Raw genomic sequence first — 72,089 nt, 5'->3', positions numbered from 1 at the left:
CAAAGGTTAGTCAACATGATGTTCAAAGATCAAATAGGAGATACCATGGAAGTCTACATAGACGATATGGTAGTCAAGTAAAAAAGGCGGAAGACCACGTCAAAGACCGGAAGTAGCCTTCCAAATCTTTGGAGAAATTCAATATGAAGCTCAATCCACATAAATGTCATTTTGGAGTCTCATCAGGCAAATTCTTGGGCTATATGGTGACAAAAAGAGGAATAGAAGCCAGCCCTGAACAGATCAAAGCCATCCTGGAGCTAGAACCACCAAAGACAGTCAAAGACATACAAAAGCTGACAGGAAGAATAGCAGCCCTTAACAGGTTCATTTTAAGATCGTCAGAGAGGTGCAAATCATTCTATAATCTGCTAAGGAAAAACAAAGACTTTCAATGGACCCATGATCATCAGGCTGCCTTTGAAGATCTGAAAACATATCTATCCTCTCCTCCCTTGTTGGCAAAACTAGTCAAAGATGAACCCCGACAAGTATACATCGATCACGGAAATCAAAGCTTGTCGTCGTGCGGTCCTGGTCAAAGAAGCGAACGGACAACAACACCTTGTCTATTACGTAAGTAAAAGTCTACTGGATGCAGAGATCAGGTATGGCCTACTTGAAAAGTACGTTTTAGCTTTAATCATGAGCTGCACAAAATTAAGACCATACTTTGAAAGCCACCCTATAATAGTCAGAACCAATCTCCCTATCAAGTCTGTACTTAGAAAACCCGGAATTGTCCTGGACGAATGTGCAAATGGTCGACCCAAATAAGCACATACAACATAACATTTGAACCAAGGACAACAATTAAGTCACAAGCACTAGCAGACTTTGTGGCTGATTTTAGTCCAGCCCTAGAACCCGACCTAATAAAAGAAGTAAATAGACTAACCAATGACCAAACAGACCTAGAATGGACTCTATTTGTCGATGGTGCAACCAACATGAGGGGCACAGGCCTAGGGGTAGTACTAAAATCGCCATAGGGGGATAAGATAGTACAAGCTATAAGCTGTGCATTCGAAGCTACCAACAATGAGGCAGAATATGAAGCCCTGATAGCTGGATTAAAGGTATGTATTGACCTTGGTGTACAAAACCTAAAGGTACGTACTGATTCCCTTCTTATTTCAAACCAAGTAAATGGAATATATACTGCAAAAGACTCAAAAATGATGCTTTATTTGGAAGTTATCCAGAATTTAAAATCAAAATTCCGCAATTTTAATATTGATCAAATTCCTAGGAACTTGAATACCCAGGCCGATGCCCTAGCCGGCCTAGGATCCAACTTCAGTCCCCCTGATTTTGATAAAATACCCATCTTACATTTATTAGAACCTGCAATAAACAAACAAGATGAAAGTTTCCCAATATATATTGACAATTCATGGACAAAACCTTACTATGATTGGCTACAACAAGGAATCCTCCCCCTGAATAAGCAAGATGCTAGAGCACTCAAAATCAAAGCTGCTTCATATACTATTATTAGCAACGTGCTTTTTAAGAAATCGCAGGCAGGACCATACCTCAGGTGCCTGGAACCACAAGAAGCTGAACAGATACTATCAGAAATCCATGGAGGATACTGTGGAAATCATAAAGGCGGAAGGAGCCTGGCAAGCAAGGTACTCAGAACAGGTTATTATTGGCCCACTTTGAGGGCCGATTGCCTGGAATTCAGCTCTAAATGCGAAGCTTGCCAGATTCACGGACCATATATCCACCAGCCATCTGAGGAACTACATTCCATATCCGCACCCTGGCCATTTATAAAGTGGAGCATGGATATAGTAGGGAAACTACTTCAAGCACCCGGGCAAAAAGTTTTTATGCTAGCAATGACTGACTACTTCTCCAAGTGGATAGAAGCTGATTCATACAGGCAAGTTAAAGAAAAGGATGTCATAGCATTCATCAAACACAACATCATATGTAGATATGGCATCCCCTCTGAAATAGTATGCGACAATGGCACGCAATTCGTGGGAAAAAGAAAAGCAGCCTTCTGTGCTCAATGGAACATCAACCTGGTAACCTCCACACCAGGATATCCAAAAGCTAACGGCCAGGCAGAATCTAGTAACAAAGTAATAATCAGTTGCATAAAGAAGAAGCTAGAAAGAAGGAAAGGTAGATGGGCTGAAGAGCTCCCCTTCCTCCTCTGGGTGACAGAACCACGCCTAAAACATCCACAGGCCAAACCCCTACTCCTTGGTCTATGGATGTGAAGCGATAATCCCAGTGAGGTCGACATTCCATCAGCCAGATGCAGCCTGAATACAATAACGAGCAATATACCTCTAATGGAGGACAACCTGGACTTGACGGAAGAGCTAAGAGATGCAGCCAGCATTAGAATGGCAGCATATCAGCAAAGAGTTGCAAAAAGCTATAACAAGACTGTCAAAGCTAGAGTATTCAGGGTAGGAGATCTTGTTCTCAGAAAAGTTTTCCAAAACACAAAAGAGAAGAATGCTGGCAAATTGGTCCCAACCTGGGAAGGTCCCTACCTGATTGACTCAATAGTCGGCCAGGGAGCCTATAGACTACAAACCCTGGACGGCGAAATGATCCCAAGAGCTTGGAATATTGCACACTTAAAACTATTTCACATATAAAATATATCTCCCAGTCCAGGTATAACCTTTATCTTACCATTTCCTGCCTGATCTGATATGAAACTAAATGTATGATATTTGCCATTATATGAATAAATGCCTTATATAATTTCTTCCACTATGTGCCCAAGTACTTGTCAATATTCTCGTATTTCCCTTTACCGAGTAGAATCTTCAGTATTTGTTTTACATACTGTACTTTACTTAAAGCAAATTTTAAAGATTGGGGGCCACCCCACTAATATCCAACTGATATCCAACTTTCAGTTGCAAAAACAGGCCTTAAAATATTGAGCTCAATTTAATATATAAACCTGGAAAACCTTTTCCTGGCTTGTATAAACATAGATGGGTCATAAGCCCTCCAGACAGGCAGGGGACATAAGCCCTCCAGACAGGCAATAACCCCACCCATGACACAAAAATCGGCGGATCCAAAAAAATCGGCCCGATCCAATAATAACGCCGATCCGACACATCCAACACTACAAATGTACCTTATCAAAACACAAAAAGAAACCAACAAAGACCAAATATTTATTCAAAACCGAAACAAAATATTCATCCAAAAAAGTCAGCCTTATCACATACCTAATAATTATTCATTCCAGGAACATCCCCCCCTGGATGGACCAAAACGAAAAGGAAAAATATAAATCTAAACAGGCTTCGAACCAGTAACCGACTCACAACCATCCACCATTTCCTGATCACCAGATTTCTCCTTGGAAGGAGAAGAATCCACTTCTTCTTCTTGACCCATATTGGCCAAATCAGGATACTGGGTGTCCAAAGCTGTCTCATCCCGATCCGGATCCCAATTAGCCCGGTCAGATTCCGGATTCCTCATAGCATCAACCCGGCCTTTCCCAAAGAAGTATTGAGCAGCATCAGCAAGCCGCGCCTCCACTAGCTCCTTTTCAGCACCAAGCTCCTCATTTTTCCTCAGCTGATCCTGCATTGTCTGCTTCTCAGCAGCCAACTCTTTCTTGACAGTCTTCAGCTCTTCCCTTGCAGCCTCCAACTCTTGCCTGACAACTTTCTCAGCGTTTTTTGCAGCCACCTCACAAACCAAAGCAGCCCTGGATGCCTCTCTAGCAGACCCCAGCTGAGATTGAAGTACTACCTCATTACTCCTGGATGTGTTCAGCTCACGGTTAACTTTATCTAATTTCTCCTCCAAGCCAGAAATCCTAGCCTGGGCATCCCTGAGCTGACAAGCAGTAACCAACTCAGCGTCCAATCCCTACAGAAAAATAAAAGAGAGTCAATCAGCCAAACATAAAGCAATATAAAGAACACATAATAATTGAAAAGTCCCTTTGCAACTAACCCCCTTAGCTTGAGAAGCGAGAACAGCAGCCCTTGTCACAAGAGAAGACAAGATAGAAACCACTTTAGTAGAAGACTCAAAGTTGTTGTCAGATAAAAGCTGGCTGCTCATACTAGCAGAGAAATCATCTATCTGTGCCTGGGCAGCATCCATATCGTCCATCCGAGCAGACACACTTCTGATTGGCTGAGCCTGAATAGGCTCTTTCTCTCTCCCTTCTTCTTCAGGAATAACAGCTTCCCTCCTCCTTTTGGAAGCTTGAACGACCTCTGGTGATACTAGCCTGGGCGGTTCCTGGGGAGAGGCTGGACATCAGAAACCAAAACGTCAAGCGTCTTGTCGCTCCCACTAGCCTCCTGGCTCTTGGACTTTTCAGTAATCCTAGCAACCCCAGCTTTTAAGTCTTTTGCAGTAAAGCTGGCCAACCTAACAGAAGACCTGTATACTGAATATATAAAAAATACACATAAAAATCAGAAGGGAAGCGACAAGAAGACAACAATCAACACAAAGACATATAGAAGACGTACAGGAAAGAGCAATGGAGCTAGGCTTGCCTTTGGGTACTTTAACCACACTCAGCTTAGTCTTCATATACTGGGGCAATAAATCCCTGCCCAGACTAGCAGGCCAAGCCCTCTCTTCCTCAGGAATAGAAAGAAAAGTCTCTATCCGTGAAGTAGCCTCCTCGTCAAGAGGGTCGAAGTTCCAATCAGGAGCTACAAACAACACCAAAAATGCACAGGTAAAACTGAAATATCCTAATTTCGTATAATATAAATTGCAAATTAAGAGTACAGGAAACTCACCACTCTCCAAAGGAGGATATCTCAGATAATCAAAGTCTGACCCCAGACTTTCAGTCCGGATAAACAGGAAAGTCTTTGCCCAGCTTTTATCATCTCCAGAGTCCAGGTTAGTAATTAATGGAGACATTTTCGACTTAATTCTCAAATTGAAACGACCAGTAGAAGGATTTTTCAGATGATATACTGCCTTGATATCATTAATAGTAATTACAAGTTTATGTTTAGCACATAAATTTTCAATAGAGTGGACAAGTTTCCAAACCATTGGCATGATTTGGAAAGGTGATACTTCCATGGTACGAATAGTATCAATCATTAAAGGAGTAAAAGGTAACTTACAACCTGCTTTGAACGCCCATTCATAAATACAGAACCAACCAGGTGACACCCAATTAGCTCTGACTGGACAAAACTCAGGAATCCAAACCTCGGCCGAATCAGGAATTAATTTTTTCTCCCTTAACACCCTATCATAGTTCGTTTTCAATAGGTTTTCTTCAGGGAAATAAGGATCCAGATATTGAAGAGCAGAAAAAATAGAATATTGATATTTAAAAGCTATAGCACGAGCAGGAGGATCAATTTCAAGCACCTCCTCCTCATGGACGTCTGTGGGTTCAGGCTCAGCAGCAGCTTTCTGGGAAGTAGGACGCTTTTTGGCTCTCATATCCTTTATTGTTTTATTTATCGTGATAAATTAATGAGAAATTATACTTAGCAAACTGGAATTCCTGGGAAATAGGGAAGAATTTTAGAGAAGATTTAAGCAAGAAAAGTGGAAGAATTTTGGTGAAAAATAAACTCATCACAATTACCGTATTTATAGAAGAAGAGTAACGGTGCAAAAACCCTAGAAAACACAAAACTGTTAGCATGACATCATGCAGTTAGCCGTTGCAGTGATTAACGGTCACTAGGAGTCTAAGAGTCATTGAGTAAATATAATTCCTTTTATTGTTTAACCCGGTAAAATTGACATCTCACCCCTGGCCTGATCCAGCACGGGTAAAATGTTAAGGGGCAATTGTTAGGCCCAATTTAGCCTGGTCTGACTCTAACTTGGCCTGACCTTACTAGGCTGATTGAGGCAACCAGAGACCGGACAAATCTAACTACTATTTGGCAGATGAAGAGTACCACAAGATAAGCAAGCTACTAAATCCTAGAAGAAAAGCCTGATGATATGCGCAGAATAGCCTGGCAGGACACTCAAGTAGGCTGGATTACATTGATAAACAAGAAATACAGTTATATGAACAAATAACCACGTCCTACTCTCATGGAAGACCAAGTCCAACTACAAGGAGCACATAATCTTAGTATATATGAACGTGCAAGAGGAAAGGAAGGACGGTTTGTTAAAGAAGAATGAGTCAACCGTGATAATAGGGAATGTGCCCTATTTTCCAGCTAACAACTCCAACAATCAAGGGAAACGTTGAGGTTGAATGTAACGTTAGCATCTGTAGAACTATAAATAGCATAATCTAATAATTGTAAAGACATTCATTATTCATCAATAATTTACGATTTATCTCTCACTCTTTCCTGAATATTCAGTTACACACAAGTTTGTACCCAGTTTATCAAAGTAATACAAACAATATTCTTTATACTTAATTCTTCCTTGTTATTTACTCATATTATTATTCTAAACTTATTGAACTAGATACCCTAATTACTCAATAATCAGGCCGGGTCCTTCCATGGAAAATCCTGCTAAAACACAAATCAATCATCAAATCACATTAATTACATCAATTGGCGTAATCACAATTAAAAGAAAACACCTAGTTACCTTTTTAGCAATTAACGATGCGAATTAATAATGAAATCCTCCGTGAAAGACACGACCATCAAATCCTTGCCTCGATCCAACACATTTCAACATCCCGAAAAGAGACACACAAAAAGCATAGACCGAAACCCTTGAAAACGCCATTAAAGGCTATTCTTGTTTTTCACCCATTAAAATAAGAGACCATAAAGGTAGGTCTAAAGGTTCATACAAATAATCCCCATAAAAATATTTGGAGAATAATATGTTGTAAGGATAAGAGCAAGGATTGTGAAAATATAATTTGTGTATGAGTTTGGAAAAAGAAAATATATTCAACAATGGAGTCAAAGGGAGAAAAGAAGAACAAAAAGAAGAAAAGAGGAGGAGGACGTGCGGCCGAATTCACGTGGAAACAAAACATTTGGTTTGACCTAGTTGCTTGCTAGGTTAGATTTGTTTATAAAGGGATTAACTAATGGGCTTTGGGTCCATTAGCTCATACAATGAATTATCTGATTACAAATCAGATTGGGCCATAATAAAACGCATGGGGAACTTATAATAGAAAAGCAATCATTAAATTAAAATAATAAAATCGTGCACGGACATTTTAACCCAATCAAAAGTAGATTAAAATGAGAAATAATTAAATAGAGAACGAAGACGAGAAATATAAACATTCAAAATATATTATTAAACTCCAAAATAATCAATTTAATAAAATACTTTTATAATAAAATATTATTATAAAATACGGGGTGTTACAACTCGGTCGAGTGCACTGTACTCGGCCAAGTGTGGACTCGTACTTGGTAGAGTGGTTGCTTATGGTTGAAATTTCGAGTCGAAATAGAACGATGAAATCCCTGCAACACAGAGAGAAGGTTTGGGAGTCCACCGGCTATCGGTGACTCACCCGAGTTAGTCCATACGTCATCCTACTTACCGTCTTTGGTACACTACTGTAATAGTAGTAGTCACTCTACCAACATCCATTACTAATCATACACCATCAATAACACCAGTAGGCATTTAATTAACACGCATTGCAATTTCAAAGAGCGGAATCATTATTCGTATACCAACACACATTAACCATTTACAAACATGCTACTCATATCAATCTAAGCATTCAACTTCCAAACACATTCACACATCATTAAAAACAATTATGTCATGCAAGAAACTTAACGCTATCACATAATCATGCAACCATACAACTTCCACATAGCGTTCACCCATATTCATAATCGCCCACGTAATGACCGACCGAGATAATAAGCACTTGTTTTGATATGAGGGCGCCTACTCATCCAAAACCGATCTCATATTGTACTCATGTCGGGTTAATTTTATTAGACACACCTAGGTTCATTTTGGTTCATTGGTTTAGGTTCCAAAATCGTCGCTCTGATACCACTTTGTAACACCCCATTCTTACCCGGCCAAGGTAATTGGGAGATGTTACCATCTCGGTTTCCCGAGGCGGTGAATCGGAGATACAATCAAGAAACATTTATTATAAAAAACAAGTTTAGTGATTACAAACCATAAAAAAATAAATAAATGTAAACTATACAAATTATAAGTCGACTACCATCTACGTCATTTATGCTATGCTACTCGACTCCAAGTACAAGGCGCGGTCCAAATCCCGATCACGTCAACAATTAAACCTGTACTAAACCTGCTCTCCATGTGATCGGAAATATCATATGGATCGACACAGGCCACCCCGGAAATAGGTGATAATTACACACACACAAACGTCAGTTTCAATAAATGAATACAGTGTGACTCAACTCAAAGTGTGTGAGTATGCAACATGACTAAAACATGAATGAGACGCTATCAAACAACAACCACTCTGGTACCGGGACACGCCCAGACGTACCCACAACCACCACGGTACCGGGACACTGCCCAGACATACCGACAACTACCCTAGTACCGGAACACGCCCATACATACCAACAACCACAAATAGGTACCGGGACACGCCCACACGTACCGGGTCCGGAAGCTAACCGGATCCCCGGCCAGACGTCGTGTCTTAATCACACGAGTCCCTCCGTAACTCAAGCCATTAATGTGCACATCCCTCTTGGAGTGGGAAGCTCCAAGAGGCGACTCAAGCGTAAGACGGTCTCCCAACCGTCTTACGTCTCCTCAATAACCAAGTAACACCACCAATGATCTCCAACACAACAAAACAATGACCATACATGGAAAATGCAACACAACACCAATTATATGACTTATCATGAACTCAATCCCAACATATCATGAATAAAACTTCCTCAAATACCAATATGTTATCCCAATCAACTCTTACATAAAAATGATGGTGCAAGACACACAAATATGCACACAAAATATTGAAACCGAGTAGGATAAACCTACCTTTTAGCATTCTTCACAAGCAACTCGAATCCCACACGATTCCGTCTTGAAAGACCGTCTTAATCCTATACAAATCATGTAATACTATCATAAATACATCATACATTATTATATACTACAAAACCCCTTATTATTACCCACTAATTAACTATATTACATATACTAATTACTAATTAATTACACAAATTAAAAAACCCCAAAAGTTAGGGTTTACTACAAAATAAGAAGGGTTAGATCTTGACTTACAATGGTGGAAAGGATGGGAATAAGGTGAAGAATCTCCTACAACAAGCTTGAATCCATGGAAGAAGGTGTTTATGGTGTTTTAGAGAAAAGGGAGAGACTTTAGAGTAAGAAGAAAGAAGATAGAAAGAATGAGGATAAGGGCATAAGATTTCCTTATACCGTGTTTTGATTCAGCGCCACTCGATCGAGTGGAGAGTCCACTCGGTCGAGTGTCACTCTACTCGGTCGAATGCAACGCAGTTCTTAGCCATGACCAGTTTTCGTAAAATAGTCATATCTCACTCGTTTCTTGGTCATTTTTGGTGTGTGTCCTATCGTTGGAATCGTAAGAGAACAAGCTATCACCTCTAATTAGAATCACAATAATAACAAGTCTAGATCTCAAGTTATGACAGTTTTAAAACGACCCTTCTATAGGCGGATATTATAACAACTCCACTAAGTCTAGTATAGGTTATACTCGGTCCACTTTATAGTTATACTTCACTTCCGAGTGACCTCTAGTCTAGTCTAAGGTTATCTCACACATACCAAGGTTCCTTTCCGAGTCCCACAATATCCGGGTATTACAGACTCATAGGTAACTGGTCTGGCATCATATCTTTGTTGTCATCCAGCACCTGCTTTATAGATGGTTCGTCCAATTCAGCTGAAGTGTTATCTTTCATGGACACGGTACACAAGTAAGTCGGTTCACCATTTTGGAGTACTCTATTTAATTACATCGCCGAGAGGAGGGGTCCCTTCATCTTGCGATCTCCTCCTACAGCCTTCACCAAACAAGGGTTTGACCCGACCATCATAAAGGAACCATTGTGGTTACCAAGAAGGTCGGTGTTCAGTTTAGAAAATTCATTCCGAGGATGATCTTGAAGTCATCCATCGGGACACTTATGAAGTCGAGCTTTCTGCTCCATTCACCCATCTTAATCTTTACACCTTTGGCCACGCCCTGAATCGACTAGCGTTGGAGTTGACAGCCTTCATACTACCTTCTTCTCGGTTTAGCTTCATCCCGAGCCTCTTTGCTTCATCCAGGGTGACAAAATTGTGGGAGGCTCCCGTGTCTATCATCGCATGAGTACAAATTCCATTAATTCGTACTTTCACATATATGAGCTCAGTGGACTTGGCCATGGAATGGTCGATGCCTTTTCCCATTGAACATATCATGTGCACCGCGCCCATCCGTGCCACTTTTCCATGTTCGCTAGACACCTCATCGTCTCTCATGTCTGCTTCTAGGTTCGTCCCTTCGGGGTTTGGTTCCATCAACATCTTAGATAAGTTCTTCTTGAGAGTGTTGAACTCCCCCTGGTGCGGGCACTTAGACATTCGATGTGGTCCTTTACGTAATAAATAAGCAAACGGCTTCCTAGCAGTAGACGATTCCGGCGTGCTCCCTTTCGAGGAAGTTGGGTGGAATTAGCTTGCCCCCACCTTCTATTATCTCTTCCTGGACAGAATCGACTGTTTCCCGTAGGAAGATTTTTGGCTTGGGAAGTGTTTCCTCCAAACCTGGGGTTGCCCCCACTTGTCGCAGGAAATACCTTCTTTTGAGCCGCTTTACGCTCGGTATAGTAATCTACTACTCTCTCGGCCGTGGTCATTGCAGCGGAGAGGGACTCGGTTCTCTGTCGCATGATCTCTCATTGAGCCCACTCCTTCAAACCATCAACGAACTGGAACACACGATCCTTCTCGGTCATATCGGTTATCTCTAGCATACATGTCGAGTAGGCTTTTTCATATTCTCGGATAGAAACCATATGCTTCAAGCTTTTAAGTTTTCTTCGAGCTAAGAAATCGGTGTTCTCCAGGTAGAATTGTTTCTTAAAGAGTCGTTTAAAGTCGTCCCATGACTCCAACACCATGGTCCCTGCCTCAATCTCAGCGTACTTAGAACGCCACCATTGTATGGCATCACCGATCAGATACATGCTCGCAGTACTGACTTTTAGCGTCTCGTCGAGCACACTCGCTCGAAAGAATTGGTCCATGTCGAAGAGGAAGTTATCAATTTCTTCGGAGTCTCTCGCCCCACTATATTTATGAGTTGTAGGCGGCTTCACCTTGGTAGTCCTACCAAAATTCCCGTCTGCGGCCAATTTCTTCAAGCTATTACACATGTTCTCGAGCTGTCCAAGTCTCTCGTGGACATAACTCATCTCTTCCGCGAACTCATGCGGGATCATTGCCTCTACGGCGTTAAAGTGAGCCTCATGCCCCTTTATCGTCTCGTTTACGGCTTCAAAGTGAGCCTCATGCCCCTTTACCATCTCATCTACGGATTGGTGAGCGCTCCCGAGACTCACCACAAGTCCTTCCAAATACGGATTTTTCTCCTCAAGTAAGTTCTCTAAGGCCGACACCCGGGCCCTAGTTTCTCCTTTGGTCCCACTCAGTTCTACGGTCTTTCCCGTCATCGTATGCAGCAGTTTGTTGTGAAGACCGAGCTCTGATACGAAATGTCACGGACCAGAACTTTGAGCCGGAACGTGGCGCGCACACTAAAAGAAATCACGACAAGGGCGACTAAAGAAGACGACTGATTTCAGCCGCCCTTATACATTTAGCGACTGAGAACAGTCGCCCGCCCTTGGTAGCAAGGTTTAGTCGCATTTAGCGACGGGTCTTAGTCGCCAAATTTGGCGACTGTATTTTTTTAAGCGAGCGACTAAAAACAGTCGCCAATTTGGCGACTGCTTTTCCACTTCAGTCGCCAATTTGGCAACTGTTTTTAGTTGCCATGCCAAGTTTTTAACTGGGGAATTGGCGACCATTTTCAGTCGCCATTTTGGCAACCGTTTTCAGTCGCCATTTTGGCGACCGTTTTCAGTCGCCATGTCGAATTTCATATCAGAAGGTTGGCGACTGATATCCGTCTTACGTAAAAACCTACAAAGAAAACCACCACCACCAGCAGATAACACAATGGAAGCCAAACAAGTCAAACTTTTATACATAAAATCAAGTTTTATGCACAAGTACGCGTTTTGGTGCTTAACATCATCCGACAATAACGTTTTCTCTAATAACCTAACTACATAACCGGGAAACTTGCTCCCGCTCCACTACCACCTCCATAATTAGGATCTTTAAGATCCTTTTCTTGCGGGCGCCACCCACTGTTGCAATTGGCGAAATAGAAGTTCATCCTTTCCATTTCATCATTCATCCTCCTTATTTCTTCATCTCTCTCGGCGTCCCGCTTATCTTTGGCGGCTAGTTGAGATTGGAGCTGACTTACGATACCCGGGGCATAAGTTTATTGTTGGGAGGAGGGCCCTCTTCTTATTGGAGGATCGTAGTAAAGCTCTTTTGCCGTCCCGGTTCCGTACACATCTCCTCTTTGGAACCACTCAACAAGATCAAACCATAGCTCGTTGTCGATAATGTCCGAGCTGTTCTTCTTTCGGACAAGAAATCGATCCTACAAAATTGATAAAACGTTAATGGTTAGAGGTTACTTGTCTAAAATTTGATAAAACATATAATTAATACATTAAGAAATTAAATTTTTGACACTTATATATAAGTCTTGATCTTTTGCCTTCGTGAAGATCAACTTGCCCTTGCTTGTCTTCTTGGCGTGGGTGTCAACAAAGAGATCTATAACCGAGGGCATCTTGCCCTTATTCTTCTTGGCCTTCCGAAAAAAAAAAAACAAGGAGATGTTACTCAAACAATTAAACAAGACAATTCATCAAGTTAGAACATAAGAGCCTAGCTAAGACTAAGAATTAAATATAATAGCTAAGACTAAATTATAAGACTATTAAATTAAAAGCTAAGACTAAGAACTTACACTTGACAACACTTGATCGTGGAAAGATTGAGACCCTCCATAATGTGTAGGCTTAACTTCCGCGTCCTTTTCTCCTCCCCTCTTGTTGATCTTTGCCCGGGCTGACGCTTCCTTGAACTCAAGACTGTTCCGATACTTGGTTAATTCCTCATATGACGTACCTATAATCAATAAAATATCAACTATTAATATAGATTCAAAATATGTAAATAATTTTAACTAAATACGGGTATTAAAAGGAACTAAATACCTTTCATGAAAGATGGCGTCTTCTTCCTCCTAGACACCAGATACATGTTGTCCCTTAGCCTCTTCTTGCCAATGTCATTATACCTTTACGAAACTAGGTGCTCAAGGTCGGTTGGCCAATAGAATAGACGCTACAAAAAAAAAAAAAAAAAAAAAAAAAAACTCATGAGAAACAAATCAATAATAAGAAAATTAAAATAAATAAAATTATATCTAATGATATATATAGAAAATACATACCCGAAAGTTGTTGAACCACATCTCCTTATCTTCATCACTAGCTTTAGTCCAACAAGTGACGTCATGCATCATGTTCTCCTGGGTGCTAGAAGTCACACCACGAACGACCGTTTGACTCTTAAACCTGAAATCAAACATGTTAAAAACATAATTATATGGAAAAAAATCATTTATTATATACTAAGTAAAAAAAGTCATTTATTACTAAATAAAAAATTATAAACTAGGGTGAATAAAAAATTACAAAAGACCCGTCGGATCAAGGATCATCCAGCCATCAGTATGGCGGGGTATAGTGATCTCCTCCTCCTCCTCCTCCTCACTCAACTCCTCCAAAGAACGGTCAACATCGTTCTCCTGCTCTCGGGCGGAGCTACTACCCCCGCTGGAGGTGCCCCGCTGCCTACCTCCATGAGCTATGTGAACTACAATTGCAGAAAAAGTGTTAACATATATTACAGAATAATTAATATAAGATATAAAAAAAATACAACCTAAATAGATATAAAAGAAGAAGATAAAACACTAATAATTGTTTCCAAATTTTGATATGTAAATTTTCAATACCTTCTCTTACTCATCATCATCATCAACATTATCATCAGCCTCATCATCATCTTCTTCTTCCTCCTCTTCTTCCTCCTCCCCCCCCACACATCATCCTCTTCTTCTTCCTCCTCCTCTATCTCATCCCCCTCCTCATCATTCTCTTCTTCTTCATTCTCTTCTAACTCCTCCCCTGCTTCTATCTCATTTGCATAAATAATTTCATGATCAATCGGGGACAAAACTGTTTCTGATACAACTTCTTCTTGGAAAAAGGATGTATTAACTTCTGATCGTGTCTTTGTTTTAAAGACCGCCCACTATTACTTTTGTTGTCTATCATTACTTGTGCTCGGAAAAGATGCAAAATAAACTTGATTATCTTGTTGTGCAAGTATAAATAGGTCATATTTAGAGTATGTTCGAGTATGATTCACTTCCACGAGTTTGTAACGATCATGGACTCTCGTTCCAGCTACGGAATTATCCCTCCATTGACACTTGAATAAGACAGTTTTATAACCCCGATCACGCCCATTATAGCACAACTCAAAGATATCCTCTAATATGCCATAATATTCATTGCTATCAAGAGAACATATAGTAACGCCATAGTTGCATCTAGCCTTACTTTTCCCATAGTCAAATGTTTGAAACTTAAACTCAATAACTGAATATCAATTCCACGTCACAACCTTTCGAGAAGGACCCAAAGCCATGCTTCTTATCACATCATCTTGGATATTTAGCTCAAATACATGCTTCCGAAACCAGGCTGGAAATTGATCCTCATGTTTACTCCAAACATCGTCTCTGTTCACATTAGGGCGTTCTTTAATGAAATTTGTCACAAATTACGCTTCATATGGCTCCAAAACCTCACAATTAGATAGCACATAAATGTGAGCACGATTATACTCCTTGTCATCCAGAAATCTTGTCCCCCCAGCTGACGAACACCCTTCATCATCTTGCATTTAGAAACAATTGGGTATACTTGTGTCTAGTTCATCCGCTTCATCAATATTCAAGTTTTTTGCGTTGGTCTCAATATGTTTTTCAAAGTACAGAGAGCAAAATTTGGCAATCTATTCCGTTAGGTAGGCATTGCATATAGAACCTTCCACATGAGCTTTATTACCAATTTTTTTCTTCAAATGATTAAGAAACCTTTCGAAAGGATACATCCACCCATATTGGACGGGTCCACCAACTTTAGCTTCATATGGAAAATGGATAGATAGATGCTCTATCGAATTGAAAAAAGAAGGCGGAAATGTCATCTCAAGTTTACATAAAATTTCTGGTATTTGGTCTTCTAGACGAATCATGTCGTCAATCGATATCGTGGAGGAACATAAATTTCTAAAAAATTGACTTATTTCTTTAACTGCATTCCAAACGGTAGTCGGGAGTAAATTTTTAAAAGCCATGGGTAATAAGCGCTCCATGAAAACATGACAATCATGACTTTTCAACCCTTTCAACTCCAGTTCCTTCAAATCAACACAACGGCTCAAATCGGAGGCATATCCATCGGAAAACTTCAAGTTTCCTATCCAATCGCACAATAACTTTATTTGAGCTTTGTCAAGAGCAAATATGGCTTTTGATTTAGCCCCATCCTTACGAATATGAAGTTTAGGACGATCACAAAATTTCTTCAATTCTATTCTTAAATTATTATTATCACGTGTCTTTCCTTTTACATCCATAATCATATGAATAAATAGCTCAAAGAAGTTCTTCTCTATGTGCATCACATCCAAATTGTGTCTGATCAACATTGTTTTCTAGTAGGGAAGCTCCCAAAAAATACTTCTTTTAAACCAACCATTCTTTTTTTTTTCAACTCTTTAAACTCTTCTTCAGTCCCATCGACAGTGGATGGCAAATCACGTATAGCCTCCCATACCTCATCCCCTGGGAGTCGATCCGGAGCATCGTCACGCACCTCCTTACCTTTTAAGAAAGTTTTCTTGTTCTTTCTATGGATATGTCCATCCGGTAAGAAGCATCTATGGCAATCAAACCAACTAATCTTTTTGGAATTAGGAAGATAAAATGCTTTACTCTTATCCATGCAATAAGGGCATGCCTTTCGCCCAGCGGTTGCCCATCCTGATAGCATACCGTATGGGGGGAAAATCATTTATAGTCAATAACAGTGAAGCTCTTAGTTGGAAATTTTGCTTCTTGGACAGATCAAATGTTTCCACACCAACTTCCCACAAATGCTTCAGTTCTTCCACCAACGGTTGTAAATAAACATCCAGATGCTTTGTTGGGTTATCAGGACCGGGAATAAGTAGTGAGAGGAAAATAAATTATCTTTTCAAACAAAGCCAAGGAGGTAAGTTGTACGGCGTGCTCATTACGGGCCAACACGAGTAAGATCTACCAAACTGACCAAAAGAGTCAAACCCATCCGTACACAAGCCAAGTCTTACATTGCGAGGTTCCTCGGTAAAATCAGGATATAGCCTATCAAAACGCTTCCACTCCTCTCCGTCACTCGGATGACACATCTTTCCTGGTGTACGAGGATTTTCTTTGTGCCATCTCATTTGGTTGGCAATATTTTTCGTGGCATACATTCTTTGAAGTCTTGGAGATAATGGAAAATAAATTAATGAGTTTAATGATATTGGTTTCTTTCTCTTTCCACTCCTCTTATTACCTTTCTTCCCCTTCAAAACAATATTTCCCTCACTTGTCTCATAGCTATCCCTTTGACATTTCTTACATTTGTCAAGCAAAAAATCATCTTTCCAAAAAAGCATACATCCTTTAGGACATGCATCAATCTTTTCATGTGGAAGCTGAAGACCATTAACCACTTTCTTGATATTGTAGAAATTTTGGGTCATAACGTTATTATCGGGTATAACATCCTCAACCAACGTAGCAATACTATCAACGGCTTTAAATGGCATATTAAACTAACTTTTTAAAGTAACTATCCTTGATGCAACTTGTAACAATGTCATTCTGCTCCCCTCATATAAGATTTTTTCGGAAGCACTTAGCATGTCAAAAAAGGATTTTGCTTTTGGGTTTGGTAGTTCTTCAACAATCATTGGTACACGGTCATTATTAATGAAAGCATTAGACTCAAAGGCATCAAGTACCATATCTCTATATGGGTTCTCATTTTGTTGGATTTGAGGCTGTTCGGGATCAGGAGAATATTTTTCTCCATGGGAGATGCAATAGTAGTAGTTTGGAAAAAAAACCATTCGTAATAAGATGCTCTTCTACTTCAAGGTAAAGTAAATATTTTAAGTTTTTGCATTTAGTATAAGGACACCTAAGTTTATGTTGTTCCAAATCATATGAATCTTGACATCTAGCAAATTCAATAAATCCACGAACTCCCTTTACAAATCTAGCGATAAGACGTTTCTTCTTATCTACTCTTTCTTAGTACATCCAGCTACGTTCAGATCTCTTCATTTTAATCTAGACAATATATAGCAAACTAACCATTTTAAATAATATTTCAACAAAAAATTCTAACTTTAAAATTGTACTAACTTATCACATTATAGTACTTCAACAATAGTTATCTCATCCTCCATATTATACTAATCTCAAGATTTCAATTGGGTCCTTATCACTCCAACCTAAACCCATCAATGTACGTTTCAAGTCCTAGCAAACACACATTTGTGATTTATTAATGAGAAAAAAATTCGGCAACAATTCCCCTTAGTTCTCCAAATACACAAAGTGGAATAAATTTATATTCCACATATGTATTCAGAGAACATTAAAGGAATTGCCACCAAACTCTTTTCTCATTAATAAAATCACAACTATGTGTTTACTACCTAAGTGACTTGAAACGTACAAAGACAATCCCAAAATGGAGACTATTGAAGAATTGCTCCTAATGAGTAATTCTTGAACGGGTACTTGGTCAATATTAAACAAGTTGTCAAAAATGTAAATAAAATTTTGAAAAATGCAATTTATACATCATGCTCATTCTAACTTAATTTTGTTAATTAGATGATTAAAACATATCATAATCCATACGAATCAAGGCAAATTTGTGTTATAACTAAAGTATGAAAAATATTGACAATACTAACATTATTCTAATCAACAACTAACTAAACTCGATTCCAAGATCATAATCAATAACATTGTTAAAACTATACTAACATTAACAATAACTTACTACCTTCAACAATACTAACACTATACTACCTTCAACAATACTAACACTATACCTTCAATATTACTAAAACTAAGTTACTACCTTCAATAATAATAATATCATCAAGATAACCTTCAATTACATCCCCTAATCATATGACATTAGCAATTTAACAAAACCCCCCAATTTCTAACCCTAACTACAATTAATTTAGAAAAATGCTAATTAAATTATAACTACATACTAAATAGGCATCACAAATGTTTTTAAAACCATCATAACAATATCATTACTAATTAAAGTGACAAATTAAACAAAAAAAAATTAAGGATTTAAGAAATTAAATGAAATTTAGTCAAAAATAAACCTTTAGAAAAAAAAGAATAATGAAGGAAACTTCAGTGGTCAGTGGTGATGTGGCGCCTACGGTGGATGGTTTGCCTCTCCGGTGGTGGTGGTGGGTGGTGGTTTCGTCGAGTGTGTATTGAGTTTTTTTTTTTTGTTCTTTTTTTTGTTTTGTGTGGAATATAAGTGACGGGTAAAACGAATGAAGGAGATGAAAAAGTTCATAGTCAGACAATTAGCGACCGTTATCCGTCGCCAATTTGGCGACCGTTTTCAGTCGCCAATTTGGCGACTGTTTTCCGTCGCCAAATTGGATATTATTGCGCCGCCCTTGGATTTCATACGGATTTTGGGATAAGATTCCATAGTCGCCAAATTGGCGACTGTTTTCGGTCACCCACTTTTTTTTTCTGTCGCTAAATTGGCGACTGTGCTTACAGTCGCCTGCTTTAGACGCCGTTAACAGATATTCTTGTAGTGGCACCCTTGTCTAACACACGACAAAAATGTAAATGAGAGCGTCAATCACTAGTGAGGGATCACTAGTGCATTTGTAATCGGTCTCGGTTGGCGTGTGTCAGGAATCTTAGTCACGATTATCAGAGTCTGGCACACGAAAGCAAAAAAAGTAAGCAATACGATTATTGAAAATAGAAACAAGCAACATCAAGCTTTGGGGTGAGAAGCGGTTTTGATTGACTAGCACCTCTTATAGAGGAAAATTTGATAGTTTGAGTCCTGTAGCATGATACATTGATTATTGTAGATACCTCATTTCTGCACCTCCCGCAAACAACCCGGTGATAATTGGGCCGCATGTTTGGTACGCGGAACGATTTGTGACAGTTCGTAAGTTTATTGTCAAGTGATTGCTCAAACATTTATGTCTACCTCTGAATTGTCATCTACGCGCCGATACGGTCGTTTTGACAGTAATTAGAATACATTTGGAGTCCGGGCCTAAAACCGTCTTCATTTTTTGATAACCGCTAAATCCCGAGTCAGAATGTTCTGGAATGTTCCGGATATTTCTTTTCCATATTTCACAACCTTTTAATCTTTGGTAAAGAATTTCCCGTAATATTCACACAAAATATTAAGGAAAATAAGATTAATCCGTTATTCCATAAATTAACCACGGAAATCTTTCTTCCGCAGGAGGAAACCACTTGGGAACAGACGCAGCAGGTGATGCGCCTCTTCCAAGGGACGCAGTGCATGCTGCGCCTCTTCCCAAGTCCTTTTCTGCGTATTTTTCGTATCTTTTCATATCCTTTCGAGATTCACTTCCAAAGTCTCTCCGAAAACCCTAATTCCTTCACGTGATTAGTATAAATAGGAGCCTTCGCTCCTCATATTTCTCACGCGAGTGTCTGCCCTTCTCTTCTCCCTGTGCATTCTAGACCACATTCTTACTTTTTGGCGTCTACGTGCTTGAACTTTCGACCACGTAGGCTCGGATCCTTCTGAGTACCAGCCTCGTTTGCATGACCGACCAATTTGACCAACTCCACCATAATCATCTTAATTAATCTGTTCGTTTTCCTCTTACTAGGGCACTTTCGTTACATTCGAGTCGAACATCACTAAAACATAAACTTAGTTCATCTCGTTTCGTCAAACATGTAAGTCTGAGGGTGTAAATCCTTCTTTATTTATTGTTATTTACTTTTTGTAATCATCATGTAAGGTTTATGTCGAAAGTACTTCTAAAAACCGATTTGTAAAACCATGTTTAAAACCTTTTTTACGGATTATCAGGAGACAGACGTCGAGAAAGAACGCAGAATCGCTGCTGCCTCTTCGAAGGGACGCAGACTGGCCGCACCTCTTCGTGAGGCTGCCGCAGTTCCTGCTTCCTTTCTTCTTCCTTCGTCCTCTGTTAGTTTCGTTTCTTTGTTTTATTTCGTTATTATTTGCTCTTGTTTCGTTCACATAATAATTCAACATATTGTTAATCAATGTTAGTATATAATTCATCATTAATTCCCGACTCAAATCCCTTATAATCCAATATTTGCGGGTTTTCGTCATTAAAATCAATCCGGGTTGTAGAAATTCGATTCATTCATATCAAGTTTCTGGAATTCGATCTTTGGTATATTCCCATCTGTTTATCATGTTCGTCATTAGTTCTTCATTAATTCGTTATATTTAACCTAATTAGTTCACTCGTGTCACTAATCAGTCTTTCATTCATGTAATTAATTCGTTTACATTCGTCTCATCCATGTTTTATCGTTTTTATGACTCATTCACATGTAATTAATGTATTAAATCACTTTCATCCGAGTCAAATATCATAATCAATCATTAAATTCACCCACAAATATCATAATCAATCATTAAATTCACCCACGAATACTAACGATTTATAGTTAATTTTCACATGCTAGGATTAATCTAATGGATGTTGCATTGCATGCATATAACCGTCAATATATCGAGTATAGACGATTTCCCTAATCATTAATAGAGGCCGCTATCGAGGCGGGCGGGATTAGGTGTTCGATCAAAAGAGCTTCCTAATACGTACCCTCATCCCTTACTCCAGATCTCTGTGAACATTCGTGTTCATTGGCATCCATGAGAGTCATTCTAGACATAGAATGCTAAGGGTAACGAGTTCTTGGTGTTCATGTCACTACTTTGTGTCTTGACATGACACGAGGTATTCGAACGGTTTCCAATTTTCGACAATAAATTGGTGGCGACTCCACAAATGCAAACGCTTGTTTCCCAAGCGCCCCAGTGGTCCGTGTCCACAGTTTGGCGACTCCGCTGGGAAAAATACACTTACGTGTAGCCAAAAGGGTGAAACTTGAACAAGGTTAGGGAATAGTTTGTACAAGACAATTGTCGGTTTTCATAACCCGGTCTTCCTAGATCGTTTCATTTGGCCTTCCTAGGCCCAACCCAACCCATTCGACCAATCGTCCTGTCTAAACGGTCCTAATTCTTATTTGGGTCTAAGGATGAATAGCGAATGACGTCATCCATACCATGGTACTTACTCTTGTTTGTATCAAGGACTTTCACTACTTGAGGAAATGGACTAGGAATCGGCCTTACTCTTGTTTGGTACGAGCCTCTCCACAGACTTCGGGTTTGATTGTTCGGTATGGCAACCCACCCTTTAAGCCAAAACCCTTTTAAATGCACTCAGCAACCCACCCTAATTTGGGGATTTGGGGGTTTGTTGTGTTTCTTGATTGGTAGTAATTGTATGATTGTATGTTAGGAGGAGGATTCGTAGAAGAGGCCTTTTGATAACAGCTGTTGAGATCGTCTGACTGTGTTGCTTTCCAGGTAGGATTTCCCTACTCAGTACGAGTCCCATAATACGTTGTTGGTGTTTTGTGATTGTTGAATATTATCATACTCGTATTGTGACGGTTGTTGGATTTGGTTGTTGATAGTAGTTGTGATTGATTGTATCTGTCTGTGTTCTTCGGGGCGCGTCCCTGGCCGAGTGGAGTCACTTGCGGGAGTGGCTTCACGCCCATTATTCGCCTTCTGTGGAACCCGCCACAGAAGGGATGTGCACATTAAGGAATTTGGGTTTATCGCTCGACGGAGATGAGCGGGGATTAGGTGGGAACGGCTGCGGTGCCCCACTGGCGGCGTTGAGTGACCTGTTGTGATGGGCACTCTGGCAGGGCTACACACTTTAGTGTGTAGTCAGTATTGTGGAGTTGGAAATGGAGTTCGGAGTATATCTGTGATGATTGAGCTGTGTTGTTTGTTGTATTGTTGGATTATATAAATTGTGTGATTAGTACTGACCCCGTTTATTGTTTTAAAAACTGTGGTGATCCATTCGGGGATGGTGAGCAGTTGTTGAAGGTGTATGAGTCGAGTTACATGGGATAGCTGGGATGTGCCACTTTCGGATGATAGAGTCTTCTCGCCCGAGTAGTTCATTAAACATTTCATTTAGTTGAGTAGACAGTTGGTTTTGAGAACATGTAACCGTATTTTGGTATTTGGTTTTGGATTGTATCTTATTCACTTAAGTTATACTATTTAAATGTTGTTTCGTTATTGTCTTATGATTATCATTGCCTCGGGGAACCGAGATGGTAACATCTTTATACCTGGGTGGTCCTGGTAAGGCACTTGGAGTATGGGGGTGTTACATAAAGTTTAGTTCTTTATGCCTTTCCCATATGTGTGGTTGAATATGTGGATGTATTAGTCTTTCACATGCTTGTTTGAAGTAAGTTTACATGGCTTGTTTTCTCTATGAAGTTCGGGTATGGGTATGTCTCAGTAGGGCGGGTTCCCGTCTCCAAAAACGGGTAGAAGTGCCCTGTTTTATATGGTATTTTCGAGTGTTATTGGGGTAAGTTTGGTGGTTGTTAATCATGTGTTAATGGTGCTTTGTTTCCGTCTCAACCTTACTTTCATTTCCGTCTTAATTTTGAGTCGATTGGACTGTTTTGTGCTCTGTTTTTCAGCCGTGTAAGGGTGACTTTTAGGACCGAAATGTGGAACGACTGTGTGGTATTTCGGGACTGTTTTGAGCTTGCTTTATACATGTCATATTCACCATGTTGTTATTTAGAAATTCCGCCTTGTGTATTGATACTGTCGTTTCGTACCAAAAATAAATACCTAAGTACAACTAACAGAAATCAGCGGTAAGTAGGGTCGATCTCCACAGGGAGGCGGTGTACTATCTACTTGTCTATTCTATCTGTCTAATGTCACTAAGGAAGTTGAATTTGATTGTGTTAACTAAACTAGAGATTAAGGCGAGGGAAATGAATAAGAGAATTAACAGTAAGAGAAAGGAAGTATGCTAGGAGTCGGTCTACCGTGGCAGCTATCAGATCTTATACTATCGGGAATACTAAAGCGATTAGACTATTGATAAGAAGAGCTATGGTCATCACCTTTCGGTCCTTAAACCGCCCTAGAGCGTAAACAGCTTAACTTTCGCCCTCACTGCAATACCCTATTGTAATTAAGCAAGCCTTCCCTTCCAATCTTTCGATCTAGGTCGGGGTTAACTAGATTTATGGTCTCCTGCATGCATTCATTCGACCGGATAACAATTAAATTGCCTAATACAATTCCTATCGCAAGACTAATCTATATAAGTCAGTTAAAACATCGCTACCACTGCTTCCCTAATCCTAACATACTAGGGGAAATTAGCTAGACATGGAGTAAATAAGAACAATAAATAAAGAGGGAGAGGGAATAATAAACATTAAATAAAAAGAGAGAAAGGAGAGAAGAAATTACTGATATAAATGATCCGGAAAACAAAGTAGAACAAAAGTAACAGTATATGAGAAAGATGATAAGAGAGCCGGGGAAGAAGACCGGGGGGAGAAGTCCCGTATATTGATCCCCTTTGATTTATATATAACCTCAAAACATAAAACCTAATCTAAACTTCACGTGAATAGAAGCCCAATAGCTTGTAACTGCTCGATCGAACAGTTAAGTCACTCGATCGAACAGTTCCTGCGTCTGTTTACTCGATCGACCAAGAGAAACTGCTCGATCGAACAGTTGGCCACTCGATCGAACAGTTCTTCCGTCTGTTCACTCGATCGACCAAGAGAAACTGCTCGATCGAGTGGTTCCTGGTTCCAGCTCGTGTTGGTCTTGTAGTTTGGTCTTTGACTTGTCCTCTTAGCTCCCGAAATAGCTTCACGCATCCCAAGACATCAATATTTCCCGCTCCAAATTATCTCTTCCTCCAAATGCATGCAAAACGGACGGTAAATGACTTGATTTCACTACTTTATGGCTCATTCCTGCAAATAAGACAAGAACTTCCAAAGTATGCAATTCGGGGCATTTCGTAGCATAAAACCACGATAAAAGCATAGAAATACGTGCATAAAATAGGCTAAAAAGACTGTATAAAATGCACGTATCAAATCTCCCCAAACCATACCTTTACTCGTCCCCGAGTAAACTAAATGCAACTAAAGGAACGGAAAAGATAACTCAGAGCTAGCTACAAATGCCCACTTAAACCAATTTAATGCAAGCAAACTAACACTTATAGCAAGACAGTCAAATGCAAACGAGTTATAAGATGTTTATAAAAGTAGCTGAACCGTCGACTTTGCAAGACCTTTAATAAAGGACTCTCGCGGGTCACTCTTCTCTCATGAAGCAAAGGGTAAGCAAATGAATGTAAGAGAGAAGAAGAAAAATAGTCGCTCACCTAGACTACGACCCACATAAACATGCATGCAACTAATATGATAGACAATTCTAGCTACCGTACATACATTCCAACCAAACAAGGTCCTGTCACAGCCGAGGGCTTACAAAAATATGGTAAAGTGAGGCAATGGGTAGGAAAAGGCAAAATATTTATGGGAATGTGGAGGTATAGGCGGCCAAGCTAGTACCTAAACAAAACCATATGACAACATCCATTTCCAACTCAATTATGAATAAATACATGCCCTTCATTTGGCACAAAACTCACCAAACCGAACTAGAAACACTCCTCAAATGATATAAATAAAACATAGGAGCAGAAACCGTCAACCATTTTTTTCTCATTTCTCTTTTCTTTTTCTATTTTTTTCTTCGGTTTCTTCTTTTCTGATTTTTTTTCTTTTTTTTTTTTCGAATTCCTTTTTCAACTTTTTTTTTTCTTTTTCACGTCTTTTTTTTTTCATTTCTTCTTCTTTTTTTTTCTTCTTTTTCATTTTCCTCATCCTCCTTTTCTTCATAAGTTACCAACTCCAAATCAATATGATATGAGCCAAACTTGATACAATAGACAATATACCGCAAAACAATCTAAACTAGCTTGACAAGGCAGGCTAAATTTGGATGTAGCTAAGGGTCAACTGGCAGATTTGGCTAATGTGGAGTTTATGGGTAAAAATGAAAGAAAGGGGAAATGTAAGCACCTCCCTGCATGTGACACCAACCACTAACCCGAATGTATGATGGCAAAAAGCAATTGAATTTCATATACGTGCAAATTGATGAACATGTTATGCAAGGAGTATACTACTCACAATCCTACATGAAACTGGTCACAAATGACACCAGTTTATAAGGCTCTAATCCTTAGAAATTATAAGTAGGTTGCCAAAATTTAAGGTCAAGTCTATTCGTTCAGCTAAATTAAACATTAACTCGTAGATTATGCAATAAGACAAAGCTAAAAGATAACAGTTTATTGCAAGGCTTAAGCAAAAAGACAAATATAGTGCAATTTCATCATGGAAATTGGCCGTTCCGACTCAACCTATATGCTAAAATAAACGTGCAAATTTTTTGAATTTTTCTAATTTTTTCAATTTTTATGGAATTTTTGAATTTTATGGAAATAACAATGCAATGCATACAGAAATTAAACGTGATAACAGAAATGCAATAAAAACAACATGCAGACACAGATATGGATGCATAACCTCCCCAAACCAAACCGTACAATGCCCCCATTGTACCAAAACATGGAAAGGAAATGCAAACTGAAGGAGAAAGAGAATAAATACGGAAAAACTCACAAGATAGTTCGAATAAAGGGACCTCCCCAAACCGACCATGAACATGGGAGGTTGCTAAGGTCCGGAAAACCGTCTCAGGAAGCTAATCCAAGTCAACACGTGAAAGGGCATCCAAAAACTGCTCGATTGAGGAGAATAGCAGTCGATCGAGTAGTTCCTCATCTTGCAGGTGGTCGATCGAGTAGATTAATCACTCGATCGAGTGAATTTAGCAGAAAAAGCTCTCGATCGAGTACAAAAAGTACTCGATCGAGTAATCCTCAGTGCATACCTGCAAAAACGCAATAAAAACCGCCCGCAAACTAACAAGACAAGCATACTGAGAAAGTTTTATGGTATAAGAACCATTTATTACAACTGAAATAAAATAAAAATGCAAAATAAAATCTCCGGGTTGCCTCCCGGGTAGCGCTAGCTTCAGTCAGGTCCCAGCTCGACCTTCTTTTTCTTCGAGCCAGTATAATCAGCTACAATCAAAACAGCTCAAAGCGCGCAGCAACCTGTCAAATAGTTGCGCATGTGCTACAAAAAGGCATAAGTAGCACCAAAGTGGAATAACAGAATAGGAAATTAAAATGTAAAACCGTTTAAGTCTAACAAATTTCCTATGGGCGCTCCTAAATTTATCCACAAAATATAGGAGCGCGGGAGCAATTGTCAATAAAGTAGGGCTCCATTTCAGATTAACGAAATTAAAATGATAAGGACGGTGAAAAATCGTCAAATTATACGACCTACTGGGAAGGGGTAAAGCATTGGGATGCGCAGCAAAAGTCAACTGAGGCAATTTACTATTAAAACAAACAATAAATAAATTATCGTTTACTACCTCGGGTCGGTCACTCTCAATGATGGAATCATCGACAAAGGAAGGTATTACCTCTTCCGTGCTAGGAGCAATTACCGACGCAGCTGCCTCTTTGACACCCTTCTTAGTGGAATTCGTCCCGTAAATCGCAGCCTCAAGTGCATCTAACTCGGCCTTGAATAAGGGGGATTCACCGTAACCGTTGTCATCATCAAAATCGTCATCTAAATCGAACCCATATGACGAATCAAAGCTCCCAATGGCCTGACTACTCGATCGAGTAGAATTAATACTCGATCGATCATTTTCCTCCTGCGTTTCACTCGATCGAGTAGAAATTCCACTCGATCGAGCACCTTCTCCTGGAAAATCACTCGATCGACCAATAATTGTCACTCGATCGAGTGATTCCTCCTGTACAGCGCTGAAATCCTCGTGTGGGGCAATGAAGTGTGATAGAAACTCGTCGTCCGAGTCATAGAGATCATCCTCCGCATTGGGTAACACGGTTTTCTCGGGGAGAAACCGCTCTCAAAGAAGGTATACCTCTTCTTCTTCCATCTCACCGCTAACCGAGCAATTTGTGACTCAAGCTCAAGGATTCGAGCGTCCATATGTTTATCACTCTCTTGCATTTTGGATACAAGCGTTCCCATTAAATATGTCACTCCGCGATCTCTTCTTCTTCCATCTCACCAATTTTTGCTAGGTGAGCAACTACAGACTCGAGCTTATCAACTCGCGAGACATATTCTTGTGCTTGGAATGCAAGTGTCTCCATCAAGGATTTCAGCTCCGCAATGTCTTCTTCTTGTATATCAGGGGAATCTTGTTGCGGCGGCCATTGATAGGGTGGATGTGGCGGCACAACTACAAATGCATTGCGCTCGGCGAACCACATCTCCCGTAGCGGATCACCGGTACATTCCATATAATGGGACATCGGTGATGGGTCAAAGGTACTCAAGCCTTCCCTTTGATCGTCTTTCACCTAGAACTGTCTAGGTAGTACCGTAAGGCCTATCAAAACAAAGACTCAAGGAAAAAGATCGGAAACGCCTCAAGGGGAAAATCCCCTGAGGCTAAAAACAGATAAAATTAAACAAATAAATAAATAGATTGCCTCCCCGGCAACGGCGCCAAAATTTGATACTGTCGTTTCGTACCAAAAATAAATACCTAAGTAAAACTAACAGAAGTCAGCGGTAAGTAGGGTCGATCTCCACAGGGAGGCGGTGTACTATCTACTTGTCTATTCTATCTGTCTAATGTCACTAAGGGAGTTGAATTTGATTGTGTTAACTAAACTAGAGATTAAGGAGAGGGAAATGAATAATAGAATTAACAGTAAGAGAAAGGAAGTATGCTAGGAGTCGGTCTACCGTGGCAGCTATCAGATCTTATAATATCGGGAATACTAAAGCGATTAGACTATTGATAAGAAGAGCTATGGTCGTCACCTTTCGGTCCTTAAACCGTCCTAGAGCATAAACAGCTTAACTTTCGCCCTCACTGCAATACCCTATTGTAATTAAGCAAGCCTTCCCTTCCAATCTTTCGATCTAGGTCAGGGTTAACTAGATTTATGGTCTCCTGCATGCATTCATTCGACCGGATAACAATTAAATTGCCTAATACAATTCCTATCGCAAGACTAATCTATATAAGTCAGTTAAAACATCGCTACCACGGCTTCCCTAATCCTAACATACTAGGGGAAATTAGCTAGACATGGAGTAAATAAGAACAATAAATAAAGAGGGAGAGGGAATAATAAACATTAAATAAAAAGAGAGAAAGGAGAGAAGAAATTACTGATATAAATGATCCGGAAAACAAAGTAGAACAAAAGTAACAGTATATGAGAAAGATGATAAGAGAGCCGGGGAAGAAGACCGGGGGGAGAAGTCCCGTATATTGATCCCCTTTGATTTATATATAACCTCAAAACATAAAACCTAATCTAAACTTCACGTGAATAGAAGCCCAATAGCTTGTAACTGCTCGATCGAACAGTTAAGTCACTCGATCGAATAGTTCCTGCGTCTGTTTACTCGATCGACCAAGAGAAACGCCGATCGAACGATTTGGCCACTCGATCGAATGCTTCCGTCTGTTCACTCGATCGACCAAGAGAAACTCGCCGATCGAGTGGTTCCTGGTTCCAGCTCGTGTTGGTCTTGTAGTTTGGTCTTTGACTTGTCCTCTTAGCTCCCGAAATAGCTTCACGCATCCCAAGACAGCAATATTTCCCGCTCCAAATTATCTCTTCCTCCAAATGCATGCAAAACGGACGGTAAATGACTTGATTTCACTACTTTATGGCTCATTCCTGCAAATAAGACAAGAACTTCCAAAGTATGCAATTCGGGGCATTTCGTAGCATAAAACCACGATAAAAGCATAGAAATACGTGCATAAAATAGGCTAAAAAGACTGTATAAAATGCACGTATCATGTATACTTGAAAAACTTGTGTTAAATGTCTAGCTATAGACCGTGTTATCACGGTTTTGGTGGCTGTTTTATGGACTTCCTGGCAGCCGTGAAAAAGTGTTTGTGGGGACTATTTGTGGACTGTTTATGGGCTGTTTTTGGTGGCCATTGTGGTGTAGGTAAGTGGTTGCGTCGATTCGTAATGTCGATATGAATTTCCGCCTCAAACATGCTCATGAATTCTTCTTGTTATTTACATGTAATGGTCGCATTGAGTGACTGGATGTGGTCATGTGTTGGACCATCCTTGTAGTGGTGTAGGCCACGGTGGAGCTGACCGTGGGGGAAGGTGGTGGACTAGGCTGGCCGTGGGCTGGCGGCGTGGCCGCGGCTTTGCGGTGTTGGGAGGATACGGGATGGGGAGTGTGATTACACTCCTTGTGTCCCTTCTTCCTTGCTCTATATTTGGTCATGTATATTTCAATTGGACCTTGTTTATAACTTAGGTAGTTGGGCCAACCCTTGGATTGAGTATATGATTCTACTCATTATTTCCTCTTTTTCCTTTATTTGATGTTTGGGTTGTGTTTTGTGAATTGGGCTTGTTTGCATATCCTTGTAGTATCGGGTCAACTTTATATTATAGAGTAGGCTTATGAATGAATCACATGTGCTTATTTACATTTTAGCTCGTATTTTACATAACGTAAGTTATTCATTACCGCTTGTTATATTTTATGTAACCGGCATGTTTATTTATGAAATGAAATATTTATTAATATAATACAAGTATGAAATATTTATTGTAAATAATTACTTGTGAGGGAGTCGTATTCTTGATAATGCCATGTATTGTTCGGTTGTGAGAGTCTTGGTCCTATCGTACTAGAGGTGAGCTATAAGCCCTCTAGTTGCGATATGATCGTCGGGATTTATGTTCTCATCCGTTCTTATGGTGAGATGCAAGCCATAAGTATGAATGTGACATTATTAACCACGTCCCGGCACTTGTGTGTTGTGTCTTGGACATGCTTTAAAGGTAGCCTCTGAGCCGGATACTTGTGTGTTGTGTCTTGGACATGCTTTAAAGGTAGCCTCTGAGCCGGATACTTCTGTGTTGTGTCTTGGACATACTTTAAAGATAGCCTCTGAGCCGGATACTTGTGTTGTGTCGTATAAGTCTAATTATTGTTCACTTTAGCCTTCTTGTATCATACCATTCATATGGCCATGCGTGTTTATAGTTGTATTACAATTTATGATGATTGGGTCGGATTGTCTCATATGTATGTATCACATGCCTTATTTATGGTTAACTACACATGATTGAATGTTATTCTTATGTCTCAGACTCTCAGTGCCTACATCAAATAGTTATATTTATTATGTTTAAATATGTTCCTGCTTTTTGTGTTTCGACAATTTATGGCTGGGAGAACCTTGAGTTACTCCCCACTGACTGTGGTTTTCATGTTTACATGAATGCCGAGTTTGTGAAGATGCATTCGTGGGGTTAGACGTGTGAGCTAGCGAGCACCTTGGACTAGTAGTCGGTTTATTAGGATTGCTTAGACTCACCTTTTATCGTTTTGTCATTCGAGGGATATATTTCCCTCACCTTTAACTATCACGTTTGTATAAACTTAATTTTATTTCCGCGTTCTTGATTTATGCTTTAGATTTTAATGAACCCGCGCTTTAAACTCTAAAAGTTTCAAAAATTTCCTAAAATTCCGCATTTTATTATTGTATTTTTCTTACCGTTATTACGGGGGTTCACAGTTGGTATCAGCGCTTATGTTGCTCCCAACGCACACACGTGTACCCCAAATTTAAATTTGAACTTGACCTTGATTAATGAATGAGAGATGGGTAGAAATAAGGACCTAAGTTGTTAGTCTCTTTGTGTATGCTTCGTGGTAGGTTCTAACATGTTTGTTGATTGTCAATTATTTTTGTACCCTTGGATCAATAACCGTGAGCTTACCTACGTGAAGATCAAGACTTGGTGCTTATTGCCGGGAATTGAAGATTTGTTCAACCTTTGAAGAATGCTTCTACTTCCTCGGAGATATTCCTCGTTCTTGTGTACCTTGCCTTGTTCTTTTACTTCTTGATGCTTATTTCTTCTTCTAAACTCTCTTTTTTTTTCCTTGGAAGTTACTCTTGTACCCTCCCAACTTGTCCTTTGCTCCTTGCTTATCCTCCATTGACACTAATGGAAAAAACATCTATTGCATCGGTTATATATGGCCTTTTACGTCAGTTATGGGGTGACGCATATCGAGGGGTCGTATTTGCCCATGCGTCAGTTGTAGAACCGACGCAAAAAGATTAGCATTTGCGTCAGTTTCTGTACATAACCGACGTAATTACATAGGCTTTTGTGTCAGTTCTTTAGGCATAACTGACGTAAATAGATATGGGGCTTATCATTTGAGTTCTTTAACCAAAAAAGTCTTCTCCGGAAATATAAGGACTATATTTCCAACTGCCCGGAAGTATGAGATTAAGCTCAGGATGAACAAAACAAGTTACAGAGGCCTCATTCATCAAACACTAACCTGAAAGTCTGGGGTCATGCGTTGCTTAACAAACTCGTCCCAGTCCTCTTGCGTTAGTTGTTTGTACTTTTCAACTGGACTTTCAATAGCGCCTTCTCCATTATCGGACTTTTCTAATGTAGGTGCTTGTCATCCTCGTCTTCCAATCTCTAAATCTATTACGGACAGACCTTAGAATATACTTCTTTTTGTCATCCTCAATATTCCATGTTTTCTGGAAAAGAAAAGGCTCATAAATGGTACTAATAATATAATATAAAAATTTTAATTCAAATAATAATAATGTTAATAATTTCTTACCTTCACACATTTCCAGATTGTATTTTTCTCGCCATTTATTACATCTTTCCAATTTCTAATGATCCTGATATTTCGCGCCATCTTTCCCATATCGGACCTAAACTTCTTCAACCACGGTCCATAAGGCAGGCTAAGGTCATTAAACTCAATATACAATATTTCTTTTTTCCCTTTGTCTTCTCCATTCTCGCTATTATTATTAAGCATCTCTTCAAAAGATTTTCCCGTTGACGGACCCCTAGTCTTCTTGTTTGGACGCGAATCTTTATCTCCTTTTTTACCCATTTTGTATACCTGAAATCAATAAAAAAAAATGTGTATAAATAAATGAAGAAAAATTATTTGCTATGTAACTTGGCTTGAACATATTGTTGTGTAGTAAAAATATAATATCCAATCAGAGGCATGGTGAGAAATGCTGTCTTACTGAACAAGTGCAGGAACCTGCAACCTGTAAATTGACAGATGAAAACTGAACAAGAAAAGCTAGGTATTCATGTTTAGATTGGTTGGCTTTGTTATTCATAAATTAGATGAAGATGAAAACTGATGATTTGGCCATTTTAATTTAATGAAAGCTCACAGTCAACCAAAAAAAATGTTGTAGTCTTGTATTTTGCAATAGGCAAGACAGCAGGTCCTTGTACTCGATTCATTAATCCAAACTATGACATTTTATCAAAACAAAACCTACAATATATTGCCAACTGAAATGTGAAACGTGAAATGCTAGCTGATAACATTATTTCATATAAAAAATCTCAGTTCAAATAATTATAAAACATGTTAGCTGATCAGCAGCCCAAATGACATAATCGTCAACAAAGTAGTTCAAAAATCAGCAAGTGGTCAAAAAAAGGAGAAAGTTATCTATTATTTGGAATTATCAAACCACAAACTAGTTCAAAAATCTGAGTAAAAATAATTATAAAACATGTTATCTATTATTTGGAGTTATCAAACCACAATCCCTCATCATGGTCCTCTCGCACATAGACTTCGTCACGTACCACTTGCACATTTGGGAAAGTGGTCAAAAAAGGAGAAAGTTCATCAACTTGATCATACTCTTCTTTATCAACAACACCATCTACACCAAGAATGCGTCTTTTACCATTACGAACAACTGGCCGGTTTTTGTCTAAAGGATCCTCAATATAGAAAATTTGCTTGGCTTGAGATGCTAGAATATAGAGGTCATCTTTGTGACCTAGAAAATTGAAATCTACTAAAGTGAATCCCATATCATCAACAGTAACTCCCTTATCACAATCAGCCCACTTACATCGAAATAACGGTACTGAAAAATCATGATAATCAAGCTCCCATATGTCCTCAATTACCCCATAATAAGGCTTTGTTATATCAACAGGTTGTTTACCTTTTCCTACATATTCAACAGATGATGCCACAACTGTAACACCGCTATTTTGCATCGTACTTTTTTCATCCTGACGAGTTGTGTAAAAACAGAACCCATTGATATCATACCCTTCATAAGATATGATGGTCAGCTTGGGACCATATGCTAACCATCTTAAGTTGTCACTTACCTCATGTGTTGTGTTTGACAACTCTGTCATAACCTTTTCTTTAAACCAGTGTACAAATGTCCGATTGTGTTCACTTACCAACCAACCTTCACGTTTATGTGGATATTGTCTTTTTAGCAAGGCAAGATGATCACTTAAATATGGATGAACTTCAGTCATATGTTGCAAAACATACATATGTGCTTTATCAAAACATACACGGTCAACTGTAATGAACTTTTTTCCCAAAGTACCTTTCCCTTCAAGTCGTCCCTCGTGTCGAGATGTAGGGAGTCCGATAGATTGCACACTGGTCAAGTAATCTTGGCAGAATCCAAGTGTCTCACAAGCAATAGTTGCTTCAACGATGCTAGCCTCGGGCCGATACCGATTCTTCACTCGCCTCTTATACGTCCCCATCTCTCGCTCCATAGCCCACATGTTTCTTAGGAACACTGGGCCACAAAGTTTAATCTCTCTAACGAGATGAATGATTAAGTGAACCATAATGTCAAAAAAACTTATGGGAAAGTACATTTCAAGTTCGCAAAGTGTCACAATAATATCAGCTTGTAAGTCATCTAAAGACTCCGGATCAATGTCCTTAGCATTAATTGCACTAAAGAACCTGCAAAGCTTAATGATCACTTGTCTAACATGTTTCGGTAAAAGGGACCGAATAGCCACAGGGAGAAGTTGTGTCAACAAAACATGACAATCATGAGATTTCAATCCAACTAACTTCAAATCTTTTATTGACACAAGACGACTTATGTTAGAGGAATATCCATGCGGCACCTAAATACCTTTTAAAGACTCACACAATGCCATCTTTCCTTTCCTCGATAGAGTTGTGCAAGTCGGGGGTAGATAGGTACGTTTCCCCTTTTCAATTGGTTCTACCTCAAACGCCCCCTAGCAACCATGTCATATCTAGCTTTGACTCCATCCTTGGTCTTATTAGGCATGTTCAACAAAGTGCCAATAATACTATCAAACATATTCTTCTCTACGTGCATGACATCAATATAATGTCTAACCGACAAGTGCTCCCAATATGGTAGGTCCCAAAAGATGGACCTCTTTGTGTGGTACACCCCATCCGGTGGAAGTCTGCACGGTTTTCCAAACTCTGTGTTGATGTTCATAACTCGTTTGTGATACTCTTTTCCACTCAAAAAAAATGGAGGCGGTCGGTACTCAGTTTTTCCATAGAAAGCCATCTTCTTCTTACGATATTGATGATTTTCGGGAAGAAATCGACGACCACCAGTGTATATACGAATTTCCCACAGTTCTCCAGCCATTCAGATTCAGTGTCATCACAACATATCGGGCACCCCTTGTCAATCTTCAGCCTATAACCAGAAAGGTTTCCATAAGCGGGAAAATCATTAATTGTACAATATAACATAGCACGCATTTGAAAGTGTGAGCAAGTAGCCGCGTCAAACACACGTACACCAACATTCCATAACAATTTCAAGTCTTCTATAAGTGGCGCCAAATACACGTCTATGTCATTACCCGGTTGTTTAGGACCCGATATTAGCAGCGTAAGTAAAATGTATTTACTCTTTGTTGTGAGCCAAGGAGGTAGATTGTAAATTATTAGCATTACTGGCCAGGTGCTATGTTGGGTACTCAGAGTCCCAAAAGGATTAATTCCATCCGTACAAAGCCCTAGTCTTAAATTCCTAGGCTCTTCACCAAAATCAAGAAATGTTCTATCAATTGTTCTCCATTGGGGTGCATCGGCCACATGTCTTAGTTTACCATCTTTATTTCTCTCTTCGTGATGCCACACCATATATTCTGCATCTTTTGGATTTGCAAAAAACCGCATAAACCTTGGAATAATTGGCAAATACCATAAGGTCTTCATCGGGCTCCCTTTCTTCTTATCTCCAGCATTACTTTCGTCTTGTACCTCGCTGCTTTACATCGTGGACACGCATCTAAGTCACTATAATCTTTCCAAAACAAAATGCACTCATTTGGGCAGGCATGGATTTTCTGGTAACTCGTAGCCAATGGACACAACACTTTCTTACATCGATATGTAATAGGTGGAAGCTCATTACCTTCTGGCAACATTTCTGATAAAAGTTCCACTAAAGCAGTGAAACTCTTATCACTCCACCCATTCCCCGCTTTCAAGGTACACAATTTCAAGACAGCTGATAAACGGGTAAATTTAGAGCACCCCGGATATAACGATTTCTTAAAATCATCAACCAACCTCTGGAAATTTTCTGGACATTCTCTAAAATCTTTTTCTAGATCGTCCATCATTCTATCAATATTCTCAGCCTCTACATTCTTGTCATCTTTATCATTGTCCACATTAATCGGAGTGTTATTAAAATCCAAACCATGAATCTCAAATTCATCCACATTATCAAATTTTTTTCCCTGGTTTTCAGCGCTGGAAGATGGACCTTGCAAGTCATTTTCTTTCTCTCCATGCCATATCCACACCTTATAATCTGGTTTAAACCCTTTCATTATCAAATGATTCTGCATTTCAATTGGAGAGCTTACCTTTATTCGGTTCCTACATACGCTACACGGGCAAATGAGTTTCTCATCATCCCCATATGATTTTTGATGTGCAACAGCATGGCTGATAAACTCATCAAGCCTTTGTACAAAATAAAAATCCCGCTTCCCATACATCCAATTCCGATCCATGCTCGGCATAATACACTACTACTACAAATATTCTCAGCCTCTACCTGCAACACGTATACCCAGTAAATTATTTGTAATTTTAGTTTATTATTTTGCTAGATTCATTCCTTTAGTAATTGAGGATTAGTTTATCTGAATCCGAGTGTAACTTTAACATTAACAATAATTCATTTTGGATGTTTATTTTAGTTGATTTTGTAGATAGTTGTATTATTTTAGATATAAACTAGTTCAATCAAAAGCGGTATTCAACCTAAATAATACATGCATAGAGTATAGTATTGAATTTAGCAAAAAAAAAAAAAACACAAAAAAAAGAAAAGAAAAAGGGATTTCAAAGCAGAAAAAAAAACGAAGTGCGGTAAAAAATCATTGTAAAATTATAGTAAAACTGCTTTATATTATATTTATAGTTGTAATTCAAGTAAATATGTATATTTTTGAAATTAAGATAAAGTTTTGTAATTATTCAACTATATGTAAAACAAATATAATAATTTGTGGAAAATTATATATATATATATATATATATATATATATATATATATATATATATATATATATATATATATATATATATAAAATTATAAATATAATAATATTTACATAACAAGCCATTGATATAATAAAAATATAAAATGAATGACACAAATTATTTGTACTGGATATAGAAATGGAAGCATGATGAGAAGGGATGAAAAGAGTGATTGTTTGGTTTTAAGAAGTAGTTTTTGTTAATTAGCTTATACAAAGTTACAAACACAAAAGAAAGATTAATTTAAAATTGTTAATGAAAGAGAGGAATTTAAAGTTGCTTGCTCATTTTAAGCAGAATTCCGTCCGTTGCTCCTTAGCTGAACAGTTTGACGAGTCATTTAAGACTAAACTATCCTTAGGATTAGAAGGCCTGCCAATTATAAAAGAAGCAACTGTTTCACCCTTAATCATTAATTGGTAATCATTGTTTGGATAATTATCAAGACATCCCTTGTCTACCTTCACTCAACACTAGCTGGACGTGGAAAACAATTTGCAAAGTCAGGGACAAATTTAAGAGTGCCTATGACCTGGGTGGTTGGAGAGGGAGACAGGGGATGTATTTGTTGCTGATGGTTATGGATGACTTCAAGGAGAGATAACTAAGGTAAACTGGTGTCCTTTGGGATTATTCAGAATGGGATGTGTGATCTATGTGCAGTTCATTTGGAAGACCATGAGCATCTACTATAGGAATGGAGACTGGCCAGTAGCTGGTTAGGAATCCAGTTTCCTACTTCAGGTATACAGGAATGGAGTCTAGCTACACTGGAGGAATAACCTCTTGCAGAAGAAGATGACTGTGTTTGCGGATAAGCTGATGCTTTATATTTATATATTGATTCACATTCCACCCAAAAAAAAAATTATCAAGACATATTTCAGAGAATATCTTATAATCTTCCTTTAGATACTAACTAATAGTCGCTTATGCCAAAACCAAAGCCAAGGGTCTTCTTCTATTTATTCGGCTATGGTGTGTGAATATCGAAAAACTGAATGTCTAGCAAACAAACATCAATAAATATAACCTTATCATTCAGGTTTAATTTTCGATATTCATGCCCAACATTCAAGATGGTAAAACAACGATTCAAAAATAATTACATGCTATGAATTATTCAAATAATATACATACTAAACAAATTAACAAAAATATATTAGGGACAAATAATTATCAAGACATATTTCAAATAATGAATTATTCAAATAATTACATGCTATGAATTATTCACTCATGAAATCCCATAATATATACAACAAATTAACAAAAATAAACATACTTTGGACAGCACGATGTTGGTGTTGAAAGACGGCGACGGGTTGAGCGACGGCAGAAGGAGCAGTGACGACAGGAAGGAGCAGCAGCGACGACAGGACGATAACGCAAATTAAAGACACGATGGTGATGGTGGTGGTGGAGTGACAGTAGCACGGTGGTGATGGTGATGGTAATCGGTAGAGGAAATCGTTGGAGGAAGAGTAAGGGTTTGGTGATCGGTGGAGTAATTGGGAATTGAAAGGGTTTTGACTAATTTGATATATGTAGTAGGCAAGTATGTGAATAGCTGGTGATTTTTTTTAATTAATCATTTGTGTCGGTTCCGAAAAGAATTGATGCAAAAACAAAATATCAAATAAGTCGGTTCCGGAAAATAACTGATGTATTTAATCAAATACATCGGTTTCTTAAATAACCGACGCATTATATACGTCAGTTCCTTAAAATAAGTGACGTATTCGGCGTAACTATAGCGTGAAAATACATTCCCGCCAAAATTTAGTACTTTTTGCGTCATTTTTGTTAGAAATGACATAATCGTGGTGACGCAATAGGGTAATTTTGTACTAGTGTGACGTCTTTTAGATAGTTCTCTTGTTTTTGTGGAATGTTAACCTTGGTTGAAAAATTTGACTTTTGAGGAATTTGTTTGTGGTTGAATCATAACCCTGGTTTTGAGAGGTTGTGATCACTACTACAAAATAGAGGAAAGAAGACGGTTGAAAACCGTCCTTATATCATTACGGGAACCGTGCTCCCGTTAGTCGTCCTCTTTTCCTAAGAGAACGGTTGCTGCTAATTTAACCGTGCTCTTTACTTAACTTAAACAGAACGGTTCAATTATTAACCGTCCTCTTTTGTAAAACCTTTTAGAACGGTTAAACACATAACCGTTCTGCTTTTGCGTTCTCTTTCCAAATATTAAACCGTTCTCTTTATTAAAATTTCCCGCGCTCCATTTGCACCAACCGCTATAATTTTGAATTAATAGAGCACGGTTATTAAATAAACCGACGTCTTTGTACCTGCTATTTTTTTTTTATATAGAATTTCTTTTTTAATATTCCCAGCCTAGATGGCTCAAATCAGCTATATAGCTTACAATAATAGCGTAAAATCCTGCATTGTCACCAAAAGAATCTCCAAATACTACATTAACCAGCCTATATGGCTCAAATCAGCTATATAGCTTACAATAATAGCGTAAAATCTTGCATTGTCATACCAAAAGAGTCTCCAAATACTACATTAACCTCAACATACATCTCCGATCCACGAATTCTAGCTACAAGTTTTGAATTAGCGTACATAAATGTTTCTAAGTTCAATGTTCTTTTACGAAACAAGCAAAGTAAAATAAACCTAACCTACTTAAGCTAAACTTAATCATCGCTTATCTTTGGCTTAAATTGGAGTGCAAAGTTGGCCCATATATCCCTCACCTCATCAATTTGCTCAAGTGTATATGACTTTGGGGCTTTAAGCATGAACTGCAAACAAATTTAAAGAAAATATGTGAGAAAAATTTTATACATGACGTCTAAATGAAAGTAAACAAATAGGTTGTAATGATTTAAATAAAGAAGCAAAAACATACATTTGGAATAATGCTAACATATCTTCCTCTGATTATCTCCAGCATGTATCGACAAATATAATATCCACATAAGACGGTACCAAAGGGCTGCATAGGGCACTAAAATACAAGCTCACATTATAAATACATACACACTACTTAATAAGTAAAATTAACCAAAACTAAAGTATGTTAAAACACTAAAATATTAACACACAAGAAGTACCTTTATCTTTTTCCAAACAACCTCTTTGGCCTCATATCCGGCAAGTAGATCTATAGAGTTCCTTTTATTAAAGGCCCTGTATATATTGATAGAACTTATTCCGTTTTAGTCAATGAAATGTTAATTTCAAGCACAATAGCAAAAACAAGATCACATATACATTGAACATACTAGTAATTATACGAAGCCAGATAAATTATGGTCCAACGGGTGCATACTATTTACTTGAAAGACAGAAACTGGTGTGATTACATGCCTCTTATCTAAACACAGATTTAATAGCTGGCTTGTGCATTAGAATGAACTAACATTAAACGGCCCGAATCAAGATATACGGTGACAAAGAAATTTGCTTTGATCAAAAGCTAATAGAAGGGAGGGGGTCTAAAATCCTAAGAAAACAATAATCAGAAGCAAATAACAAATGCTGTAAGCAATTAGAAACAGTAGATTAACTGCGTATTCGAGTTTTCATTGATTCAGCATGCTTATATCTGATGTTACAGTTGCTAATTCCCGGCCTTCTAATATCAAATGACCAGCTTTTCTAAGATTGCCAAGAATGAAAAAAGACTGCAATTCACAAATGAGTAGAGTCCAAGACATGCATCACAATTTATCAGCTTAAAATCCACAAACATATGATATAACCCAACTAACTCCATACATTAAAACTGTCACTTTCTCGAGATCGTAATCACATACTTAGTAATTGTATCCACGAAAAATTGACGAGGCTCCTCATATCCGGCAGGATCACACCAATAAACTATACTTTCAGCCGGATTGATCGCACCCAACATCCAATGTTCACTATGAGTTGGAAAAAAAAAATTAACATATCAACTTAATTATGTGTGAATCAATAAGATAATCATTATAATACTATGAAAAGAAGTTTATATTTACCCCTCGACATATGGAGCAAATATAAGTTTCCGACCTCTACCACATCCGGTACAAGTCATGGCGCTAGCAATATAATCAGATCGAGAATTTTCATTCTCGACAGTGGAATATGGGGATAATGTATGTGGGCACAAGAATCCATATGAACTCGTACTTCGCATAGTCTCGGTAACATCACTCAAATACCTACCACAATAAGAAATGAATTTTACTAAAAGGTAAATAAAATCAAAATAAACAGTCATTTTTACTTGTGAATTGAATAGAAATCTGCAATTTTACTGCAACAACGAGTCAGGCAAGGCAAGGCAAGTAATCAGTTGACAAATTAATGAAAAGTCTTGTAAATCAAGAACAGAAAACAGCGAACCTCATAAAAAGAGTAATGTGAGAGGCACCAATCTCAGCTTCATCCAACAAATGAACAAGCTCTTCATAACTAAGGCTGCAAGTTTGTTTATTGTGTAATATATGTTCATCAATCTCAACATTGATCATTGTCCCGCTTGCCTTTAAAACCCGAGCCTCAGTTTCTAACAACTTCAAATCCATAGTCCTCTGCTTTTGCTTAAACTCACGACTAACTTTTATACCAAGGAAAGTGTTTGCTGGCGGAATCAAGGGCGAAGTCTTTTGAGGCTTGGACTTCTTTGGTAATGCTTTTTCTTCTTGATGATTCTTTTTCATGTTTATTTAAATTAGCATAAATAAGTTGATAGACGGCATAAATGTTAAATGTATTTTATATTAAGATACTAGAAATCTTAATTACCTTATCAGGACCATGAATATGACTTTGCGGCCACTGAATAAATGATCCCTTAGCTTGAATCAATGTCATCATATCATCAACAGTACTCGGTAAATCAAAGATTTTCGACCCAGAATAGACCTCCTTGATTGATACTTTTCTAAAACCATCACGAAGGGAGATGCCATGAACAGTAATAAATTCGTCCTTTCTTGATAGGTATACCAATCCTGAAGCCACTATCTTTGGTGATTTGCTTGGCAATGATAGTACACAAGCTCTCCAGCCCTAAACATTTACGTTAAAACTGAATTTCAAACTATTTTCATTTACTTTGAAATTGAAATTAGTGTCTTAAATGAAAGCTTATATAACCTGCTTTGGTGGTGGGTCAGAAATATTCGGAATAATGGTCTTGGGAGCATGATAAACCTCCTCTCGTGGTGTCTCCTCTCTATGTGTCTCCTGTCGGAGTGGCTCTTCACTCACTTGTAGTGATTGCTCTTCATTCAGTTGTGGTGATTGACTATGAGACCCCGCATAGATGCTTTGAATTTCTCGATCCTTCGGTACTCAAAGATACCCCTTTCATAAATTCATCTAATACTTCAGACTTGGCTTCTCACCGCTTTGCCAAAAATGCATCATCATCGCTTTCATCTTTTCTATGTCATCAATTTTCACTTGCATGCAATTTATCTTCTCGTACAACTCTTCTCGTGTCGGTTTTTTTGGTCCCTTCCCAAAATACTCAGTAATGGATATACCTTGAGGAACTCCACGCACACGGCCAGGATGCTCGAGCTTGCCTATCGCCTTAGCGAGTATGTCTTCCCGTCCTTTGGGCACAAATACACCAGCCTCAACATCCTTTTCTATTGCTTCCTACAAAACAAGAAACAGTAGCTAATGAGCCATAAAAACCGCAGCGAAACAACAAAAAACTAAACAAAGACAAAGACGATTTCAACAAAAAAAAGCGCACTTTACGCCCTCGAAAAGCGATAAAAACCAAAACCAAGAAGAAAGAAAAGTATGTCCTTAACATAAAAAAGCTAAGATGCTAAATTACAGATATCTTGGAACTTACAATTTTCAAAGCGACTTCCTTAACATAATCAGTCATGTCCCCTTTGTCAGACTTGTGACCCCTTAGCCAAGTTAAATATCGATCAACTTTTTCCACTTGTTTTCCCTTGGCAGCTAAATCTTTTTTCTAACAAAAACAATAGAGTTCATGAAAGTTAACGCTAGCTTTTAACTTGCAAGTCAATTATAATATCAAATAAATACAAACAACTTACGACTTTAACTCGAACCCCTCGATATCCTGCTCGAGAGCCATAGTATGTCCCTCTTCTTCTACCAGCATTCTCCTTGTTCTTTTTACTTATTGCCTTATTAAAAAGTACGAAGTATACAAGAAGAAAATTGTTTGAGATACTATATTATCATAAAATAATTAATGCGTATAAGAGAAAAAAAGATGAAAATATTACCTTAAAATCTTCAGTACTGTGAGATGCCACAAACGCGTTCCAGTGATCTTGAGTTATCTGCTTATACAAGGATGGTGGTGTCATTTGGACAGCTCCAGTCTCATCATACATCCACTTACGATGCAAGGTACATTTCCATTTTCTCCACAACTCACCCAACTTTTGGAGACACCAATCATGACGCTCTTCAATGACATTGAACGCACCCTAAAATATACAACAAACGATATTCAGCAGCTCTTGATTTGGTGTCTGTAAAGATAGATTCATTATGAGCACATCATTGAAATGAAGGCAAAATGGTGTAATAAACATTTATTTATACTGGATTAAGATTTAGAATAAAGGACTACTTGCATATACAGTATTCTGTTATAGGTATTTGGAAACATAATCAATAATTGCAAGAGAAAGGTTGGGCACGTCTTGTGCCCTTAATCCATCTTGAGTGGGAGCCTTTTCAGTGGGTTAATGATGATGAAGATACACAGAATTTCAATGTATCACCATTAATAAAACATACACAGAACTTCCAACAAATGCATTTGAACACATAGAATTTCTAACATAATTCGGCGCTAGTTTTGAAGACTAACATTAATCTGATCTTGAGGAGCTAGCTTGCAAGTTAGAGGTCAATTGACGAAGACTACAAGGATATGTATGTATATATATAGCTGTATACAAACATAGAACTCATATGATTCAAATCTTATGGTACTCAAATCTATTGATCTCACTAATCTTACAGTAGCTAACATACCCCCGAGCAGTCACTGTATACAAAATTTAGAGGCAGCTAAATAAAACATACCGTGAGTTCACCCAACATAAGATCTAAGGTCGGTCCATCCACTTTCTCCCAATTGTCCAATGCGCAACTAACATGCCCCCGAACAGTCACACCAATCCATGAACTAAACTTAGACGCGTATTTTCCTGTAGGCAAATTATCTTCTTTATCCCACTCAAGTTCAATTGGTTTTTTCTCTTTAAAAGCTTTTGCGACCATATCTAACACTGTTCGGCCCCTGTGACCATATCTCCTCTTCTTTCTGCTTGCCTCACCATCAGAGGGGTTCTTCCGACTTCGTTTACGTCTTTGCGGGGCCATCACGCAACCTGAACATAATAAATCAAAATCGCATTAAAATATTAAATTAAATAAAGGGTTTCAGTTAGGCATAAGCTCGATGATTTGTGTCTGGTTTGTGGTACAAAGACCAAACTCATATGCATTTGTTTCAAAGAAGCCGGACACTAAATTGCTTCTGAAACTTCGATGTATGTCTTGCATATTTATCTCCGCAGGGTTCACTATTGAGTTGGGTCCAATCAAAACCTTGGGCTAAAGTCAAGAAGAAGGTTACCATTGCCTGGATTCAAGCTTTACATTATCATATTTGGTCGCAACGGAATCAAGTTAGGGTAGATGCCTGGATTCAAGCTTTACATTATCATATTTGCCAAACTCGGTTTCATCGCATATTTATCTCTCTAAATTAATTTATCAGAAATTAATTTCCCCTTCAACCCCTAATTAATCATAATCACAACCCCTAAATTAATTTACCCTAAATTAATTTCCCTTCAACCCCTACGAGTTTCCTAATTAGAATGATGGTGTTTGGTATGAAGAATGACAATGAAGAAGAAAGCGAGAAAAATAGAAGTTGACCCACATACTCGACTGTTGGGCAACGGGTTGTATCAGGTCATATGTGGGACGACTTACTTTCAATTATTACCATGAAATAATTCTTAAATAAATGGTAGTACATGTCAGTATATAATAAAACAAAATAAAAGCATGTAATAAAAATAATAATAAATTGTACTTAATCATGCATCGAATCTGAGGGCGTTTCTTTGAATTAGACTCACTAATGATCCATATCCCTTCATCGTGATCATCACGCGTGTATAAACTAGAAGGGCCAACTATATCCGTATCATCTAACCGTGATACATGAGGATCAAAGCCCTCAAATACCACATCGTCATCGCAACTATCCAAAGTGTGGGCTTACACCTTACGAGATAGAGCAACCGACCACTTTTTATCCGACGGGTCGCTGACATAAAACACTTGTTTCGCTTGTGTCCCTATTATAAAGGGATCTTCCTTATGACCAAATTTACCAAGATTTACCAGCGTGAATCCTAATTCATCCTTGCGAACGCCATTATTATTATCAATCCACTTGCATCCAAATATAGGTATTACAAAATCTGTGTAATCTAACTCCCAAATCTCTTCAATAACTCCATAATAATGCATTTTACTTAAAATTGGATTCTTATCTTTTGAACTAGCGAAATGCATTGCTTCTGCCTCTACACAAACCCCACTATTTTGCATCGTGCTCATGTCATCTTGCTCACGAGTGTAAAAGGTGCATCCTTTAATGGCATAACCACTATAAGACGATGCAAAAGTCTTTGGCCCGAAACAAAGTCTTCGTAATCTGGAAGAAATACAATCTGGATATTGTTGCAAGTCTTCTATCACTCGAGCCTTGAACCAAACTCTAAAAGTCTTGTTGTGCTCACTTGCAATCCACTTCTCAGTTTTATTTCGATGCTTCTCCCGCAACGACACCATGTGTTCCTCAATGTACGGTTGTACCTCATCCTCGTTATGAAGAACATATGTATGTGCTATATGCCACTTCTCAGTTGTCATATCTTGACGAACATGACCCCTAAGACCTTTGCCCATCATCCACTCACTATGCCTATTCTTAGGAACCCCAATTAACTCAGAATTTGATAAGTGTGTATAACAATAAGAAAGTGCTTCATCCGTGATTGCACGCTCAGCGATACACCCTTCAGGACGATATTTATTGGATGTATAGTCCTTGTACACTTTCATCAATCTTTCAAAAGGATATTGATACCTTAGATAAACCGGACCAAGATATTTGATTTCTCTAACCAAGTGTACAGTTAAATGCACCATTATTGTGAAAAATGAAGGAGGAAAGTACATTTCCAATTGACAAAGAGAAGTGACAATTAGTTTTTGCAAAGACTCTAACTCAGTGGGATCTAACACTTTATTGCATATGGCATTGAAGAAAAAGCAAAACCTAGTGATGGCATATCGAACCTTTTTAGGTAAAATGGACCGTATAGCCACTACTAGTAATTGCTGCATCAAAGTATGACAATCATGAGACTTTAAACCAATAAGTCTTAGATCTTTCATTGATACAAGGGTGCTGATATTGGAAGAATATCCCTCTGGTACTTTAACACCACGCAAACACTCACAAAATTCTATTTTCTCCTTTCTTGAGAGTGTATGAGCTGCTGGAGGCAAATAAGATCGTGTTCCCTTATCTTGTGGTGCCAACTCGGGTCTAATTTTCATATCCACCATGTCTTTCCTAGCTGCTGTGTTATCTTTTGACTTATTCGGAACATTGAGAAGAGTGTTGATTATATTATCACAGACATTTTTCTCAATATGCATAACATCTAAGCAATGTCTTATAGAAAGGTCACGCCAATATGGAAGTTTCTCAAAAAGAGGAGACATCTTCTTATATCCACGAGACGCTAATTTAGAACCCTTCTTCCCGTAAGTTATCTTTATATCTTTCACTCTTTGATATACTTCATGACCGGTTAATATCTTAGGAGGGGGTCGATGTTCAGGTTTTCCATTGAACGCCTTTTGTTGCCTACGATATGAATGATCATGTTCCAAGAACCTACGGTATCCCGTGTACGCTTGTTTACGAGAAAACTTCAAATAACAAGAATCAACATCTTCTCCGCACAAGGGGCAAGCCTCTTTCCCGTGAACAGTGTGCCCACATAGATTACCGTACGCAGAAAGTCGAAAAATAGTACATAGTAACATTGCTTTTAAATTGAAATAACTATTCTGTAGGCATCAAAGACTTGTATTCCCTTATCCCACAGTAATCTCAAATCGTCGAGAAGAGGCTCCAAGTAGACATCTATATCATTACCCGGCTCTTTAGGACCAGAAATCAATAAAGACAACATCAAATACTTTCGTTTCATGCAAAGATAGGGAGGCAAATTGTAAATAGCTAAAAACACGGGCCAAGTACTATGTTGACTACTCAAATTTCCAAAGGGATTCATCCCACAAGGAGAGTGCAAGGCGAAGATTTCTGGATTCTTTGCCAAACTCGGGATATTTTTCATCAATAAATTTCCAATCTATCCCATCAGCTGGGTGTCTCAACTTCCCATCATTTGCTTTTGATGTTCTATGCCATGTGAGCAATTTGGCATCTTCTTTATTCGCAAATAATCGTATCAACCTAGGAATTATTGGAAAGTACCACAAAACTTTAGCTGGGATCCCCTCCTTCTTTTTGTATCGCCATTCTTTACAAACTGGACAACTAGTGAGATTAGCATAATCTTTGCGATATAATATGCAATCATTGGGACATGCGTGGATCTTTTCATATTTCATGCCAATTCCCCTAAGTATCTTCTTTGCCTCATATGTACGATTAGGAAGTACATTATCTTCGGGAAGCATGTCCTTTAATAATTCCAAGAGGTCGGTGAAACTCTTGTCACTCCACCCATTTGTTGCTTTTAAATTATAAAGTTTAACAATAGCTGCCAATTTACTATGCTTACAACTACTATACAAAGGCATTTCGGAATCTTTCAATTTCTCCAATACAACACTTGTATCCTCCAAATCAGTTTCATCAGGATCTTCATCAGTTTCATCTGGGATATCTTCATCGAAATTTTCATAAATACTGCCTTCTTGTTCATCACCTCTGAACACATCTCCCCATGATTTATCCGACATATCATCACGCCCATCACCCAACTCAAAATTCATATCACAACCTGAACCTTCTAGCGATGAATTAGACTCATCGGGATCTTCATCATCACTTAACCACGTTTCTCTCTGAATCTCCCCAAATTGGACATCTACATTTTCTTCCATTATGTCTATATTTTTTGATTCACCGTGGAAAATCCAACGGCTATACTTCGGATTAAAATTTGTCTTTTCTAAATGTATTCTCACATCTTCAAAACTCATATACCTAATATTCCGACACATATCACAAGGGCACGCCATACTTGATTTGTCTTTCACATTCTTTCTTACGAAGTCATAAAATTCAGCTAACCCGGCATCATATTCTAGGTCACCTTTTTTACCACGAATCATCCATGTACGACCCATATTCTGTATATAATCAGAACATGTGCATACAACACATTAAAAAATCGTCAAGGGGAATATACTGTACTGGAGTCTTAAGAAAACAAGGTCCTTATACGCCACTCTAAAACCCAAAAAAACAGCAGCAAGAATGATGTAGAAACAAGAAAACATCATAAAAAAAACTGAACACCTTGAAATCAGCAATAAAAAAAATTAGCACTAATAATTCAATACACCAGTCCAGCTATTTCAGAAATATATTTACTAACACTACTACAAAAAACCTCAAAGAATTTTGTTCGGGTGATTGTTGTTAAAGCTTAGAATTTTGTTCGGATGATTGTAGGGATGATTTAATTTAACGGTTTGGTGCTTAACTATTGTCATTTGGCTAGGGATTGGTTGTTGGAGGATGATTTAAACGCTGCTGTCAGGCTGTCGTGCGCTTATGCCTGCTGCCAGTTGCAGTTATCTCTTGCTGCTATTGTTGCTGGCTGCTGCCTACTGCCTACTGCCAGTGCTACTCTTTCTTGTGCTACTCTTTCTTGCTGATGTCGACTGCTTCTGGTTGCTGGCTTGCTGGTGCTGACTGTAGGTTAGGTAATTAATTCTTCTCATTTCTTCATTTATTTGTATGGGTTTTTTTATTGTGTACCGTCCAGTTTTTTTGTTATTCTATGATGTACCCCTTCTTTTTCTAAATTTCATATTATACCCCTAAACTCTATTACCTTGTCTAAACTATGACCTAATGTTGGATTTCCGTCAATTTGACTACTAACCCCTTCATCTCAGTGATAGTGAACGCTAGCTTTTTTACAAGTTCAAAGGCGATTGTGGGTAGGAGAGAAAATGACAGATAAGGTAGAGAATTGAGAGAATAACAAATAATAGGGGTAATATGATATAAAAAACATACAACAATGAATAAAATTAAATGTATATTGCCTAAAACAGGTTATAAAATATCCAATAACTTTATATCCGTTTTTCAGATTTTACCTCTCATATGTTAAAAACTCGAGAAAAAAAAAGAGGGTACTTCGATTCAAATTCAGTAACATAAACTTATTAAAACGTACGTGGATAGTCAAAGCGAACTATTCTTAAAATTTAGTTATTTACTAAATCAAAAAATACATAAATTTATACTTTTAATAATACTTTTTATTACTACCCGTACTATGCAGCCAGAATTTAAAGACAGTTGAGATTATCCTCGAAACAATGCAGCCAGAATTTAAAGACGGGCATGCATAGGAGGAGCTCAAAACAGCTGCATACGCCACCAATCAACAATCAGACAATGAATTCACCTACTTCTGTTTTCCATATGACAGTACTTTTGATCATTCTCTTTATATACCCCTTTGTATTTTGTAAACACATGCACATCTTTAACTTATACACTAATATACAGAGTGAATATTTGTTACTAATTCAAATCAAAATGGCAGGAAGTAGTAACGAAGTGAAACTAAGTTTGAAGCTTATAGTAGATAAAAAGGCAAAGAAAGTAGTGTTTCCAGAAGCAGAAAAGGAGTTTGTGGATTTTATATTCAGTTTAATGTCATTGCCCCTTTCATGTGTCTCAAAAGTTCTACTTCTAAATGAAAAGGGCATGGTGGGTAGCTTAGCCCTTTACAAAAGTATTGAGTCTCTGGATACTCAATGCTTTGAGTCAGAGAAGTACAAAGTCAATGCTCTTAGAGGACTAACTGACTCAGCAATTGTTTGTGTCCCTTTGTTATCGATTTATGAGCCCCCCTCCATATGTCTCCGTTCAACTTACAAACCTAAATATGTGAGGGGAGGTTCAGTTTATATGGTGACTGATAATTTGGAGGTCAGCCCATTCTCAATGGCTCTTATCAAGTCCCATGTTAGAGATTTTTCTGAGTTGGAGGACAAACATGTTAAAATTGGTCTCCAGGCCAGAGGTACCTACTTAACTTGTTTTCCTAACTAGTTTTAAGGTATAAATTCATTAATTTGGTTTTGGTTAAACTGAAGCGGAATCATGGTACTATAACTTGTATGTACAGTGATTCAGATGTAATAATAGACACATGATGTTTGGTTGTTTGGTTGTTTTTGCAGGGATTAGCCATATTGAAAGCATCTCTACAAACCAACAATGTTCTCACAATTCAATCAGTAGTAAACCCAAACAAAATCAATGATTAATACAAAAATAAAGCAAGATTACGACAGCAGAAGCAAACCCAACAAAATCAATGAGCAGTAAACTCAAATCAAATGAAAAAAATCAATGGGTACTTCATTAAATTGAGGAGAAATAAAGATAAGAAGAGTAAATCAGAAAGAGGACGTACGAATGGTGTTTGGATTGGTGGCGATTGGTGTTTGGATTGGTGGCCGATGAGTGTGCTGTAGACGATTACCTAGGGTTTGAGTGATCGCTTGATTGAGAAGTTGAGTAGTCGAACTGTCGAATTGGTGTGTATTGTGTTTGATGGCCGCCTGCTGCTATCATAATCATAATTATCTAAATTATGAATAACAAATAGGACGGTTCAATAGCCACCCGTCCTATTTTTTCTTTTTCAAGACCGGTTTAATTATTTAACCGTCTTCTTTGTGTTTTTCTAAAATATATAAAGACGGTTGATAAATGGACCCGTCTTCTATCACTATATTCCAATTGGCGCGCAATTTTTGTGCAAAATTAGGACGGCTCCGCTATAATTCGTCCCGTAAGCCCCGTCCCCAAAGGTCATATTTGTAGTAGTGGATGTTAGAAAGACTTAGGTAGTGTGATGAGACATATCTAGTGATTCTTATACCTAGTTTCTTGATATAAAGTGAGTATAATTGATTGGTGGGATTCTCTGTGTTAAGTGTGAGTTGCCTATGTTACTAAGGTTATGGAACTTGACCTTTTTGTTTATACTTGAAATTTGAGAACTTGGTAACTCGAGTATTGTTGCTTGGGGTTTTGACATGGAGTAGAGTTGCCTATGTTACTTAGGTTATCTTGATTAATGACTGATCTATGGAGTTCAAAAAATGGAAGCAAATCAAACAAGCATAACTCAACACTTTCAAAATGATCATTTCATTTAACTTTTAACCAAATACATTACAGCATTTATCAGAAATCAAAAGATGTATAATAAGCCGGAACAACCCCGGTTAAGAGTAAAAAGCGCTTCTCAACCCGCCACCAATTATGCCACTCTGGTATAACGCTAACTTCCGGGTCATTGGCTTCATATTTTGCAATAACAGATTGAATATATGCAAGGACATGACTTTCATGTGGAGATAAGGTTGGAAGAGTACAACTCAACATATCTCTGGCTGCAGCCAAAATGCGAGTAATAGGCCGACGAGGGTATGAAGATGATGATGATGAGGCTTGGTTGACAAGCCGGACTGCTTCACGCCTCTTAATCCAATAATTCCGTTGACGTTCAAGGGATGCTTTGATTAATGGGTGTTGATCAGCGGGAAGCCTGGCGAGAACCTTCCCATCATCTGCAATCGTTTGTGTAAGCCATTCTTCGTTATTGATAAAATTAGGGTTCATTGCCATGTTGTTTCAAATTTGTGTAATGGGGATGAAATATTGTGATTTGATTAATGGATGTTAGTAAAGGATGCTTTAACCTTTATAGTCACATTTATAATTTTTTTCAAAACCGTTGGTAATTTATTCTTAACCATTAATTACCTAATTAATTTAATGTAAAAGTTGACTTATTAAAAAATATTTTAAACCTACGTAACGTGCAATAAATAATTAGAAAATAAAATACACTACCTCGCATATATTCAAGAAAAACACATACATAACAAAAATTAAAAGACGCGCGGTTTTAACAACATTAATTAGAATAATAATAATAATTAATCAACATAATCATCTTGTAATCCCCTGCGATTGAGATAAATATTGGGAATTCAATATGTGGATTATTAGGAGGCACTTGTTCCGCCTCCCATGAACGAGGCACAGTGTCAATATAGTGCCGATATGTTCTTAATAGATTAATGTCACAATGGGTTGCAATCCATAAATATCGCGCTTGTAACACATCATCCGTATAATAATTTTTCTTCCCAGCATCATGATCTTCGTATCTTGCCTGGAGTTTTCTCGCTTGACGAAAAGATTCCAGCTTCTTCCCAAACCTTCAAACTCGATCATTGCGTAACCAAGAAAACCATGAACTTTAGTCCAAACTGGGTGGACCTTTTTAAAGTTCGTATAACCACCTTGACGAAGCATATCTCTCATCCAAGTAAAACTTCTCGAAAAAGCCTTACCATTGTCATCATATTTGATTGGAAGGTTGTGTATAATACAAGTAATATGATGGACATAGCGGGTATTTGATTGTGATTCGGCGGGTGTAGAAGACAACGACGGCATGGTGATCGAAGTGTAATATTTTTAATTAAATTATAGGCTATGATTAATTGAACTTTGAATTGGTGAATATGGTTAATTAATCACATTATAAGTGATATTTATAGGAAAATATGTATGCATGTGTGAATATACACTACTACAGATACAGGCTATAACAACGGTCAAAAACCGTTGTTATATAAAAAAGCGGACGTTGTTAAAGCGTCCGTTGTAAAAGGTTGTAACAACGGTTGGTTTTCTTAAGCAACCCGTTGTTAATAGTTTTAACAACGGTTTTAAGTATAAAAACCCGTTGTGGAAAGTGTGACTCAATTTTGGGGGGAAAGTTATAACAACGGGTTGTAATATACAAAACCGTTGTTATAACTAAAGACAACGGGTTGTTTGTAAATGACCGTTGTTGTTTGTTCTTAAAAAATAAAAAAAAAATTAAATTAAATATTACTAGATGCATGTATAATTACGGCCCGTTAGAATTCCGATGCATGCAGAATATCCCTTAAATTAATTACCAATGGTCTTGAAAAAACTTATAAATGTGACTAGCTATAAATATTAAAGCATCCTTTAGTATCTAACATTCATTAATTGAAACAACATGGCAATGAACCCTAATTTTATCAACAACGAAGAATGGCTTACACAAACGATTGAAGATGATGGGAAGGTTCTCGCCAAGGGCTTCCGCCGATCAACACCCATTAATCAAAGCATCCCTTGAACATCAACGGAATTATTGGATTAAGAGGCGTGAAGCGTCCGCTTGTCAACAAAGCCTCATCATCATCATCTTCATACCCTCGTCGGCTACATTACTCGCAACTTGGCTGCAACCAGAGATATGTTGAGTTGTACTCTTCCAACCTTATCTCCACATGCAAGTCGTGTCCTTGCATATATTCAATCTGTTATTGCAAAATATGAAGCCAATGACCCGGAAGTTAGCGGTATACCGTAGTGGCGTGATTGGTGGCGGGTTGAGAAGCGCTTTTTTTACGCTTAACCGGGGTTGTTCCGGCTTATTATACATCTTTTGATTTCTGATAATTGCTTTAATGTATTTGGTTTAAAATTAAATGAAATGATCATTTTGAAAGTGTTGAGTTATGCTTGTTTGATTTGCTTCCATTTTTTCAACTCCATAGATCAGTCATCATCAAGATCCAGTTATTACGCCATTCTTTGTCCAATAAGATTTGAAGCAAAGATTGAGAGATATGATGATGTTGATTATGGCACAACTTCCTAACATATATATTAATTAAAAAACAACTCAACCCACACATTGTTTAGTATAAATACATTGCATTATCTCAACTAACATGCATTTCCATGATCTCAATATATTCTCCAAACCCTAATTGCTAAAACAAACTCCAAATAAATTAACCCTCTCCTTAATCTTTCAAAACAAACTCCAAACTCCAACAAAATGAATGATATCATCCTTAAGACTCTTACTATGCTCGATCCGTCTCAAGGACGCCAAAGAAGATGGAAATGAAATAATTAGCAGATCTTTGAACGGAACCTAATGGTCGATAAAAACACATACATGGAACTCGAAATAATTAGAAAAATAAAATAATGACGATGAAACAAACCGATAATTACGAACGTATGTAAAGAGACGATGAAATCAACAGGGACGGCGAGAAGATAAAGCGACGATGAGAAAGAGAGAAAGAGACGATGAGAAAGTGTGTGTTTTGTGTTTGTGTTTGGTCATTTCTTTGGTTTGTGTTTGTGTATGTATTAAGGTTTGTGTTTTGTGGCTGCAGCAGACTTGTGTTTGTGTGGTTTAGAGTATGGAAGGTATTGACAACGGTTATTAAACAACAACCGTTGTGAAATATGTTTTAACAACGGTTGTAAAAAAAACTCGTTGTTAAATAAGTTTTAACAACGGGTTTCAAAAATAACCGTTGTGATTACTTTTCACTAACTTTGCGCCAATTTTGCGCCAAATTATTAACAACGGTTGTTCATGTGTGACCCGTTGTTAAAACGAATAACAACGGTTTTTATAACCATACCCGTTGTAATTGATTTTAGTAAAATTCGCGCCATACATTCTACAACGTCTATTGTGATTTTCGTGAATAATCGTTGTTAAAGGGGCGTTGTAGTTGCCTGGATTTGTAGTAGTGATAATAATGGACGGATAGTAATAATGGTCAAACAAAACAATGCATGCAACGGTTCATTATTTATCATACATGCATCGGTTGAATATTAAACATTGAAAAAAGTATATAACGGTTATTTTTAACCCGTAAATGATAAATAACAACGGGTACAGAGGAACTGTTCTTTCATAATAGAAAATGATAACGGTTACAAGAAATACGTAGTTATAACATAACAACGGGTACCAAAAACCGTTGCTGGTGTTAATTTAGTAACGGTTTTCGAAACGCCGTTTTCTTAAACTGGTAACGATTGTCTAACAAAACCGTTGATAAGAGTGATCCTATAACGAGTTTTTGGAAACCGTTAAACGTTTTTGATAACGGTTTGTTAAACAACCGTTGTCAAATTATAATAAGAACGGTTTTCGATGGAAACCGTTATTCTTATTAGCGCGGTCTAGGTTTCCGCCAATATTTTGAAAACGGTAATTTAATGTCGTTATTAAATGCCTTAAACCGTTGTGATACGCTCGTTATTGATGGTCAGATTTGGCGTAGTGTGGTCTTGTAGCCCAAAATTGGGTGGTCCTTTTGAGACGGACTTGATGAGATCACCGTAATGATGAAGTTGAGATATTTCTCTTAATGAATTTATATCCCTATGTTTGGGTGGTCCTATTGAGAAGGACTTAATGGATTCATCGCTATATTGAAAGGTTGAGCCTTCGAGCTCTTAATGATTCTATAGCTCATGCGTGAGTAGTCTATGTTAAGATAGGCTTGATGGAATCACCTACGTGAGAGTGAAGGATTGGCCTCCTTCTATGAGAGATTATGCTACCTCTCTAGAGCACTCATGAGAATCCCAAGGTTCATTTGGCCATAAATTTGTTGAATTATATCGCGAAACTCGTTTGGAACTTAAGGTGAGATATGTGTTTGGAATTTACTCTGGAGTCTAGGAGTTCAAGATTCGTTCACTCTCTAGATGATGAAAGAATTGCGTTCCATTTCACTATGTGTCAGTTCTAGTAGAAAGATGCTAATGCTTAAGTATCAATCCTTATTAATATGCTTAGTCTATCATTTGCATTAGTGGGGGATTGTTGGAAGTAATGCAAGTGTTAGTAATGTTGTTTAGGATAGATTAGATTGTAGAGAATCTTTCTATTACCTCGTAAAAGAATCTCTACACTTTTTCTACTATTTGCATGTTTATAGCCACTAAATCCATGTTTTGGACCATGTCTATGGTGGTGGTTATGCCACTACCTTTGTGATTATGGTGTTAATTAATCACTATAAATATGAGAAGTTTGTAGTCTCTATTGATGCACATCTTCATATGTCATATACTATTTCTCTTTGATAATTTTGAGCATACTATATGAGTTCCATCTCCTAGTGATTGAGTACACAACTTTTAGGAGTGTTGTGTGATCTTAGAGGACGACGCCCATTTCAATTTGTACCGTAATCAAGACAATTTCATTTATCATTCAGTGATCTTCATACCATAACACATCTATTCACTATTCCCTAATTATATCTTCACCCCTTAAATGACCCTGTATTCCCAACACAAAACACCTCACATGTGAACAATAAACACATATATTATGCACTATGCACTTATATACTTCATAGAGATTAGATTGACTTATCATTACTTTCTAATGATGTATTCACATTAATACAAAAGTCTGTTGGATCATAGTTGAGGCCTTAAGAGTTAAGGGTGGCTACCAAACACATGCACAACTAAAAACAGAAAGATCAGAGAGGGAATTAGGGAGTCAGCTCTATTAAGTTTATAGTTTCTACAAAAACAATTCTTCTCACTCCAATTAGTAGGAGACCATGATTATTATTGTAAATTATATGGAGGACAGATAAGAAACGGCAACTTCCCTTCGCAATCCAACTATATGACATTGTAATTTTAGGACTGCAAATATCGCTTTCCTTCGTTATTATATGAATAATCTTATGTTATTTTTTTTAATATTAATCTGTCAAGATATATAATGACATGGTTTATATACCGCGTTATGTATAATAATTTTTACGAGACATATTATTGCCATATGTGAGATCGTTAAATATCCAATACAGTAACAATGATTTGTAGTTAGGACGGAAAATTGTAGCACTTTCTTAGGGATGTCGGTGGGCGGAGTGCAGAGTGGGTCGCCGCACTTCCCCATTAGGCGGGGATGGGTAAAGCTTTGGCGGGTGGTGGGGCGGGTGCGGGTACGAAAATTGTACCCGCCATGGGTCATGGGGCGGGGATGGATTTTGCATCTTACCCGCCTAATACTCGTCAATAATTTAAAAAATTAGTAGGATTATGATAATTTTATAAATCTTATTTAGTTATAATTAAGATATAATGTGAATAATAGGTATTTTATAAAGTTTTTTACTAATTTATTTGGTGAAAAAATAAAATTATAAAGATAAAGTCAAAAAAAATGGAAATTAATATGATTAAACTAACACTTACGAAAAAAATTATCGAAAAAATTTATGGTATAGCGGGTTAATGGGTAAGTGGGGCGGGTACGGTTTTATATTTTCACCCGTTGGAGCGGGGATGATTTTGGAAACTTGTACCGCCACGGGTGGTGGGGCGGGGATGGGTACGAGATTTTCTTGGTGGGTACGGGTACGGGAGAGCCTATATCCACCACCGCCCCACCCCAATTACATCCCTACACTTTCCTTAGACCGCCTTTATTAAACTTGTAAGTCAAAATGAAATTCGCAAAAAAAGTATTCAAAACTATTCGATCAATAGTCCTTTGTGTAATGGTGCAAACTCATATCCCACGTCGGTAGTGTAAAGATAAAAATATAAAACATAATTTTTATAAATGTCTATAAAATATAATAGTACGAGACCCTTTTGGTAAAGAGCTTAAAAGTAATTCCGCGAGAGTTTGGCCTAAACCGGACAATATCGTATTATTACAGACAATGATTACGGGCGCAACAAAAGGGATATCGACGCTTCTACACAACACTTTGTATTTATAAATTATAATCATACGTTGACGATTAGCAAAAAATTTTAGAGTTTTGTAGACGTGCTTGCATGATAAAACTTTTGACTAACAACTCAATAATACTCCGTATATAACTTAAGTTCTAGCTTTATTTTTAACAGAAAACCACAAAACAAAAATGGTGCGATTTGTATTGTTTTTGGTAGTTCTAGGCATTTGTGTGTTGCCTAATTTTGCAGAAACTCAACTTAAAGAAGACTTTTACTTGAAGACATGTCCGAACGTTGAGAGTATTGTTAGGAAAGTCGTTATACAAAAAGTCAACGAGACTTTTGTTACCGTTCCTGCAACTCTTCGTCTTTTCTTCCACGACTGCATGGTCTATGTATGTTCATCTCCCATTTCTTTCTCATTTTAATTTCTTTTATAATCATATAATCATAAGTACATTTAATTATCGTTGGATATTTGGCTTGTTTGGTAGAATTGTTGGTGAGTGATTTACAATTTGTGTTCGAAACTTGTCATCTTCAAAATTGATTTTATGTAGTATTATTCATAATTTCATATAACTAATAGACGCGCATTAATTTGTTATCCTCTTAGATGATTCGGGCTGTATAAATCACAAATATAGGAGAAAATGGATGTTAAAAATAAAATTTAGCAAATTTACAACATTGATTGGATCTTTACAACGACATCAACTTTTATACCAGTACTTGAGTAACAAGTGAATCTCTTATAAGAGTAAACAATAAAATATTATAAAATCATACGTATCACAAAGACCTTGATGTCCAAAAGTGGTGATTGGTGAAGTTATTAGACCATCCTCAAGCAGAAGGTCACACTAACTGGGTTATCAAAAATTTTGCTCTTAATCACACCTTATTAATCTTGACTTACTTTCACCCTCCCAAGCAGAAGGTCACGACCTAGGTCATCAACTCAATCATTTTTCCACTTTCCAACATTTACAATCATTTACCACATTCACTACCCCATCAAAACCTCTCTCTTACTTTTACAATCATTTTTCCACTTATTTTGACAATTATTATTTAATATAATTAAGTTATTTTTTGTCATTTTAATAAAATAAAAACTACTCAAATATGTTTAGTAAATTAATTTTGGAAAGTGTACATTTAAAAAAAAAAATCGAATTAAAATTGACGGTTTTATTTGAAATATTAAATCTTCCGTCCTCTTTTTTTGGGTTGTCCTTTCATTTGCTGTAAGCCAATAGAAATGCGACATGTGGAAGGTCACCAACCTTCAACCTCTTCTCAACTCAAGGGCACCAATTAGCCTTGACTAACTCAAAGTCACCAATAACAACATCTATTTACTCGCTAATTACGTCATTAGCATGAGCCAACTTTTGAGTGAAACGGTTTTATACAAGAATTATGAGTGTAATGTCCTACCTAACCTTTTTACTACGTTGTCAATTGTATCACTTGTAATCTTGTATACGGAGTACACTTTTTGTGGCACAATTAATGTTAAAATCTTCAAAACAAGTTAGATACTTGACACCCAATGCTTGCTCTGAATTGGCCGGTCACATTTATGTTGTTTATTACTGATGATAATTGATAACCATAATCAAATGAAAATATACCGCAGGGATGTGACGCTTCCGTGTTAATAACATCTACGGAGGGCAATACCGCAGAGAAGGATCATCCAGACAACTTGTCTTTGGCGGGTGACGCCTTCGACACTGTTATCAAAGCGAAAGCGGCCGTCGATAAAGTTTCAGGATGCAAAAATAAAGTTTCTTGTGCTGATATTCTTAGCATTGCTACACGAGACGTCATCTACTTGGTATGATTAATGATAGTAATTACACTACCATTATTGATATGTATGTTGTGTGAGACTAGCGTAATTATACCGGTCAAACGGGGCGGATCAATGATCATGCCATTATACAGCTTGGATTATATAATCGGGCTTAGTTATGTAAGCAAACTTGAGGCCTGTGGTTACCTAAATCGACTTTACACACTGACATAGGTTATTAAAGTACATTCTCGTGGCTTTATCGAATGCTACGCCTATTTAGCCGCGCGTCTAATTCAGTTTGATGCATACAGGCTGGTGGACCTTTCTACCCTGTCGAATTGGGAAGAAGAGATGGACTAGTTTCAACTGCGGCAAGTGTAGATGGAAAATTGCCCAAGGCAAGCTTTAACCTGAAACAACTAACATCTCTATTTGGTTCTCATGGATTATCCCAAGCGGATATGATTGCCCTTTCAGGTATACTTGTTGTTAGCGAGCTTTTTATCCTGAAAAATACATGAAAAATGATTTCTGACCAACACAATTCCTTGTTATGCAGCTGCCCACACAGTAGGGTACTCTCATTGTAACAAGTTTGCAAATCGATTGTACAACTACTCATCCACACACGAAACAGACCCAACGCTGAACACAAATTATGCGGCCAAATTGAAGGAGAAGTGCCCTAAAAATGTGGATCCAAGAATGGCAGTGGATATGGACCCAAGAACACCCACATTACTTGATAACAACTACTTTTGGAACTTGATCCAACGCAAGGGACTTTTCACTTCCGACCAAGTACTCTATGATGATCCAATTTCTAGGCCTGTTGTTGTCGATTGGGCCCATAATGGTACCCATTTCCGGCATGCTTTCGCCCAGGCCATGATTAAGTTAGGCCGTGTTGGCGTCAAGACTGGCAAATCTGGCAACATTCGTGTCAAATGTGACGCATTCAATTATTAATCTCATTTCAAAATATGAGGATGGTTTTTATATATGAAACAAAAGTATGGAATATTTTATTAAGTGGTCATTTTGTGCAGTATTTAACAGTGAAATTTCTAGCTGGTATTGAGTACAAAAGTTTACTTGGTTGAGAAATTTGTTTATCGTAGTGCCATCACAAATACCATTGAGAAATTGTTTCAAACGGTATAGGTCAAGCCATCATTCAAAACTTGGGGAGATAAAGAAAGTTAAAGATGGCATATGTATAGGTGTGTTACGTGCAGCAACAGTTTCTTTTATCGTACCTGGCTCCGCCATTGCTGATAGAAAAGTACACTTCCGTTTCCTAACAGGGATAGTTCGTCCCATAGTAAACTTGGCCTGCGGCAGTATGATTACCCTACACAAAATCGATCAGCCATTTATTTCTGTATATAAAATTCAGCAGACCTAATGAGTTTTTAAACGAGTTAACCTTCGATATGTCAGGGAATATATTTTTCTAACACCATTCTCGATAAACAATGATCCAACCTACTTGAATACAGCAAGAATATAGAGAACAAAAGTTCGATAACGGAGTCATGTATAGCACGATCTAACAATCTAACATCACTCACTATCAATTGTTTGCTTAATGGTTGCCGTCTGGTTCTCTGCCTTGGTCAAAATGGGTGAATTTCAGAGCACCTTAGAACAAGCATCAACCCGGAATAAATAAATAAATAAACCGGCCTCTACCACACCTATATATTACAAGAAAATCTTATGTAGCGGTAGCGGAGGGGTAAAACAATGATAATAAAGATACTGTCATGACAAAAGCTACTACGCAAGGGAGTGGCTACCTTGAGAAAGTCGCGAAGTCCTCTCACAGATTCCCATCGCACCGGGTATTAGGTTCGTTGAATTATCAGCAGCCTAACAACATTACCCATGGACTCAAAGGCCGCTGGCTATGGCAGTAGAGTAATGAAGCCCGAGAAACACAATTTTAGTCATCTCCGCAAATCATTCAGAGAACTACTTCGAACTCAAAATATCGGAATCACAAATTGCAACTGAAAATTGGGAGAATGTTACTCATGACAGGATAAAAGAAAAGCTTACAATGGACAAATTTTGGGGTATAAAGAAAACTGATATTAGTAGGAAACCAACTAATTATAACAAAATTCTTACAATGATGTTGCTATTTATCTCTGGACAGCCCCAATAATACTCCTGCTAGCTAAATATGAATATAGATAATATTTACGATGGAACCCAACTCCCCCCAAAATTCCCGTAGATTTTACACAGTTTACCTGCTGCATGAATCTACTCAAGTCTAAATCAATGTTAGAGATTATTGTATCCACAACATTGCAGCATCTCCGCCCTACCAAAACGTATCTTACCCAAAACCTATATTCTGCAACTAATCAATCACAATTGTCATTTTCAGCCTCACGGAGGCACATCTTTTCGAGTTGGATGGGCCAATCTTCCCCGAGAATTTGAGGGTTCATCTCTATTGCTGTCCGGAAGTCCAACATAGTTGCACTTACAGCCCGGGAATTTGCCAACTCTAGAGTGGGCTTTATTAATCTTTTCAGGAAAGTATCCAGCCCATTGTTCAATAGATTCACACAATCTAATGAAACTTTCATGCCTTCCTTCTCCAACTTTTGTTCTAATCGCCTCTTTAAGGAATAGCTATCAGGTAGCCCACCATTACCATGACAAGTCTCAACATGACCTACAGATGATAAGGAACTGACCCTTTTGCGGGCCCCTTTCCCGTTCCATGGAATTCCCAAAGGTGGAGTGACCGGACTCCGACTGTGAATTCCCGGGCTTACAGCAGCCTGATCAACCTCTTCCCCGTCTTCCACAGAGGTCACTTCAACCGGCCTACTACCTAGAGATAGCAACTCTGTTGCACTTTGTTGCTCAAGAGTCTTCTGTCCCAAATCCGTAATTGCCGCAACTGCATTGGGCTTCCCATGTGGACCAAGTGGGCTCGGACGGTCCTTAGCCTTCCGATCTCGAAACGCTGGAGTCCTCCCTTTTCGAGGGGAGGGTGGAAACACATCTCTACATAGAGATTGCAGGCAACTTCTTTGATACCCATTTGCAACCTTTTCACCACCAGGCTTAACGACTTTATTGCCCTTCGAAGGCGGTGTCTTACAAAGAAGCGCATTCTTCAGAATCGATTTGATAAGCCGATTGTGGAGGGAAATGTTTTCTCGTCCGATAGCAGCAACACATAGCTTATCAAACTCCGACTTTCCAAGTTTAAAACTGAAAAATCCATCAAGTAAATCAAAGTACTTCTGTGCTTTCTCATTTCCTATCTTCTTCCCTATCTGAATTTTGATTTCTAATACGTCAATTCTAGTAAAATGCCGATCGCCCGGCATTTTCAACTACCAATTCCTCACAATCATCAAATCCAAAAAACCAACTACAAAGATACTAACTTTCCCACTAAATACACTGAGAAAACCATCAATTTCTCAAATCAATACCTAAAACCCTAATTTCTCGCATCAATTTATCAATCAAATCCAGCTATGTCGTCGAATTACAACCTGAAAAACATCAAATCCAGAATCAACAAATGAAACCCACATCATAATTAAGCTCAAAATAAAAAATTTAACAAAATCATATCATAATTATCCAGAAATTAACTAGATCACAGCTTTATTATGCTCAAATTACGACAACAAATAGAGCCAGGCAACAAATCCAAGTACACACTTAATTCAACTTCATATGAATATACTAAGCTTACCAAAGCATAAAATCAACCAATTAAACAAATCAATTGAAATTCCGAGCAAAAATTAAGCTAATTCAAACTTCGATCACAAAAAAAAATCAAAGCACGAACCCTAGATTAATTAAAAAGTTACCAACTTTGATACGAAAAATCAAAATTAACAATAAAAAATTAATGGGTTTATTGCGATATACCTGAATCGCTGAATCCAACTGATTAATTTAATTCAATTAATTTGGATTTTTGGGGATATTTCGATCAATTGTTTTTATTTTATTTTTTTAAAGATAAAAGAAAGAGAGAGGTAAAAGGGGGAAATTTTAGGGCAATAAAATAAAGAAGAAAACAAACATAAAATTTTCGAGCGAAAATTAGTCTAAGAAGGTTCTGAAAGTCAAAGTGGTCAACGCGCACGTGTGAAATATAGTAAGGCATTAAGCAAAAAGAGTGGGTTTATGAGTGAAAGAATGGATTAAGTGGGCTGTTATGTTTGATTGAAGACAGCCCAATCATATGCTGTTGTTATGTTAACAATTCAAGGTTTTAGAAAGTCAAAATGTAGCAAAAATAAGGAAATGGAATTATGTTTGTCAGTTGGGAATTGTGATTGCATCTTGGTTGTTTGTTGTTGTTATGTTCCATCATTGGATCAATGGATAAGATACTAAATGTTTGAGAGTAAGTAGTACTATGAAGTTACAAGAATGTTTTTAGCCATTTGAGTGACTTCACTAGTAAGGTGTGGACGGTGAGGTTGTCATAGTGCAGCAGTGGTGATGGTCAGGGGTGAACACATGATTCAATATATGGGGTAGCAAAATTTTTGTAACATGTCTTCTACTCCCTCTATTTTTTTATATATGACTTTCTCACATTTCGAGACACTTCCTTCTCTCTTCAATATCTCTTAAAATATAAGACTAAATATTATGATGTGTATATTCATATGAACGAGTTTTTCGTAAGGAATTTAATGGTACCATTTTTATATTTTTTGAACAAATATATTTTTGTAAATATTAAAGTCAAAGACTTACCTCGTAAATGCAAAACGTCATATATAAAAAAGTGGAGGGAGTATCTTTTAGGAGATACGCAAATGAACGTGCATTGTTTATAACAATTGCATTTTTCAATTTGAGAAGATGAATTATTTTTGCACTTATTGCTCTGAGGTTTTTTTTATTGCGCCTAGGCCTAAGTGTAACGCCCCGGATAAGCAGACAGACAGCTCAAAATAGCTCTTTTTATTAATAATAACTGCAGCGGAATTACAAGGACGTCACCGCCGTATTTCCCATCCGGAAAACACAAGGCTTTTACAAGAATAAATAAGATAAATATACTTGTTAAAGTTAAAAACTAATAACTCTATTACATATTCATATTCGGTCATCTGAAAATCCTCACTCTTAACCTTCCCTGATACTAATATACCTGAAAAAAAATGAAAGTAACATGATCAGCTAACCACATGCTGAGTATGACTCCGGTCACCTCCATCGGCCCTACTTACCTCCATTTTAATATTTCACTTCTTTCTGGTCTCACAAGTATAAAAATAGGTCACATGAACACATTCAAATAATTATTAAATAGACATGCACAACCTGTCATTTTAGACTGCAATAACTCACTTTACAATTATACCGGTCTACCATTACTGAATAGAGAGACATTACGGAGTAGAAACTCCCCTGGGCTAAGCCCTCCTCCATGTACACAGGATCCCAGGTCTAAGATCCGTGTAAACCCCCTGCCATTTTCACCAGTAATAATCAGAACCGTAGTTCACATGAGGCCGTGCCCCCTTCCATGTATACAGGATAAATTTATAATGTCATCTTTCTCCCGTAATCGTATTCCGAATGTTAAATTGGCCAATAGCACATTATAACAATAGTAGTAACATGACAGTCACATGTTCATATAAAGACAGTTAATATAACATGTGAGTAACATAATGATAATATAACATTATACGGTCGATCATACTACACAATAATCATTACTTATTTCTATGATAAAGGATCCCGAAATCATACCATATATACACCGATGTAGCTAACTTAATTCACTTTGCATGTCTTGTAATGTCCAACATACATACGTACTACCTCATTTGTTTATGTCTTTCGTTGAATATTTTCTTCTGTGTGCAGGGATAGCCTATTTATAGTGTGTGAAGTCGGTTTAATACATATAGAATAAGTCTACTCTTTAGTGTTTATCATTTACATGATAACTATCACATTTAGCTAATGGTTATCCTAAAACAAAAATATCTAGTATTACTTAGCTCTTAAGTAAAACTAGGCTTCAAAATATATTACTACATTTCTAAATAGGAAATTAGTTTATCTCGATGTGGCTCGGGTTAACATGTGTCGAGTTATAATAATTTTTTTTTTCGGGTATTACATTCTATCCACCTTAAAATAAGTTTCGTCCCGAAACTTGAAATAGAAATAGGAAAAGTTAAAACTTCGTTTTCTCAAAACTTAAGAAAGTTATAAGAATTTACTAAGTAAAAGTATTTCAATCACATTTATGAAACTAGTAAAAAGCGTACGTCTTATATAATGGAATACAAGAATTCCTGTCGTGAACAAGAATTCGAGTAATCCAATTCAAAGACTAACTCAAATCATGCGTTAGTAGGTGTTAAACCTGTTATTAGATATCTCCAATAAGAAGTAATAACATATCAACAACCGCACAAAGGCAAGGAAAACAAAAATTAAAAATTTCATTTTCAAATTCTTAGTTAAGGTAAACATTTATTTTCTGAATATACAACATTAAATTATTAAAATGCACCAACGACGAACTTGAACTAGTTTGAACTTTTGTAATACGGTAAATAGAATAAGTATCAAAATTTCGAAATTATGAAAACAATATTAAGATATAATGAGTGGGAGGATAGAGTCAAAATCTTAAAGGTAAAATGTCCCGAAATTTTCTTAACGTATCGTACACAAATAAATATGCATATATCTCATGAGACTAGCAATTACATGCGATGCACGCACAAGAAAAAACAGATCACCCCACTCTCCATTAGTCGGTTTCTATGTGTTTAATACGAGTTTTGTACTAGACCCAAAAATCTATTCCCCCGCTAGACGTATGGCCGAAGGCTCAACACGCGGTCGCAGGGTTGCTCTGATACCATTTTGTAACGCCTCAAATAAGCAGACAGGCAGCTCAAAATAACTCTTTTTATTAATAATAACGGTAGCGGAATTACAAGGGCATCACCACCGTATTTCCCATCCGGAAAACACAAGGTTTTTACAAGAATAAATAAGATAAATATACTTGTTAAAGTTAAAAACTAATAACTCTATTACATATTCATGTTCGATCATCTGAAAATCCTCACTCTTGACCTTCCCCGATACTAATGTACCTGAAAAAGAATGAAAGTAACATGATCAGCCAACCACAGGCTGAGTATGACTCTGGTTACCTCCATCGGCCCTACTTACCTCCGTTTTAATATTTTACTTCTTTCTGGTCTCACAAGTATAAAAATAAGTCACATGAACACAATCAAATAATTATTAAATAGACATGCACAACCTGTCATTTTAGAATGCAATAACTCACTTTACAATTATACCGGTCTACCATTACTGAATAGAGAGACATTATGGAGTAGAAACTCCCCTGGGCTAAGCCCTCCTCCATGTACACAGGATCCCAGGTCTAAGACCCGTGTAAACCCCCTGGCATTTTCACCAGTAATAATCAGAACCGTAGTTCAAATGAGGTCGTGCCCCCTTTCATGTACACAGGATAAATTTATAATGTCATCTTTCTCCCGTAATCGTATTCCGAATGTTAAATTGGCCAATAGCACATTATAACAATAGTAGTAACATGACAGTCACATGTTCATATAAAGACAGTTAATATAACATGTGAGTAACATAATGATAATATAACATTATACGGTCGATCATACTACACAATAATCATTACTTATTTCTACGATAAAGGATCCCGAAATCATACCATACATACACCGATGTAGCTAACTTAATTCACTTTGCATGTCTTTTAATGTCCAACATACATACGTACTACCCCATTTGTTTATGTCTTTGGTTGAATATTTTCTTCTGTGTGTAGGGATGACCTATTTATAGTGTGTGAAGTCGGTTTAATACATATAGAATAAGTCTACTCTTTAGTGTTTATCATTTACATGATAACTATCACATTTAGCTAATGGTTATCCTAAAACAAAAATATCTAGTATTACTTAGTTCTTAAGTAAAACTAGGCTTCAAAATATATTATACATTTCTAAATAGGAAATTAGTTGATCTCGATGTGCGTCATGTTAACATGTGTCGAGTTATAATAATTTTTTTTTTCGGGTATTACACTAAGGCCCTAGTAGTTTAGCGCTTCTATTAACTGTTTATATACATGAACAATCATATATCGTTAAGTGTCATTAATAAAAGTGATACAACTTGTAATTTTTAACAAAAAATAATTATACTTTATACATCATTTGTCTCAAGCGTTTGTGAGTTATTAAAATATCACCGACAATAATAAACAGGTAAATAAACGATTGAAACGGAGGGAGTAACAAATACATAATTTGTGAAATATGAGTAAATTGATAAACAGTACCAATATAAAGACCCTTTTTTTATAAATAGTACCAACATAATCAATCATTCGTAAACAGTACCAAAATAATAACTTTTATATAGTACCAAGTCGCCTTTTACTCCATTTTTTTCCTACTTTACATGTGATTTTATCTAAGAGAGGGAGTTTGGAAGTGGATGAGTCAAGATTTGTATTTAAATGATGGTTTTTTGGACTTTATATAATAGGTTAAGATGAGATTTTTAGGCAACTTGGTACTATTCATAGATAAAAGTTAATATTTTGGTACTGATTACGAATTATTGATTATGTTGGTACTGTTTGTAAAAATGGCTCCTTATATTGGTACTGTTTATCAATTTACTCGTGAAATAATGTAGATGTATATGTATATATTCGTAATAGATAGTATAGTCATACTAAGGACTTATGTAATACTCGGATAATTTGGGACCCACAAAGGACCTAGGGACACGTGAGGGAACCCTCGTATACTCGGAAGTAAAGGATGACCCCTCCTACGAGACCAAGTAAGACCTAAACTAGACCCAGTAGACTTCCAGTGGGCCGAGTGGAACCCTTAGCGGACCAAGTGAGTTGGCACTCGATCGAGTGAACCGATCACTCGGTCGAGTGGTGCTGTGTTGTACCCGAGAAATGATATTTCGGGATTTCATCCTATCTAAACCTTATCCCCTTCATTCTTGTTCTTCTTCCTTCTTACTCTAAAACACTCTCCCCTCTCTCTAAAATGCTCCCTAATCCTCCCGCTTGGCCTTCAAGCTTGAATTAATGATGGAACACCCCTCCTAATCCCCGATCTACCTTTGTAAGTCGACATCTCACCTTTTCCCTCTTTGTTTTATGTTAATCTTGAGTTAGGGTTTACTAAGAGAGATTAATTAGTATTTGGTTATGCAAAATGAGTAATTAGTGACTAATAATAAGAGATTTTATGTTGTATTATAGTATACACTGAATTGTGATAGTTATTATATGAGTTATGTAGGATGAGACGGTTTTATGAGATGGATACTTGGTGATTTCGATTCTCTTACAGATTATGCTGAAAGGTAGGTTATCCTACTCGGTTATTTCAATATTGTGTATGCATAATTAGGTGTCTTTCCTTGCTAGTGCATACATGAGTCGGTTAGTATGTATATGAGATTGAATTCATGAAAGAGTCATATGCTTAATGTTGTTTTTCTATTTATCATGTATGGTTGTGAATGTGTTGTGTTGGAAGTCTTTGGTGGTGGTACTTGATTGTTGAGGAGACGTAAGACGGTTGGGAAACCGACTTGTTAGAACACATTGTGTTGATGATGCCAAGTCCCTTTGTTATTTGATTGTTTGCTCTTAGTTGAAATGATTAGTGATGGAAGCAACCAAAAGGACTTTCAACAATGATTCAAGATGATCAAGATAATCAAGAAAGTCAAGACAATGATATTTTCTAAGCCTTAGTCGAAAAATGTAAGAGTAAGTGCAACATTCTCATTTAAGTCAAGTTATGGCAAAACCATGCAACAGTACGTTGTTCTGTGGTTTCTGGTACTACCGTACGGAGGAGGAATTTCGACCAAAATGTTTTAACTGTTAAAACTTTGCAAATTTCAAACCTTAAACATTTGAATTTTCAAAAGCTTGAAAACAATCTGAAATTTTGGAGTCACAAAACCACTTGACTAAGCCTCTAGTTTTGTGCAAACATCTTTTACTACAATGGCAAAGAAGACTTGTCAAACTTCTAAAGTAAGAAAAGCTTTTTGCCATTTTGGTAAAAGGTCACATGTTGAGTGTAGTAGCTTAAGTTTTCTGATTTCTTAAGCCCGAAGCCTATAGTCTAACACTTACCATCACTCAAGGCTACCATTTTAATATTGGATTTAATTTTTCTAAGTTGTACTTACCTAAGACTAAATCCACTATAAATAGAGTGTCTTAGTCACATTTATTTCTCAAGACTTTCAAAGCATTTATTGTAAAACTTTGCAAATCATTTGTGCATTTAAAGCTTTGTTCTTCAAGTGTTTGCAAAACGTTTTCTGATTTTAAAGTCTTCAAATTGTTTTCGAAAAAGCTGTAAAACCTCCAAGTATCAGTTCGTTGTACTGTGACATAATGAGTTTGTTCCATGATTCTCGTGTTAGATCTTAATTGTGATCTCCATGTTCATTTAGTGAACTCTTGAGATTCAAGATTCTGTAACACCTTGAGATAGAACCCATAAACTCTTGAAGCGGAGTAGCTTTAAGTTTGAGTGCAACCGGAGTAGGTTGGCGAGTTATTTTCATTGTAAGGGGTTTAGTAAGTTTGAGTAAATTTCTAAACAAGCAATAAAATAACGGTTGGACGTAGGCCTCGGAGTAGAGGCTGAACCAATTTTTAAAATGTCGTTTGTTTGTTCATTTACTTTTACGTTCTTCCACTTTGCTATTTCTCGCATGTACCTAATCAAGTTCTGTGTCACAATCACCTATACTGTGATATAGAACTGTTGTACCTTCTTGTGAACTTTCATTCAATTAAGTTTCTCAAGTCTTGTACTTCAATATTCTTTGCTTAAGTTAATTAATTAACCAAGTTAAGGATAAAATTTTTAAAAGGTTTACCTAATTCACCCCCTCCCCCTCTTAGGTGTTAATCGTTCTTAACTCTTCAATTGGTTTCAGAGCCTCGTGCTCTTGATATTGGTTAAATCCAAAGAGTTGATCCTATATTTATAGACGATTCAAAACACACTAAGTATTCCATTTTCAAGGGAGAAAACTATGCCTGGTGGAAACATCGCATGGAGCACTATGTCAAAAGTGCGGACTATGAATGTTGGTTAATCATTCAAAAGGGTCCCCTCAAAATCGAAGTGACTAATGATGATGGCACTAGTTCCTTGAAAAGTGAGGATAAGTATGTTGAGGCCGACTATAAGAAAATCGAGAAAACCTCTAAGGCCATGTCCATTCTTCAATATGGGATCGGTGACCAAGAGATTAATCGTATATCTGGATGTGCTTCGGCCAAAGAGATTTGGGACACCCTAAGCCTTGCTTATGAGGGAACGTCACAAGTAAAAAAATACCGTATTGATCTTCTCATGCAACAATATGAGATGTTCAATATGGAAAGAGACGAGTCAATTAATAGTTTGTCCTCACGTTTTTCATGTATTGTCAATGACCTTAAGAGTTTAGGTAGAAGTTTTCAATCCGAGGATCTAGTCCGTAAAATTCTTCGTAGCTTAACTGAAAAGTGGCAACCGAAGGTTACGGCTATTGAGGAAGCTAAGGACCTTTCATTGCTTACCCTTGATGAACTTATGGGCTCACTTATGGCTCATGAGTTAACTCTCATGAAACGTTCTAGTGAAAGCTCTAAAGGGAAAGGACTCGCTCTTAATGCTCTCTCAAGTGATGAGGAGGATGAAGATGATGAGTTTGCAATGTTCACTAAAAACATTGTTGCCATGATTAATGGCCGAACTCTCAAAGGTATAGCAATAATTCTAGCAAACGTCGTTTTCCTAGGAGAAGGTCTAATTCTACTGTTGGTTGCTTTAAATGTGGTGACAAAGGTCACCAAATCAAAGAATGCCCAAAGTGGAACGATATCAAATCCAAAGAAAAACGTGATTCCGCTAAACGTGAGTACAAAAACAAAGTAATGACTGCTATTTTGGGCATGTCTGATTCTGAAGAGGACGATGTCCTTGAGGATGAATTAGACGCCAAACTTAGCATCTCGTCTAGTTCCTCAAAAAATCCTTCCAAATCCTAAAAGAAAGAAGACATCAAGTGTCTTATGGCTCACTCCGCAGATTCAGGCTCTGATTCAGATCATCAGGTAATTAAGCTCAAGAAAAAGGTTCGATCTTTCTCTAAAGACAAAGTTTGTCTCCTCCTAGACCAATTTATTGATAAATGTCGTGTCCAAACTAATAAGTTGGAAGCTATGCAAAATCAAAATTGAGGACATAACTGAGGAAAATGTCATCTTAAAAGAAAGTCTAAATGAGAATGATCAA

The 72,089-nt window shown here is 37.5% G+C and overlaps 4 protein-coding genes across 5 annotated transcripts; 1 reads left to right on the top strand and 3 right to left on the bottom strand.

Moving 5' to 3' along the window:
* Window positions 1-39,555: 39,555 nt before the first annotated feature.
* On the bottom strand, window positions 39,556-41,769 carry LOC141621285 (uncharacterized). Its single transcript, XM_074437909.1, has 7 exons — window positions 41,693-41,769; window positions 41,291-41,598; window positions 40,921-41,106; window positions 40,717-40,824; window positions 40,012-40,087; window positions 39,807-39,905; window positions 39,556-39,699 (listed from the first exon to the last, which is right to left on the bottom strand). Exons 1-7 carry the CDS (start codon window positions 41,762-41,764, stop codon window positions 39,592-39,594), a joined length of 957 nt encoding a protein of 318 aa, XP_074294010.1. The 5' UTR covers window positions 41,765-41,769; the 3' UTR covers window positions 39,556-39,591.
* Window positions 41,770-42,271: 502 nt separating this feature from the next.
* Window positions 42,272-50,735, bottom strand: LOC141617027 (uncharacterized). The gene is made up of 6 exons (XM_074434197.1): window positions 50,720-50,735; window positions 43,985-44,292; window positions 43,171-43,377; window positions 42,976-43,068; window positions 42,762-42,887; window positions 42,272-42,556 (listed from the first exon to the last, which is right to left on the bottom strand). The coding sequence occupies exons 2-6, from the start codon at window positions 44,282-44,284 to the stop codon at window positions 42,272-42,274; spliced, it is 1,011 nt and encodes a 336-aa protein (XP_074290298.1). The 5' UTR covers window positions 44,285-44,292; window positions 50,720-50,735.
* A 7,343-nt stretch (window positions 50,736-58,078) lies between these two features.
* LOC141623125 (peroxidase 51-like) lies at window positions 58,079-60,943 on the top strand. Its single transcript, XM_074439195.1, has 4 exons — window positions 58,079-58,285; window positions 59,536-59,736; window positions 60,009-60,174; window positions 60,257-60,943. The coding sequence occupies exons 1-4, from the start codon at window positions 58,079-58,081 to the stop codon at window positions 60,664-60,666; spliced, it is 984 nt and encodes a 327-aa protein (XP_074295296.1). The 3' UTR covers window positions 60,667-60,943.
* LOC141623123 (uncharacterized) lies at window positions 60,080-63,915 on the bottom strand. Of its 2 annotated transcripts, XM_074439193.1 has the most exons (5): window positions 63,619-63,915; window positions 61,834-63,230; window positions 61,500-61,712; window positions 60,957-61,051; window positions 60,080-60,625 (listed from the first exon to the last, which is right to left on the bottom strand). In XM_074439193.1, the coding sequence occupies exon 2, from the start codon at window positions 63,057-63,059 to the stop codon at window positions 62,076-62,078; it is 984 nt and encodes a 327-aa protein (XP_074295294.1). In that variant the 5' UTR covers window positions 63,060-63,230; window positions 63,619-63,915; the 3' UTR covers window positions 60,080-60,625; window positions 60,957-61,051; window positions 61,500-61,712; window positions 61,834-62,075. The 2 variants fall into 2 exon arrangements, with proteins under 2 accessions (XP_074295294.1, XP_074295295.1); XM_074439194.1 differs by lacking the exons at window positions 60,080-60,625; window positions 60,957-61,051 and adding an exon at window positions 61,098-61,397.
* Between the last annotated feature and the right edge of the window lie 8,174 nt (window positions 63,916-72,089).

This window comes from Silene latifolia, chromosome X, assembly GCF_048544455.1.
Source record: "Silene latifolia isolate original U9 population chromosome X, ASM4854445v1, whole genome shotgun sequence".
Taxonomy (NCBI): domain Eukaryota; kingdom Viridiplantae; phylum Streptophyta; class Magnoliopsida; order Caryophyllales; family Caryophyllaceae; genus Silene; species Silene latifolia.
This window is presented reverse-complemented; position numbering and strand designations above follow the sequence as displayed.

Coding starts and splice junctions, on each gene's coding strand:
- LOC141621285 (XM_074437909.1), bottom strand. CDS start 41,764: ATGATGACATTGATTCAAGCTAAGGGATCATTTATTCAGTGGCCGCAA. Junction 41,107..41,290: donor CACATTACTCTTTTTATGAG/GTTCGCTGTTTT, acceptor TTATTGTGGTAG/GTATTTGAGTGATGTTACCG. Junction 40,825..40,920: donor TTTGCTCCATATGTCGAGGG/GTAAATATAAAC, acceptor TCCAACTCATAG/TGAACATTGGATGTTGGGTG.
- LOC141617027 (XM_074434197.1), bottom strand. CDS start 44,284: ATGGCCCCGCAAAGACGTAAACGAAGTCGGAAGAACCCCTCTGATGGT. Junction 42,888..42,975: donor GAGGGGTTCGAGTTAAAGTC/GTAAGTTGTTTG, acceptor TGTTTTTGTTAG/AAAAAAGATTTAGCTGCCAA. Junction 42,557..42,761: donor AGGAAGTCGCTTTGAAAATT/GTAAGTTCCAAG, acceptor CTTGTTTTGTAG/GAAGCAATAGAAAAGGATGT.
- LOC141623125 (XM_074439195.1), top strand. CDS start 58,079: ATGGTGCGATTTGTATTGTTTTTGGTAGTTCTAGGCATTTGTGTGTTG. Junction 58,286..59,535: donor TCCACGACTGCATGGTCTAT/GTATGTTCATCT, acceptor AATATACCGCAG/GGATGTGACGCTTCCGTGTT. Junction 60,175..60,256: donor GGATATGATTGCCCTTTCAG/GTATACTTGTTG, acceptor CTTGTTATGCAG/CTGCCCACACAGTAGGGTAC.
- LOC141623123 (XM_074439193.1), bottom strand. CDS start 63,059: ATGCCGGGCGATCGGCATTTTACTAGAATTGACGTATTAGAAATCAAA.